Here is a 72089-nt window from a genome sequence, read left to right on the forward strand (position 1 = left end):
TTTGCTGGCATTTGCAGGAAAAAAAAAAACAGGGAAGTCAACATGAAGTATTCCAGATAAATCAGATATGTGAGAAAACTGAACAACAGACCCATCGGACACCTTTTATTGTAACACTTCCATGCATCGTTTTCATTTCAGTTCTTGTTCTAAGAAGGATAAGCAGGCTGCTACCTTGATGATGTAAAGAATATTGAATAATAAATCAGCACTTAAATATACAGCTCTAAAACTGGCAGCATATTTACAATGTGCGGCCAATATTTTTTTTGCCAGTACATCGATATTTTTCAAGCAATATATTGATAATTTATTTCGATTTATCAGGGGCGAATAATGATACTTTTTTTTTAAAACACGGATAGATTGGATTCTCAATATTTTTAAAAATATCACCATTCCTAGCTGGTATACACCTTCATTCTGCCCACATTCTGCTTAGTACACAATGCCACGCCAGCGTCAAAATTCATCAATACAACCACTGGAAGCCTTGAAATTTTCAACCCCTAATTGTAAAGCTATTCATACTGCCTTCTCCTTCAAAGTAGTTTCATTTATGGGGATATTTGTGGCATGTTCTTGTTAAAGCCACATTTTTAATACTAGCGCCATTTGTCCTAGGTTGAAGGTTTCATCTGCATACAGTTTGAATTTCCACATTTCTCAGTGTTGAGAGGGGCTAACTGAAGTGATGCTCCATAAGCACAGAGTTTGTTTGTTAATTGGTTGTGAGGGATAGTGTTAAAAACCATTTTAAATTACAAATGTGGAATTAACCTGAGACCCCCAGTCAATAACACTAATTATGTTGTGTGAATAAAGAGCCACTTTCCCTCTTAAAAAATATACTATCCAGATATGACACCATCTCTGTTTTCTTACATGCTGTCCAGCAAACTTTAAGGGTGTTGCAGGCCAGGTAGTGGTGATAAATAATTGCTAAGAAAAAAATTGGTACATAGTGCCATTTTTGAGTTAATTGCCATTTAAGTTCACCATTCAGGCCATTGCAGACAGGCTCAAGTACACCAATATATATAGTTAGTGTAACTTGTTCTCACAGCATAGATGATAGCATATGAATATAATGGAAGGAAACATTCCACGTGGGAAAAATTATATATAAATACAAAGATGAGGTGACTTACCGAACAAAAACGCTGGCAGGTCGATAGACACACAAACAAACACAAACATACACACAAAATTCAAGCTTTCGCAACAAATTGTTGCCTCATCAGGAAAGAGGGAAGGAGAGGGGAAGACGAAAGGAAGTGGGTTTTAAAGGAGAGGGTAAGGAGTCATTCCAATCCCGGGAGCGGAAAGACTTACCTTAGGGGGAAAAAAGGACAGGTATACACTCGCACACACGCACATATCCATCCACACATACAGACACAAGCAGACTTGTGTCTGTATGTGTGGATGGATATGTGCGTGTGTGCGAGTGTATACCTGTCCTTTTTTCCCCCTAAGGTAAGTCTTTCCGCTCCCGGGATTGGAATGACTCCTTACCCTCTCCTTTAAAACCCACTTCCTTTCGTCTTCCCCTCTCCTTCCCTCTTTCCTGATGAGGCAACAATTTGTTGCGAAAGCTTGAATTTTGTGTGTATGTTTGTGTTTGTTTGTGTGTCTATCGACCTGCCAGCGTTTTTGTTCGGTAAGTCACCTCATCTTTGTATTTATATATAATGATAGCATATGAGATTGACAATCTTAAATTGACATGGCCAAATGAGCCTTTCATTTCCAGCACTACCGTATCACAAATTATGTCTACTGATCTGTGAAATGTCATGCTGCCAACAGAGGATATGGCAGTGGAACCTATTATGAAAAAATAAATAAATAAAATCTTCCAATTTCATTTACCTAGGTTTTGACACCTCTACAGATGTCTTCATCAGAATGAAAATTTAAAAGTCTTGAGTTACATTGCCAGAAGCCAATAGTCTAAGTCTTGAGCAAACATACTCAAGTCAAAAAACAAAAGCATTCCAGCCTTTGGTACGTACACCCTGCAAGGTATATCAGACTTTTAAATATTCCTTCTTATGAAGACATCCTTAGAGGTGTTGAAACCTAGGTAAATGTATTGAACAATTATTTACAACCAGTTGGCTGTGTCATTTCTCCATTGAGAAATAAATCTTCCCTTTTTTACGGACTGGTATGGATACTTTAAGCATGATCCTGGATTTTACTATACTCTGTTCATTGTACGTTTAACATGGAAGTAAACCTTGCACTATGTATTCCTCCACATTTGTTGTTACCTCATTGGAGTCTCCTTCGCACTGAATTTAAATAACACTCTGTCACGTACAGTTGCATGTGATCTTCACACAGTTCACACATTGCCTTACTGGCACATTGAACTTGCACCTGTGCTGCCCTCCCCACTGCTGGGATCCATACCATGCAATAATTCCACTGCAGCTAGAGCATTAGCAGAGCTTAATAGCTGAACAACAGAAGTCAAATATCCTGCACATCTGAGCCAGCACAGGGTGCCTCTCCTATTGGGACAGTAGCTTATTTTCCTGCCTAGTCCAGACAAGTGCAGAAGGTGGGTATACTTGTCATTGGGAGGTCCACTGTTAGGCAGATGATGGAGCCTCTCATGGAAATAACAGGCAAGGTGGGAAACAATGCCAATGTGCACTTAGTATATCTGCTGGGGTCTCACCTGTGATTTGGAGGAGGCCCTGCTGGCGGCTATTGAATGCACTGGGTGCAACCGGCTGCCCAAGTGACATGTTGGCACAAATGATATCTGTCACTTGGGTTCTGAGGGCACCCTTGGCTCCTTTCAGTAGATGGCTGGATTTGGTGAAGGCAATGAGCATCACCTTCTGGGTGCGGGCTAAGCTATATATACGTAGCATTGTACACAGTCTTGGTTGTGGTCCTTTGGTTTGGAGCAGAGTGTGACAGTATTGGATGTGAATTTCTTTACCACTGCTACTGAGTGCAGTATTTTAAGGCTCCCCTTAACACGTCAGGTATGCACTACACGCAGGAAGGGGATCCTAGGATAGAGGAGTAGGTGTTGCATGAACATGGGCTTTTTTAGGTTAGAGAAACCCTCCCTTGGGATCAAAGGCGATTCGCCTGATAAATTAGCCACAATGTCCTCAGAGAATGTTCGTACTTGCAGAGCAGAGATAGAAAAGAATAATATCATTTCAGTAAACTGCAGGAGCATCCAAGGAAATGTCCCCGAGTTAGCATAACGTACTGCAGGTCATAATGCACAGATAGTATTAGGTACAGAAAGATGGTTGGAACCAGATGTTGACAACAAAATCCTAAGTTCAGAATGGAATATTTATTGTAATGATGGGTTAGTCGCCATGTGTGGTAAAGTGTGTATTGCAGAAAAAGAATTTAAAAAAAATCTAGCAACATTATCAATACTGTTAACAATTTTCCTTATGCCGTTGTAATAGGGAGTGACTTCAACTTGGCAGGTATAGATTGGGAGTGATATGCTATCAAAACTGGTGCCTGAGATAGGAATTCATGTGACATCGTTCTGGACATCTTTTCTGAAAATTACTTTGAGCACATAGTTAAGAGAACCAGCTTTTGAGGAGTAACATCATAGAACTGGCAACAAACAGACCTGAACTTATTCCACCAGTTAATGGCGAGGAAGGTATCAGTGATCATAAGGCTGTGATGGCATCTATGACAACGGGTATTATAAAGCATGTTAAGAAAGGAAGTAAAATATTTTCACTTAGCATGAGTGACAGGATACAAATTTCAGAGTGAGCATAAAATATTCAGTGATAACGATGAAGATGTGGAGAACAAATGGAAAAAATTCAAAGGCATCATGCAATATGCTCTACACAAGTATGTTTTGAGTAAAGTCTTAAGAGATGGGAAAGACCCACCATGGTTAATAGCCATGTTAGAAAATTGCTACATAAACAAAGAGAACTTCATATCAGATTCAAGAGAAGCAATAAAAACTTAGCTGACAAACAAAAGCTGAACGAAGCAAAAATGAGAGGAGGGGGTCAATGATTTTGAAAGTAAAATTTAGTCAACTAGTCTGAGTAAAAACAAACAGTAAGGGGTTTTAGTCGTATGTAAAATAAGTAAGTGGTCAAAATCATGTATTCATTCATTCAGTGACCATACTGGCACTGAAACAGAAAATAACAGCAGGAAGGCCGAAATACTGAATTTGGTGTTCCAAAATTGCTGCACTGCAGAAGATTGTAATACAGTCCCTTATTTCAATTGTTGTATCAATGTCGAAATGGTAGATATTGAGATAACTGATCGCAGAACAGAGAAACAACTGCAATCGCTTAGTAAGGAAAAGGCATCAGGACCAGATGAGATACATATAAGATTCTACCAAGATTATGTGAAAGAACTTGCTCCCCTCGAGCAGTAATTTATTATAGATCGCTTAGGCAAGGAAGAGTACTTAGCAACTGGAAGAAAGCCCAGGTCAGGTCATTCTCATTTTTAAGACGTGCTGCAGGACATATGCACACAACTATAGACCTATATTGTTGACATCAAACCGTTTTAAACTTTTTTGAAAAGGGAAATGTTATAAAAATCAACAGTGATCCCATGAACAGAGGTCCCGCGAAACTAAGCTCGCTCTGTTCCTCCATGAGAGCCACAGCCCCCCCCCCCCCCCCTCCCCAATTTTCTCAGTAAAACAGAGACCACAACACTCTCTTTGTGTACTGTCAAGTCTGAGTCATCATCTTTCTTGTTCAAGGCAAGAATTCTGTGCAAGTTGCCCAATTTAGTAGCTGCTTTGACAAGAAAATGGTGATTCATACAATTTCATATTGAGGGTACTTAACCAAAATAGGAGGTGGAAGATGTAATAACTTATTCATGTTCACAATAATGAGACAAATTAACACATGAAGTGAAACAATTTAAAGTCATTTAATAAACATTTTTATTATTGCCATAAAGCACATTTTTTGATTTTGGTGCAATTTGCATTGAAGCTGCTGTCAACAAGCCTTCATAATCCTTTCAGTTTTACACCTCCCTTAATAACATCCCACATTTGTCAGCTCTGTTACAAATGTTACTTAATCACATCCACATAAGAGAGCTTTTATTTTCATCTTGGTATGGTTGTACCTGAATAACACACTTTAATCACGGAAAATTATTTTCACCAATGTTACATTTTCTATAAAAGTTGTTGATAAGATCTGATGTTCCTTCTACACAAAAACACATTACAGTTAAAAGCACTACTGCATCACTGCAACAGATCTAAACAGTAACAGCCATTGTAACAATAATTACAGAATTCAGCCAGAAATTAAAACCACTTTTTTTCCAGCATTCATTCCTCGTGCTCATTAAAATTTCGGACATTCTGTTTTGTATTAAACTTTTTCACTCACAAATGCTATGTCAGATCACTTTAAATAACAGATTCACACTCCTGTGAACCTGAACTGCCTCAATGCACAAAACTGCCTATGTTACATGCAACAGTGAAACTGCAAAAGCCCATTATCACAAGCTGGTTTTTCAATTGCAGAACACTTTGCCAGAAAAACAATACAATTTATGGATGAAACCTTGCACAGATTTAATAACACACCAAGATGAGAAATAATTGCCCTGAACAACATCAAGATCTTACAAGGAAAGTAAGTAGGAATGAGGCATGAACTAACTGTTTGCTATAATAATTCTGTAATAGCTTTACTGTTCACTGTCATAATTATTTCTTCTGATGACAAAGAACTTCACTTTCAAGGCCTTAATTACAGCCACAAAAGTTCTTAGCCCTTGAAACTCCTATTGCTTTCATTTTATAACACAATGTAACTATAATCCAAGTAACTATGAACAGTTAACAATGTGTGGAATGACCAACTGTGAAAGGAGCATATAAATTACAAACTGTTTATGGCTTACAGCGCTCAAGAAATCTTGGATAAAGACAGACTTCACGAATATGTTGTCTTGCAAGTAACCAGCACAGGAACCGTTCAAGACCTAACCCATAACCACCATGTGGGCAGCTGCCATACTGTCGTTGATCAGTATACCAATAGTATGGTGTAGGGTCAATTCCTTCACGGGCATAACCCTGCAGAAGAGGTTCCAACTGCCAAATACGCATGGATCTGTGAACAGAATATTATCAGAAATTTTTAAAAAAGATTTCATATTAAAAATGCTTTTCTGTATCAGAAAATTAGAAGACAATAGTAAATTTAGAAATAACTACAATGCAAGCAAAATAACTGCCATTTATGACAGACCGATTTTCAGTTTTAATCCACTGATCAATGTTTTTAAACATTGTGGATAGAGAATTAGTTAAAATTAAGAAACAGCGTAACACTGGCATATTACATACACTAGGGCAACCCCCCCCCCCCCCCCCCCCGCTCTCTCTTTCTGCCAAGAGAATGTTTATTAAAACTTAATATTTTGTAATCTTCCATATGCATGATGCATTTTCTATTGGTTTATGCTCAATTTCAATCCTTGTCCTACACAATTGTTTACATATACACATGTGTGTGTGTGTGTGTGTGTGTGTGTGTGTGTGTGTGTGTTTTACAATCTTCAAACAGTCATCTACAAAATAGGCATAATTAACTACTCTTAAGTCTGAACCTTGTTTAAATTCCCCTATTGAATGTGTTCAGTGATATTATCTTGCACATCTATTTGATCAGCAGTTTTAGAGGACTAAACATGCTACACTCACCATGTTTGCAGATAGTCATCAGTTTTTTCATATCTACTGACAGAAATATTATAATAATTTAGCTACCTTACTTCTTCATTAGATCGTTTTTGCTGAACAGTGCTATGCCCTTGATTTGGTCATAATGGAAAAACTCTAAATGTATGTCACAGCAAGTGCCTACTTCACAGCAAAACCCATGGAGTATTGAACATACTGAAATTGACATAAAATCATTGGAGTTCTCAGCTGAAACAGTTTGGAACTGCCCCCATTCCACAAAAAGTGTTTTAAGTTCATACCATATGTCAGCTCTATATCAACTAATAAACTGATGAGAGACTGGATGGGCCTTAATCCGTGTCTGAAGCCTGACAGGTTCATTACTGAAATTATAACAATAGTATTAAAAGTGTTAGTAGTAGTAGTAGTAGTAGTAGTAGTAGTAGTAGTGGTTGTTGCTGCTGTTGCTGTTGTTTTAGTAGTCATTTTTATGAGTTCAAGATCTTATTATCCCAAAATCTAATGTGACCTTTTGACACACTTCTCCAGTAACCAATTTTTCAGTTTTCTCTAAATTAATGGTTAAACCCCATTTCTGATATTTTCCATGTGACTTACTAAACATGTAGTTTATGTCATCCTCATCCTCCGCTTTCATCATTTGTAGGCACACCACGTTATTACAAGAACATCTCAATAGCCTTGAGGCAAAATTCAAATATAGTTTAAACAATCTACATACTATTGTGCACAGGCTCAAATGACACACATTGACATCCATAGCGCCAATCCGAGGGGGTGACAGAGGCACCACAACTGGAAGATTTCTATACTGGATGTATCACACTTAATAGCAGCTGCTCGGCACACCAAGTTGAGTGTGTCATCCAAGCACAAGTTTTGTGCACATTGTATATCACCATTAGTCAGGAAACTGATACAGCAGAAAGTGTATGAAGGAAAAGGGGGGAGAGGGAGCTAAACGATACAGTTTTTTGTGGAAAAATGTTCTCAAACCAGCCCTGATCATGCATCCTTGTCATAACCCACTGGTCACTGGAATCTCTCGATATATATTTGTACATACTTTAATTCTTCAAGTTGTGCCTCTACATGAATCTCTAATGGCTTGAGTACAATGAACAGAACCTTCATACAACGATGTGACATTGTTAGAGAAGTCCTCCTTTGGGATGTTGCTCATCTCCTGCATCAGACTGGCTTCAATGTCAGTTATGTTGTCAAAGTGTTGATCCTTCATATGAATTTCAGCACTTTGATTTCATCGTAATTTGTATCTACAACACCAAGTCTCATCACTCATGATGATTTTTTCCAGAAAAGAATTGTCCACATTTTGCATTACAATCAGGCCGTGGCAAGCACCCATGCATCTTAGTTTTTGTTCAGGAGTCAGGGTGTACACAACAAACTTTGCACACAGCTTTCTCTGGAGAACGTCTTGAAGACTCAATTTAAAACTGTTGTTCCATTTCAGTTTGGTGGTTCGATGCACTTAATGCGACTTGCAGAGTATCCATGTACACTCCTGGAAATGGAAAAAAGAACACATTGACACCGGTGTGTCAGACCCACCAGACTTGCTCCGGACATTGCGAGAGGGCTGTACAAGCAATGATCACACGCACGGCACAGCGGACACACCAGGAACCGCGGTGTTGGCCGTCGAATGGCGCTAGCTGCGCAGCATTTGTGCACCGCCGCCGTCAGTGTCAGCCAGTTTGCCGTGGCATACGGAGCTCCATCGCAGTCTTAACACTGGTAGCATGCCGCGACAGCGTGGACGTGAACCGTATGTGCAGTTGACGGACTTTGAGCGAGGGCGTATAGTGGGCATGCGGGAGACCGGGTGGATGTACCGCCGAATTGCTCAACACGTGGGGCGTGAGGTCTCCACAGTACATCGATGTTGTCGCCAGTGGTCGGCGGAAGGTGCACGTGCCCGTCGACCTGGGACCGGACCGCAGCGACGCACGGATGCACGCCAAGACCGTAGGATCCTACGCAGTGCCGTAGGGGACCGCACCGCCACTTCCCAGCAAATTAGGGACACTGTTGCTCCTGGGGTATCGGCGAGGACCATTCGCAACCGTCTCCATGAAGCTGGGCTACGGTCCCGCACACCGTTAGGCCGTCTTCCGCTCACGCCCCAACATCGTGCAGCCCGCCTCCAGTGGTGTCGCGACAGGCGTGAATGGAGGGACGAATGGAGACGTGTCGTCTTCAGCGATGAGAGTCGCTTCTTCCTTGGTGCCAATGATGGTCGTATGCGTGTTTGGCGCCGTGCAGGTGAGCGCCACAATCAGGACTGCATACGACCGAGGCACACAGGGCCAACACCCGGCATCATGGTGTGGGGAGCGATCTCCTACACTGGCCGTACACCACTGGTGATCGTCGAGGGGACACTGAATAGTGCACGGTACATCCAAACCGTCATCGAACCCATCGTTCTACCATTCCTAGACCGGCAAGGGAACTTGCTGTTCCAAAAGGACAATGCACGTCCGCATGTATCCCGTGCCACCCAACGTGCTCTAGAAGGTGTAAGTCAACTACCCTGGCCAGCAAGATCTCCGGATTTGTCCCCCATTGAGCATGTTTGGGACTGGATGAAGCGTCGTCTCACGCGGTCTGCACGTCCAGCACGAACGCTGGTCCAACTGAGGCGGCAGGTGGAAATGGCATGGCAAGCCGTTCCACAGGACTACATCCAGCATCTCTAAGATCGTCTCCATGGGAGAATAGCAGCCTGCATTGCTGCGAAAGGTGGATATACACTGTACTAGTGCCGACATTGTGCATGCTCTGTTGCCTGTGTCTATGTGCCTGTGGTTCTGTCAGTGTTATCATGTGATGTATCTGACCCCAGGAATGTGTCAATAAAGTTTCCCCTTCCTGGGACAATGAATTCACGGTGTTCTTATTTCAATTTCCAGGAGTGTAGATGTAGATGTGGCACAGCAACGGTGACACACTACGGAAGCACGTCCATTACGTACCACTGTCACTCACAACTGACGGACTTATTTCAAGCTGCCACAGTAGTTACTGTGCTGATGTTGCTTATACACCACGAATATAATCGGTCTCTGGATGTTTTGGGTAGACAGTGTATAAATGACTCACTCCATTCTCTAACACTGCAGTCCACAATTTACACAGGCGAATGCTACAACAGGTTTTTGTAAGGTCAGTGAAAACCACGTGGCACTCTAAATACCAGGTCAGTCTTTTTTCCACAAGCTGTTTTAGGTGAAACATACTGTCTGCGCAAGATCTTCTGGTATTCTGTTTTTCTGCATCCACAATATGTGATTCAATTAACACATTTACAATTTTTCCATATAATCTAGATGGTTGGTTGGTTTGTTTGGGTGGGGTATTTGGGGGGGGGGGGGGGGGGGGGTGAAGGGACCAAACAACATGGTCATCAGTCCTTTGATCCACGAGTGACACATCCAGAAGTAGAAATGTCCACTGACAATGTTCTCAGATCTCGCCAGGAGATTCATAACAGTAAAAGCGAGAAGGCTACAAATGTAATGGATGTCTTTGTAGCATCAATAATAAAAACAAGATGAAGGAAACAGAGAAACCAGCAAGCGGGCATCCTAGGTGCTCTGCATGCAACAGGAAATTTCCCACCCGTAGCTGTCCCCCACCTAATCCTTTAGTGAAGAGTGCCCAGAATGTAACAGAGTTTGGCACATTGAATAGAAAAATAGGTGTGGCAGAAAGGAGGCAAAATGAATCTAAAAGTGATTGAAATACAGTAAAGAGGGATGAAAGAGTAACCTTGTCAAGGACATATGGTCCATGATCTATACTCCAGTGGGAGAAGCCCTGTCCCCCCAACCATGGTCCATGGAGGGCTCTGCTAAAGCTGTCAGCTCTGCCACAAACACAACACATGTTCCTGGCAGCGAACAGCGTTCCGTAGCGGCAGTTGATGTAAATGCATCTCTCTTCTAATCCACATTTTTAGTCAGTGTAAAAGATGGTAGCATCACGGAACTCTTGAAGAAATGGACCTAACAGGTGCCAAAAGATCAACAAACTTTCGGGCCCTGGAAGTGACTGGTCCTAATACGTAGCCTGGGCACCACCCAAAGGGGTGTGTGCAAGGAAAAATGGGTAGCACAGTCCATGGAAGGGTGATGGATATCTTGGCAGATGGAAGCTACGTGCATTTCAACTGGTAATTCCACCTGATGGCAGGTATCAGGAGGACAACAGCCCTCGTATGCTAAGACAATGGGATAGGTGGTACGATCAGGGAATTGTCAAATGCCAATTGCCTAGCAGACCAAGAGCTAGTACCATCTAAGCTGAAGAAGGAAGATCGCTGCTTTGGCAAGGAGACTGTCTACGGAACTAGTCCAAAAGACACCATCAGCCAGTCATTGATGGACTAAGTCTAACAGTTTCAAAACTGAAGATGCCACCAAGCCATAAACCTGGAAACCATAGTCCAATTGGGACGAAATGAGGGCCCAGTAGATATGGATAAGAGTAGCAAGATCCAAACCCCAAAATGTGTGGTCAAGGAAGCACTGAGCACGAGCTTCTGCATGTAGCTAGTTTTCAGGTGACGAATATGGGTCAGCCAAGTCCTCTTTTTATCACAAAGGAGGCCCAAGAAAAAAGACTATGCCACAATGTCCAGCTGCTGGATACCTATGTAGAGTTCTGGGTCAGGATGGGACGTGGTATGACAGCAGAAATGCATGACCCACTTTTTGTAGGTGAGAATTGGAAACCATGGGAAAGAGCAGAGGCCCACCAGATGGCACATTGGAGCTAGCATTTAGCAGATAAGAGCTGTACTAAATGCAAAAATCATCGACATACAATGCAGGGGTCACCAGTGACCCAACTGAGGTCACTAGCCTGTTGACGGGATGAGAAGATGGTAACATTCAACACACAGCCCTTTGGGATGCTGTTCTCTTGTATCTGTGGGGAGATGAGTGAAGTGTTGACTCCTACCCAGAACAACCAGTGATATACAATCAGAGGAATAAAAAATCAGTATGGGCCTCAAAAGCCTTAAGGAGGGTAAGTAATACATGATGACACCAAGTGGTGTCTTTAACGTTCCCTGGCAGCACACACACTATTAATAAACTGAAATGACATTTAACTGTACTATGTACGCCACTATGAAGCAATTCGTATATACTGTAATTGTTTAACAAAAAATATTATTTAATTTTGTATTAAGGACAGCCAGAGGGTAGGGAAGGTGGTTTGGGGAAATCCCTATGAAATCCCCAAACCACCTTCCCTACCCTCTGGCTCCTACCCTTGTAACCGCCCCCGGTCTAAAACCTGTCCCATGCACCCTCCCACCACCACCTACTCCAGTCCTGTAACCCGGAAGGTGTACACGATCAAAGGCAGAGCCACGTGTGAAAGCACCCACGTGATCTACCAACTGACCTGCCTACAATGTGACGCATTCTATGTGGGAATGACCAGCAACAAACTGTCCATTCGCATGAATGGACACAGGCAGACAGTGTTTGTTGGTAATGAGGATCACCCTGTGGCTAAACATGCCTTGGTGCACGGCCAGCACATCTTGGCACAGTGTTACACCGTCCGGGTTATCTGGATACTTCCCACTAACACCAACCTATCCGAACTCCGAAGATGGGAACTTGCTCTTCAATATATCCTCTCTTCCCGTTATCCACCAGGCCCCAATCTCCGCTAATTTCAAGTTGCCGCCACTCATACCTCACCTGTCATTCAACAACATCTTTGCCTCTGCACTTCTGCCTCGACTGACATCTCTGCCCAAACTCTTTGTCTTTAAATATGTCTGCTTGTGTCTGTATATGTGTGGATGGATAGGTGTGTGTGTGTGCGCGAGTGTATACCCGTCCTTTTTTCCCCCTAAGGTAAGTCTTTCCGCTCCCGGGATTGGAATGACTCCTTACCCTCTCCGTTAAAACCCACATCCTTTCGTCTTTCCCTCTCCTTCCCTCTTTCCTGATGAGGCAACAGTTTATTAAATGAGGGGAACATTCCACATATGTATTTTCATCAGATGTCCTACACTTATGCAGGTAAAAAAAAAGGCTGCAACGAAGTGTTGGCATTTAAAAAACCCTGTAGGATTACTGCTTCCGACATATGTAGGTGGTCAGTTGCGTATTGTCCTTCCCAGAATACACACTGACAGGGGAACAAAAGGCCCCAAGATCTAAGAATCCAGCATAATCTGTGGGGAACCATCCTTTCAAGCAGCTTACAGAGTACATTGATAGGCTAATGAGCATGTACTGGTCTAGAGACATTGGGGTTCTTTCCTGGCTTGAGGATTGGGATAACTATGCTATCTCACCACTGTGAGGGGAAGGCACCTTGGTGCCAAATGTGGTAGACAGTCCTGAGATGATGTTGCCTCTGGGGAACATGCAGGTGTTTGATCATCTGACTGTGAATTGAATCAGAGCCTTGGCAGTGTCATGGGATGAAGCAGAGAGTGAAGTAGTTCTCAGTCAGTGAAGAGTTCATTATAGGGTTCAGCTTGGTAGTTACTGAAATGTAAGGGGATGTCTCACAGTGGGGGAGGGGGAAGGAGGGCTGTAGAAGGGCAATAGCAGTTGCAGTAGCGTGAATGATCGCCTGCGAGATTCCTTGCACAATCTCATCAATAAAATTCGGCAGGGAGGTGGTGAATGTAACTGCAGAGGCATAAAAAAGGCCAGTTGGCTCTGTTATGTGCCCAACATAGTAGTCAGTCTGGTAGCTGCAAGAGAATGACAGGATCACCGGAAAGTAATCATTGCCACGAAGATTGTTGTGTTGTAACCAGTATAGTGAAGCCACAAAGTTGGGGGCAGATATCATTAGATTGCTAGCTGAAAAGGTATCAGGGGCAGCACTGAAGTGGATAGGAGAACTACTGTTGAGGCAGCACAGATCATAGTCTGTTAGAAGCGGCGCACTTAGAAGGCCCCTACCAGATGAAAGCAGCCATATAATCTACAGACTGTATTTGTTACACTTACTCCTCTTAGAGGATTTTTTTCCTGTCACCCTTTTTACGTATGTTCGATATGTATGATGGTTTCCTTTCCTCTAGTAACTGTTCCCCCTTAACAAGAAATTGGAAACATAGGCCATTAATTTCAGAATGTTTATCTGGTCTACTTTTAAGAAATTTGTTGGACAATCCATTTGTACCCGAATTCTTCGATTCTTCATAGTCATGTGCACTTTTTTATTTCTACAAGCATAATTATTTCACTCTCTTTATAACATGGATTCGAGATGAACAAGTCTTCATGTTTTACAAAGAATTCTGGACAGTTTTTAGTAATCAGATTCCCATAACAATTCCTCCAATGGAACTGAAGTTACACTGCAGGGATTTAAGTTTTCCATATTTGGTTGGTTGGTTGGATTAGAGGAGGGGGAAAGGGATCAAACTATGAGGTCATCAGTCTCTTGTTCAGAATAAAACAATGCCTCAAGTCTGAGAATAAAATAAACGATACTGACAACTCATAACAGAATGAAAGGAAAAATCACAACAACGATGAAGAGTAACAAACATGTAAAGGGACAAAAGGGGTCAAGAAAACCACAGAAAACCAAGAAACAGGCTGTAGAGATTAAAACAACAAAGCGAATTACCATGGCTGGCTGACTATGAGAATAAAAAAAAGAAGCCAGCCACTCTGCAACACATTAAAACCTCCATAGTCATGAACCTTTCCTTCAAAAGCCTCAGTCAGCAGTTGGGCTTCACAGTGTTCTGAACTGTGGCCATTGTGTTTGGGGGAGGGAGGAGGGGGGCATAACCAGCTGTGCTCTCAGGTCTCACCATAACCACACCATCAATCGCAACATATGTTTAGAATAGATATAATGTTGACTTTTTATGCACATACTTCGTGTGTCAATAAAACAGTTTGTAAGTTTGATTAGTCAGAATTTGTCTCAGGAGCATTTTTTAAAAAAAGAAGGGGTGTCATCTTATATTCAGCAGGTCTCATACTCGGGTAAATATGGTAATCACTCTGATACAAATTACCCTCACCAGTCTGAAATACCAGGTGAAGTATAAGGAAACCTCACTAAAGACCTTCAAGTTAACCAAGGGTTAGGACAGCTAGTGTATTATCAATAGTACTTTTCAACACATTGTTGGAGAATTACGAGAAGGATGGTGATTAAAAATCTATGTGGCACTCTGTTTAGATGTATGAACCAAAACCTAATATATGCTGATGAGATTTGTAGGCTGTCAAGAAGACAGAAACAGCTGGCAGAAGGATTTGGGAGATTACAAAAGGAGGTAGAGAAGTTAGGGCTTTGATTAAATGACACCAAAACACAGTATCTCTTCACTTTCAGCAGCAATGCTGCTGTTAAAGAGAAATACATTATGTTGAATGTAGTCGGTTAAGAGGCATGTGAGGAGTTCCAGTACTTGAGAGAACTGGTAACTGATGATAATAGCATAAGTGAAGAAATGAAAGTAAGGATTATTGCAGGAAATGGAGATCACTGGGTCCAGATTGAAATTATTCAGTCATGTAAATACAGCAGAAAATCTACTATTACTGTCTATCTAACAAGTTATAAGATCGGTGGTAACGTATGGTTCAGAAACATGGATAATGGCTATGGCACAAGAGGAGTTCCTGAGAATATGGAAGAGGAAAATTTTCATAAAATGTATTGGAGAAGTGTGTGAGGCATGGAAATGGAGAATACAAAAAAAACAAGGAATTGGAAGAACTATTTAGTTATGATGACCTAGTTTTGGGAATCAAGAGCAACAGATTAAGAGGGTTGGGCCATGTAAAGCCTATGTCAGAGGGTAGATCTATCAAGAAGGCCTACAGAGGAAATCCAGATGGCAGAAGGTGCAAAGGGAGAGCACAGAAACAATGGCTGGTTGATGTGGAGAACAGTAGAAATGCATCAGCTCTTGAAAACAAAAGTATAAAAAAGAAGGAATTTACAGTGTCATTAAGTCAATATTTTTTCATTTCTTTCCATTCAGTTCAAAAAACTATATGAAAATTCATTGAATGTATGCTAATTAACACATCTAATAGACATTTTTATGAAAAATGTACATTTTTAAATTTCTAACTATATACAGGTACTGCACTCAAAAATTTTGTTTTCAATGCACACAAAAATTCTGAATTACTGTTCTTTTATAAGATGGTTAATAAAGTTTGTATAACCAAAAAACAACAAATTAATTTTTTTTCTATCTTTAGCATTTTTTGCTTCATGTAAATGCTTATAGAACATGCACCTTTGTTCAAAAATTGGAATCCACCTGGAATTGAACCCATGTCCCTCACCCAGTAAGCAAGTATACTACCACAGAGCCACTCTGCTTGTTGAAAAAGGATCTACCTTATTTCAGCATAATAAACATAGCCAGAAAACTTAGAAGTCTGTTTTCCCGAGAATTGTTTCAAACTGCTTTGGGAGAGGTATGTTTGAATTTTTAACCTCACATGCCATTAATACAAAAAATTACAAAAATCCAATTGTTTTGTCGTCACCTCATTATATAAAAGCAGGCAATATGGTCATATGAGGAGGCACACTTTAATTCTACTCCTGGTGAGTTTGATTCATAAATTAATAAACTTTCTGGAGCCATCTCAAGTGTACAGTAAGGTATAAGATGCCTTGAGTCTCTCAGTACATCAAAATACGCTGCAATCTTAATAGTGTATGCTTATAAAACCTGTTCATCTTGCAAAACCAGGCATGAGCCACAGTCATATTTAACTGTGGTCATCTCCCTCATTTAACTTTGATCACACTCGGTGCACCAGAATTTTGCATTGAACAGGGTTAAATGCTGACTTTCGAACGATTAACTTTTAATCGAGGTTTGGTGCACTCTCCCAGGGAGGCAGATGCCCAACATGTTGTGTCAAGAAGTATGTACATAAGTAATTGGTTTGTGTATCACTCTCCACGTTTTATACCTCCTAATGTAGCCTTGTCAAGTACTAATTTTATTTTATTAGTTTCATTTATTAATAGAAACTGTTATGTAGGAATGCTGTTCCTATTTTGTGTTAAAGTTTTTCCTGTCTACTCCATTTTTATTTATTTACTGTTCAATTTTTTACTTTTTCATTGCAATAACATCACACTGTCAAAGATCTTTCTTACTGCATGTTTCTGCTTCAGTCTACACGTGTCACTTCTCTTCCAATGTTGTTTGCAAACACTGTAACTTCTTTGGTGATGATACTCAGTAAATGACCGAAGATGGCCTTGTAAACCAAAAACCGGTTAACACAAGAAAAGTAATACTGTGGAACAAAAGCAAACTGGTGCTTTTCATTTATTGTTGTTCTACCAAGAACCAACAGAAGGTTCTCTCAAATCCTTTAGTTTTTACCACTCAGAAAATTTCATTTTACCCCTCAGGGGGTAATTACTACCAAGTTGGAAACCGCTGATTTAACAGTGATGGTATCACACCCTGCAGCCACTTACGCTGGTGGGCCCTCGTTTGCGAGTAATTGATGAAAAAAGTACCAATCTGTAGACTAGTTATATAGTGCAATGGATACCCTAAGGAATTTCCATGAGGAAGTTGCAAGTTTGAATGTCATCAGATGTTTTAATTGATTTTTCTTTTTCATTTTTAATTCTTTATTGACAGGACTTTGATCATTATTTTTCTTCAATTACTTGGTTTAAATACAGCTTTTTATTTCTATGCCTTCGTCACATTTAATTTTCTCTCATTTTTCTTTGTATCCTCCTTTCTACACCTGGAAACTTTGTTCATGTGATTTTAATAAATTTTGATTTAATTTCTTTCATTTTGTCATCCTACAATTTATCCATATTATTGCATTCATTATTTTTATTTGTCATTTTGATTGAGTGTTGGCATTCTGGTATGAGCTGCCAGAACTAGCGGTCACACGTACTTGACGTTGCTAATTTGTGTGAATGAATGGTGTGTGTGTGTGTCTCTCTTTTTCTGAAGAAGGCTGTGGCTGAAAGCTCATATGTAAGCGTCTTTTAATTGTGTCCATCTGCAACTTAACATGTCATCTTTACGGTAAGTAGCAGTTTATCTTTTCCTACATTGTTGATATTCCAACCGTTTGATTCGATTTCATTTTTCTTATAACCCCTTCTTTCGTTTAAATCTTCACCTGTGTTATTTTGTCCACACTGCAATATGAATTTGTGTTTTAAATGTTTGTAAGGTGATCCCATAACAAATACGCACATGTAGTAATGAAAGTATGCTTTTGACATCATTGCACAGTCAATAAAAATAGATTGTTTTGTCTTTTGTTTTTAATCATACAGTGTTAAAAGTGATGTGCCAAAGGAATAGAAAAAAAAAATACATTTAAACCATGTATGTCATACCTGAGGTGTTTTAAAGCGCTGATTATTGAACATCATTGCTGCCACACAAATCTTGCTGTCACAGTAGCTGGAGGTAAGGGAGAGGGGCGCAAAAGATGCAGTGTTAAGTGTACTGGTGCACCGGCTCCACAGGGTGCAAAGGTAGCTAGGGTACATCACACCCGACCTCGTAGTCAGTGTTACATTTTTGTGCTGTCAGCAAGTTTATGAGATATATAGTTATTTATAGTATTCTTAGATTTATTTTTAGATTTTATACTTCAAGATGTCTTATGAAGAAAATGAACGTTGGCTAGACAAACTACTAGACGAAGTTTTAGAAAACTGTTCAAATGTGACTCCAAGAGTGAAGAAGAGATTGAAAAAGATTCTCAAAGAAGTGAAGAGAGTGATTCGGAGCAAGAGGGTATTTTGAATGGTTCGGAAGCCCCAAAATCTGTGTCAGCGGCTCCTAGTCAGTCACCTGAGGCACGTGGGATTTTTTATAGGTCCAAAGGTGGTACAGAATGGATGCTGAATACTATACTTACACATAGAAATAATCAAAAAAGGAAAATCAGGGGGAAATATCTAGAAAATAAAGAGCAGTATCACATGAACAATGAAACTTTGGAGGATCTGAAGGCATTTATGGGACTTTTGTATATAGTGGGCATAAACCGCTCAAAAAGATAAAACATGAATGAACTGTGACATATAGATGGTACTGGAGTTGCAATCTTTTGGATTACAATGTCACTGCAGAGGTTTTACTTTCTCCAAAATTGTTTGAAATTTGGTTATAAGAACACCCTGGATGAAAGGAAAAAGACTGACGATCTGGCTTCTGTAAGAGATACTTTTGATAATTTTGTTGAAAATATTCAACAACACTGTAAGCTGTCCAACCTTACTACAAATGAGATGCTATTATCTTTCTGAGGGAGATGTCGAGATGTCCCTTCCGCATATACATGCCAAACAAACCAGCCAAATGGGGCATAAAAATATATGGTTTGCTAGTTACCCCCTTATGAGCCATCTCTTAACAGAACATTCATTGACTTCTGTCGGCACTGGCCGTAAAATCAAGACAAGTGTACCTGTGATTTTCAAAAAAAAGAAACAGAAGTACACAGGTCTCTATTTGGGTTCCAGAATGACTTACATTGGTGTCCTACACATCTAAAAAAAATAAAGTTGTGCTGGTTATGTCAACTTTACATCATGATAAAAACATAGACCAATCAACAGATGATAAAAGAAAACTGAAAATGATTACTTATTACTATGGAACTGAAGACGGTGTCGATGTGGCAGATGAACTGAGTGCCACTTATGATGTTGCCCACAACAGCAAACATCGGCTTATGACAACTTTTTATGGTATTCACAATATGGCTGCCATAAATGTAATCACATTCTACAGAGAAAATAAGGTGACAAAACATGCATGAAGCGCCGAGATTTCATTCGTAATTTAGGTTTGAACCTGATAAATGACAATATTTGCACTGGACAAGAAAACATATGTCTTCCAAGGGAAATTCGAAAGAGGATTGCTGATCAACTGGCAGAAAAAAAAAAAAAAAGATTGGTAGACAGTTCAGGTGTGGTGACTGTACAGAAAAAAAGAGACACAGGAAAACAAAACATTGTTGTTCAAAGTGTGAGAAGCCAATATGTATGGAGCACACGATTTTTATGTGCGGAGAATGTGCCGATTTGTAGGTGTAATGTTGGTGCTGAGCTAATTGATCTCATAAGACCTTTTATTTTCTTTTTCTGTTTTATAATTAGAAGATAATATTATTTTAATTAATCAAAGAAACTGTAATTTTGTTCAACTTTGGCATGAAAAAAATGTTAAACTTCTGCAACTTGCACTTTTTCTGAGAAAATATACACACTTCATTATTTTAAACATAGTATTTTACTTACTGATCTTGTTTAATATCCCAAGTAAAAAGTACTTAATATACGATCCGTCATCAGAATTTTGGGTATTTCATACCCACTTCATAGCTGGTATAATGATTTCTCACCAAATTCACGTCACGCCAGGTTAATTGAATAAAAATAATGAGCAAAGTCATTTCAATGAAGATTTAAAAAAAAATTAAAGCACCTAACGAGACTCAAACCCAAAAACTTTAGCATGTGAGGTCCTTACTCTACTCATTACACTACCCAACAAGTCTGCCTATAATACTTTTTTAAAGCTAACGCAAAATTCCAGTATTTTTCCGATTACTCGCAAATAAGGGCATATGCTGTTGAATCTTGTGAAATGTCAAGATAATTAATGCTCTTGTTTTGTTCCTATTTAGATGTGATTAATAGTTTTACTGCTTTTACTGTTTAAGGAATACAAAATATTCATTATATCATGATTATCTCAGATTAGCAGTAATTTATCAGCTTTGTATTTTCTGTAATGCACAATTTTTTTTCAAGTTATGTTCCTGACTATAAGCAGATCAGATACACATGCTCACATTGTCAGGCCATTGGCTGCTTAGAAGCTTTGTTGCTATATGTACAGTTGTTTCAACTTAGCACTGGTTCGAGGAGTTCTATGAATTTGGTAATCTTAGTATATTGGTATTTTTGTCTCAACATTATTTTACAGGAAGAGATATAAAAAAAACACAGATGATGTGACTTACCAAACGAAAGTGCTGGCAGGTCGATAAGACACACAAACCAACACAAACATACACACGAAATTCAAGCTTTCGCAACAAACTGTTGCCTCATCAGGAAAGAGGGAAGGAGAGGGAAAGACGAAAGGATGTGGGTTTTAAGGGAGAGGGTAAGGAGTCATTCCAATCCCGGGAGCGGAAAGACTTACCTTAGGGGGAAAAAAGGACGAGTATGCACTCGCACACACACACATATCCATCCGCACATACACAGACACAAGCAGAAATTTGTAAAGGCAAAGAGTTTGGGCAGAGATGTCAGTCGAGGCGGAAGTAAAGAGGCAAAGATGTTGTTGAAAGACAGGTGAGGTATGAGCAGCGGCAACTTGAAATTAGCAGAGGTTGAGGCCTGGCGGATAACGAGAAGAGAGCATATACTGAAGGGCAAGTTCCCATCTCCGGAGTTCTGACAGGTTGGTGTTAGTGGGAAGTATCCAGATAACTCGGACGGTGTAACACTGTGCCAAGATGTGCTGGCCATGCACCAAGGCATGTTTAGCCACAGGGTGATCCTCATTACCAACAAACACTGTCTGCCTGTGTCCATTCATGCTCCGGAGATGGGAACTTGTCCTTCAGTATATCCTCTCTTCTCATTATCCGCCACACCTCAACCTCCGCTAATTTCAAGTTGCTGCCGCTCATACCTCACCTGTCTTTCAACAACATCTTTGCCTCTTTACTTCCGCCTCGACTGATATCTCTACCCAAACTCTTTGCCTTTTCAAATTTCTGCTTGTGCCTGTGTATGTGCAGATGGATATGTGTGTGTGTGTGTGTGTGTGTGTGTGTGTGTGTGTGTGTGTGTGTGTGTGTGTGCGCGCGAGTGTATACCAGTCCTTTTTTCCCCCTAAGGTAAGTCTTTCCGCTCCCGGGATTGGAATGACTCCTTACCCTCTCCCTTAAAACCCACACCCTTTCGTCTTTCCCTCTCCTTCCCTCTTTCCTGACGAAGCAACTGTTTGATGCGAAAGCTTGGATTTTGTGTGTATGTTTGTGTGTGTTTGTGTGTCTATCGACCTGCCAGCGCTTTTGTTTGGTAAGTCTCATCATCTTTGTTTTTAGATATATTTTTCCCACGTGGAATGTTTCCCTCTATTATATATATTCATCAATATTGTACTAAAATTTTGTGACAGTCTGTAGGCCAGATTATTTACTGAATTAACTACCAATGTAACTGGATTCCTCTATTTTTAGGTGGGGGTGGGGTGGGGGGGGGGGGGGGGTGGTGGGTGGGTTGTGCTCTTACACACAGCACTTTTGGGATCATAGAAATGACAGATTTATTTACTCTTGTTGCACACAAGTAAATGTACAGTGAGATGGGTTTCTCTCATACTAGAGTGTGAGAGACCTGCCCTAGCTTTTAACTTTGACAGCCAATTTTGTCAATTAATGGGATGTGAAAATTTCAGTAGACTCTCAATCCTGTCACTTGACAGGGTATCGTTTCTTCCACTTTTAAATACGAAATGACATTGTGTTGTGAGGGACATATAGTTCCTAAAAGCACTGTTTACCATATGAAGTCAAACTGCTGGAGGGCAGGAGTGGTTCATTCAGTACATAAAGTAACAGAAGACATGGATTTACATTTTTTATGGATGACAAAATTTTACACGTATTGTAAGAACATGTTGTTGACAATGACAGTGAGGATCAAGATATAGAAGAATTGGGTCATAGTGCAAGTGAGTATTTCTTGTTTTGATTTCGTAAAACGATATTTTGTTTCAAAGTGTATCAACAAAAATGCTATACAATGAGAAAGAAATTCTAGTTTCAGGGTGTAAGTTTTCAATTAATGAAAGTGGACTAGTGCAGTAAATAAAATTGTTTTGGTTAGGTGTTGTTGTTGTGGACTTCAGTCTGAAGACTGGTTTGATGCAGCTCTCCATGCTACTCTATGCTATGCAAACCTCTTCATCTCCAAGTAACTACTGCGATCTACATCCTTCTGCTTACTGTATTCCCACATTCATCTCTTGGTCTGCCTCTATGATATTTTACCCCCCTCCAGACACACACAAACACTCCTCTCCACTGTACTTCTATTCTTTCCATTCTATTCAGTATCTCCTCATTAGTTACGTGATCTACCCATCTAATCTTCAGCATTCTTCTTTAGCACCACATTTCAAAAGCTTCTATTCTCTTCTTGTCTAAGCTGATTATGGTCCACGTTTCACTCCCATGCATGGCTACACTCCCTACAAATACTTTCAGAAAAGACTTCCTGACACTTAAATCTATACTTGACGTCAACAAATTTCTCTTCTTCGGAAATGCTTCTTTTGCCATTGCCAGTCTACATTTTATATCCTCTCTACTTCGACCATAGTCAGTTATTTTGCTGCCCAAATAGCAAAACACATCTACTTCTTTAAGTGTGTCATTTCCTAATCTAATTCCCTCAGTATAACCTAATTTAATTCGACTACATTCCATTATCTTCATTTTGCTTTTGTTGATGTTCATCCTATATACTACTTTCAAGACACAGTCCATTCTGTTCAACTGCTATCCCTAACAGATTTACAATGTCATCGGTAAAACCCCAAGGTTATTATTTCTTCTTCCTGAGCTTTAATTCCTACTACAAATTTTTCTTTGCTTTCCTTTACTGCTTGCTCAACATACAGACTGAATAACATTGGTGATACGCTACGACCCTGCCTCACTTCTCAACTGCTGCTTTCCTCTAATGGCCATCGACTATTGTAACTGCCATCTGGTTTCTGTAGAAGTTGTAAATAGCCTTCAGTTCCCTGTATATTACACCTGCCACCTTCAGAATTTGAAAGAGTATATTCCAGTCAACAATGTCAAAAGTTTTCTCTAAGTCTGCAAATGCTAGAAACGTAGGCTTGCCTTTCCTTAATCTATCTTCTATGAGAAGTCACTGGATCAGTATTGCCTCATGTGTTCCTACATTTCTCCAGAATCCAAACTGATTTTCTCAGAAGTCGACTTCTACCCATTTTTCCATTCTTCTATAGAGAGTTTGTGTTAGTATTTGGCAACTGTGACTTATTAAACGGATAGTTCAGTAACTTTCACACCTGTATGCACCCGCATTCTTTGGAATATGAATTATTACATTCTTCTTGAAATCTGAGGGTATTTTGACTGTCTCATACACCTTGTTCACAAGTTTTGTCATGGCTGGCTCTCCCGAAGCTGTCAGTAGTTCTAACAGAATGTTGTCTACTCCTGGAGTCTTGTTTCCACTTAGGTCTTTCAGTGCTCTGTCAAACTATTTACACAGTAACTTCCTCCATCTATGTCCTCTTCCATTTCCATAATATTGCCCTTAAGTACATCTCCCTAGTATAGACCCTCTATATACTTCTTCCACCTTTCTGCTTTCCCTTCTTTGCTTAGTACTGGTTTTCCATCTAAGCTCTTGATACTCATACAGGTGGCTCTCTTTCCTTCAAAGGTCTCTAATTTTCCTGTAGGCAGCATCTTTCTTTCCCCTAGCAATATATGTTCCTAAATCATTACATTTGCCCTCTAGCCATTGCTGCTTAGCCATTTTGCACTTTGACTTAGGTAAGCCTTTATATAGTTCACAAAACTTAACCCCCATTAAAATTTTAAGCAAATAAACTGGTAACTCAAAGAAGATGGAAATTATAATCCAGAAGAAGAAATTTTATGTTTTCATAAAAGGTTATCATCACAGTTAAGTGCTGGCTTGCGTTCTCAGTTTTTAAAAAGAATATTTGAAAAACCATTCTAAAACATGGCAAGGTTTACACGGCCAACGATTGATGTGTTAATCTTCCCCAACCTATCCCTCACACCTTCCTGATAAAGGAACTCTTTGTTTCAAAAGCTAGATATTCTATTATTATAATAGAGGGAAACATTCCACGCAGGAAAAATATATCTAAAAACAAAGATGATGTGACTTACCAAATGAAAGTGCTGGCAGGTCGACAGACACACAAACAAACACAAACGTACACACAAAATTCAAGCTTTCGCAACAAACTGTTGCCTCATCAGGAAAGAGGGAAGGAGAGGGAAAGACGAAAGGATGTGGGTTTTAAGGGAGAGAGTAAGGAGTCATTCCAATCCCGGGAGCGGAAAGACTTACCTTAGGGGGAAAAAAGGACGGGTATACACTCGCGCGCACACACACACATATCCATCCACACACATATACTTACTTTGATATCTATTTATTGGCAGTACTACACCTGTGCTGGTGAAACACTGACCTTGACAATTTGCATGATGTCAAAATTAGGCTGGCTATACTGCAATAGCGATGTTGCAATAGCAGCCCTACGTAGACAATATGGTAAATGTAAGCTACTGAGTGAATAACTGTATATATAAGAATTAATTTTTGACATGCTACTGCGATGATAGCAAATAAACAACCACATAACAATGTAGATATAATCATAACAAATCGTATGTTTTTGATAATGGAGCAAAGAAATACAGAAAATAAGCATTTGGTGATGACCTGTATCTTGAAAACAATACAGTACATGATTTACAAAATAAATAATAACCGAGATTCCAACTTCTCACTATACATTTTATAATGACAATCATGCACTAAGTAACCAATATTCGTAGCTTTTCATTCACCATTTTACGGTGATTGGTGCAATCTCACCATCAAGATCCCCACTGTTACTGTAGTCTGAATCAGTGCCAAAATCATCTTCATAGTTCTCATCACAAACACAAACTGAATGAATGTCTTTGCCCAAAATTTTGTACAGGAATATGCTTAGAGCCGTAACACTATGCACCTTTTCTAACAGGACTGTGTGTTCGTCCACTGCTTTGTAATGGAAATCTGTACTTTTCAGCACAATTTTTAGTGACTTTTCCCAGCCCTGAAAAATTCACTTTCTTTTATCAACACTGATAACTTTGCTATGGTAGGATACCCTTTCCTGCTCCAGTAAGCATAAATATGCCTGCAAATTGCACTAGTCGTGAAAGAATTCCAGTTTGTGACAGGGTGAGGCTGCTTTTTCTTATTTCAGGGGTTGCTAAAAATACATCATCTGATCCAGAAAGCTTGGAATCATAATGACTCGCATCTATATCTTTGAACTTCTGGAATAACACTCCTTTGCTTACTGTTCTTGCACTAATTCCAATAGTTTGATTTCATGTTATCAGCAGAACTGACAGCAGTCCGTGAATACTTGCATATTCTTTTTCCTTCTTGCAAAAATCACAAGTTCTCGGTAGTAACTTCAGTGGCTTGCTGTCTAGCCGCACACCTTGATGCAAAAGACAAATGAAGTTTTTCCGAGTATCAGAATTTTCTAAACCACAGTGAAACAAAGCACAGGACAATGCAAGCACATGGTAGAAACCATATACAACACATCTTGTTTATGTTCACATCAAACAGAGCCAGCAATGCAGGAGCTTAGACGTCACAACCAGCAATGATTACTGATGTGTTGGCAAATGTGCCAACACCTTGTAGATAGAGGAGGCCGAAATGCACGCTATCTAACGCAGACGGGCGTGAATTCTGGAACAGGATAAGTATTGAATGCTAATAAGAAAAGTATGCAGCTCCTTGAATACTTAACTTTTATTTATCCTTGTTGTGAATACAACGTTCTTGATGAGACATTTCATACGATCACTATCAAACTATGTAAGGCTAATGGCGCCTTGCTAGGTCATAGCCATGGACTTAGCTGAAGGCTATTCTAACTGTCTCTCAGCAAATGAGAGAAAGGCTCATCAGTGTAGTCGCTAGCAAAGTCGTCGTACAACTGGGGCGAGTGCTAGTCCGTATCTCGAGACCTGCCTTGTGGTGGCGCTCGGTCTGCGATCACACAGTGGCGACACGCGGGTCTGACATGTACTAAATGGACCGTGGCCGATTTAAGCTACCACCTAGCAAGTGTGGTGTCTGGCGGTGACACCACAATTACCATGCTGGGATTGGTTCACACCACATGCCTAGCATCTTGTGCTTCTCGTTCTTAACTTGTTAAGCTGCACTGCCAACTTGAAATGCATATGTAAAGTGCAACTTTTCAGCAGCTTGGGTATACACATTTTGCATCCTGAAAGTAAGTATTGGACAGCAATTGTATCTTATAATTTATGTCTTCTCAACTGAATTTTCTTTGAAACTGCTGCTTCGCTTCCTCATAATAACATGGGCTGACAAGAATGAGTAATAACATGTCCACTAAAGTGAGAACAATTAAAAAAAGAATAAGAAGAAAAGTACCAAGCCTTTTCTGAGGGATTCTGTTGTGAACAACAAAACAACACTGGTGTGTTTCTGTGTTTGAAATATTATAGCACGAATCAGGACAAGATATGAAAGTTCAAGACAAAATTCCCAAGCAACATGCTACGAAGGTAACAGACAAAAGCTGTGTCAATAGTTTACTTTTGAGAGACCATATGATAGCATTAATACTCACCCGCCAATGACTTCACCCACACCTGGCAGCAAAATATCAACAGACTCTGTCAGCCTGTTGTCTTCTGGGCACAACGACATATAAAATGATTTGATGTGAGCTGGGAAGCGTGTCAGCATTATAGGTTTCCCAATTGCATCTGTCATGCGTCGCTCAGGCATTTCAGGGATGTCCTAGTGCCAACAATAAATGACAGCAACATAAAATTCCAGGTAAGCAACTTTAATAAGTTATGCTGATTCACATATAGCATATTTTAAGTAAACTTTATAGTCCATTCTATTCTTGTCACTCCACAAATTATATAAAAGAATAGTGTTTCAATCCAGTTACTGTTCTGTGGAATTGTGCAGTAAAGTAATGTAACAACGATATGGTTAGATAATCTGGATAAAAAGGACAATGCAGGAATTCCTGAAATCAATTATGGATTTTGCTGCCACTTACAAAAAATGATAATATAATCCAGCTTTAAGTTTGAATAGAACACAGCACAACATGTTAACAGTGTAATTTAATAATCATACACAAAAACTAGATACAGGATAAGCAATGAATAAGAAACATTGTTATAATGATAACGTCATACATTTCGATGTTGGGCTCAATTCACATGATATTCTGAGTAATACCTGAAATTACATATTAAAGGGATTATTAAATTTTTGTTACATTACTTACCTCTCCAAATTCATAAAAACTGCCATCATCTTTTTTAATGTTATTTTTACGTAGATATTCAATGGCTTCACCGTAATCCATGCGCAGGAAAGGTCGCGACGGGGGCTTGAAATCCTGTAACAAATTATAATGATCAGCATTAACAACAAAATTACTTATCAAAAAGAACCACAGCTGTTGTGTTAAGATTAGGACATGGTCATCATATACCTCCTCAGTTTCTGTCTAGGTCCCTTATTTTCTAATTTACATTGCTGACTTTCCTGCTGTGTGTCTGAAAAGTTAGCAATGACAGGCACCAGTAACATTCTGTCTACAGATCTCCACTGTTTACACGTTAACTCTCCTTCAGCCAACCTAAGCAGCATCTACTTTGTTCAATTTAGTCTAGTCTTAAAGTGCGAGAGACATTCACAGTGATATTTAGTAACCAGCTGCTTCAGGGAGTAGAAAGAGCCAAGTTACTGCAAAGTAGATGGGGAACACTATATACTTCAGACATTTAGAAACATATTCACTTCTTTTGTATTAAGAATGCTCTCTCTCTCATTGGTTACCGGATGATGCACTTCATTATGTCAAAAAGAATTAACATTTGCGGGAACGCTTCCCTTCTCAAAAAGAAAAGGGTGATTAGAACCATTTGTAGATCATGTCCAAAAACCTCTTGCAAAAAATTATTTGCGTTGGTGGTGCTAATCACAAGTACATATTCCCTCTGCCTAATTCTTTGTTATGAAGGACCACACTCCCGACCAAAGTAACACAAATTTGCACATGCGGGACACGAGACATAGGGGGCAACATACACTACAAATTAAAAAGATCTGTCATTGGCTCAAAGCGATGTTATGCAGGTTGTTGCCATAATTTTCAACTAGCTTTCTATAGACTAAAAATCTCAAGAGTCAGGGATTCAGTTTTTAAGCTTAAATTTTTGATAGAAGGCTTATTTTTTCTTTTCTACTGACGCGTTTCTGAATGTGAACATACCGAATGAGTGACTATCTAAAACAGTTTTCACAATTCCTATGTGCTGGTGCTAGAAGTGTGTGTACAGTTATCATCATTGAGTCACTGCGTAGTTTGTGTATGAATTATATTGTATTCTAGACTGACAGTGCAGTATATGACAATTGGGTCAGTTAAACTATTCTGACCATGTCACCTTGTAAGACTGAAGATAGGGGCATTTGTGTGTGTGTGTGTGTGTGTGTGTGTGTGTGTGTGTGTGTTTCATTGCTGGGATAAGGGAATAGACAGTGAGGTCACCAGTCCCTTGACGAACAGGTGGTTTATCTGAAGTTAGTGATGTCAACCAGAAACTAGCCTGAATTAAAATTTGACTGAATTACAAAAATATGTAGCAGTGATAAAAATTTAGGCATTGGAAGCAACATTCATGCCAGAGCTGGGAAATTACTTAGAGGTAAAAGTATATAGGTCAGACTGGTACACCCAGAACTCATCTGTGGCGAGAGAAAGCCTGCCCATATCTGACTGCCCATCAACCTAATTAAGGATTGAGACAAGTTATACAATAAAGAATCCTTCCTAGTTGGGAGACACACAGTAGTAGAAGTGAGGAGACTAACTCAACACACAATGAACATCAGTTGGACCTACAACAATAAAATAAGGTGTGAGAAATAATTAGGTCAGTAGGCAGGTGGGGTTATGTAAGTGTCCCCAGGGATCTGCATGCGCTGGGGCCTGTCACTCCCACAGCTGTCCAGTCCTGAACCATGAGAGCCAAAGTGTTAAAGATGGGAACAGCACCCACTGTTCGTTGAGAGCTGCCCCTAAAATGGAATATATGGTGTGGCAGGAAAAAGGGCTATCCATACCTAAAAGCAATTAAAACAAAGTAAAAGTGGAGTGACTAAGGCAGTCGGCAAATGAGAGCTTCGAGCTTCAAGCCCCCCCTCCCCTCTGATAAAGCAATGAGGTGGGAAGACATCCCAACCCAGCCACCCTGCATCCACTCTCCAAGTAGTTTAAAACATTACATCCAAGAATAAAAACAACTTTCTCAGTGAAAATGAAAAACAACTTCGAATATGAGAGTTGTCCACCAATATTACAACAGGTAAATGGGGCAGCACATTCTAAGAGGGTTAGGCAGAAGAGGCCCCAGCAGAGGACCTCGACGCACGTGCCAACTGCTAATCCCACACGAAGATAGTTATCACGGATCGCTGCCCCTTACATGTAAAATTTGACAAGTTGGATGATGGTGACTGTGTAAGTAGGCATTAGTTGGTTCTGTTGGTACTTAAGTAGTAAGCTCACTGCTTTGGCAAGGAGGCTGCCTATGGTACTAGTCTGGAAGGCACCAGTGGCCAATCTGTCAAATAGCAAGGTGGGTTCTCCCTACTAATTATGTTTTTCTGCTCCCAAAAATGAACCTACCTTTTTGTCTAATTTTTATCTTATATTAGAACAAATAAGCCCTCAGTCACAAATATTAAGTCAAAATTGACCAGGTTTCGACACTACTATGAGCGTCGTCTTCAGAATTAGACTAACTGTTCTAAAACATATTAAGTACATAATACATTAATAAAATTAAAGTTTTTACTGACTGGAAAAAGATACAGTACTTACAAGTCACATATAAAAAAAAGATCTAAGCTGGAAAGGCGATGTCATGAATAGTTGTAAGTAAGATGACGAGCCGCTAAGGGCTGCTCGTACTTTAGTGAACAGTCTTGTTGCAACCCTTGTTCACTAAAGAACGAGCAACCCTTAGCGGCTCGCCATCTTACTTACAATTATTCATGATGTCGCCTTTCAAATGGACAAGCATCTATTTCTCAGTTTGCATGGGGGGACAAGAGCTCGAGCACCAATAGTTAATCAAAATAAGTGGTGTAAAATAAAGCAACAAAGTGGGAATAGCCATAGTCAATATCATATGAGCAAACTAGGTTCTCAGCAGGGAATCTGTACTAGAGACAAAGACTGAAAGAAGATACAGACAGCGTGTAAGATTGCAGCACAGGAAAGAAATGGCTTCAGGCCTCATAGCAGCAGCACACACACTCCCAAAAGAATCGTGAGCCCTGTACATCCATGTGTGTATATCACCTCCTTCCCCCCCCCCCCCCCCACCCCTGTGCCCTCCACAATAACAAGAAGCCTGTTGAGTATCTAATTACAACTAAATATAAGCCAATCTTGACAAGTTTCAGATTACAGCAGACAAAGCTCATCTGCATTTATGGTACACATACACAATACCTTATTTTATACATATTTGTGAATTCAAACACTTTTTCAAAACTTTGTGAGAGGCACTTATAAATGTGCTCTGGTTGTAAACTCCCTCGGATATGCAACCTTCATTATGTACTTTACTTCTCATTCTGTGTGTTTGTGTGTGTGTGTCCCAATATATTAATAAACACACCTAGTAGAATTCAGAAAAAACCTGACGAATCATAAAAGCTTTTTTTGTAAAATACCCTACAAACAATCCATGCAGCATCCCAAGTACAAGATATATATAAGCTCTCAGCGATCATATGCTGTTGGTGTGCAGTTTGTGGTTATATGATGTAATAATAAAATATATGAAATATTAATTTTAAATGAGACAGGCAGAAGCAGCGCAGCAATGAAGCATATTCAAACAGAATGTGAGCTCAGTCATTGTAAGGGAAGACAATGGTCAATAAAGATGAAATGGCCAGTGCACTTCTCTTATTTCTTCTCTCTCTATGTATATACTTACAGGATTGAGATCACTGACAATTTGTCCTACAGGTGAATCCAATACCCTTTGCACAACATCACATACAAGATCCTCCAATCTCTCTAAAAGATCCTCAAATGTTATAAAAGGACATTCTGCCTCAATGTGGGTATATCTGAAACAAAATATGCCTGTGTATCTGCAGGAAGTTGACTTTCAACTACATTCTTCACTACATAGTCTAATGTCAAGATTGTAAAAGAAAAAAAAAAATCTAGTTTTCAGGTCAGTGAATACTTCAGATCATATCTATTTTTAACACTCACTCCGCTAAGTGCCTCCTTGTGCGACTCTGTTCAGCACGATAGCTCTCTGCTATACAGTAAACATCCCCCAGAGAAGGCAAACAAGTCTCCAGGTAGAGCTGAGAACTCTGTGTTAGATATGCCTCTTCACTGTAAGGCAGTATGAAAGAAATTAAAATTAATAATTTCCTACAATTAAGGAAATTCCAGGATGGAAACAATGAACAAAAAAATGAAGAAAAACCATTTGTGTGCAAATGAAGAAAGGTGATGGTGCATCAATTTCAGTACTTTACACACAGCAGTACAACAAACACCTGCTACAATAAATTGTAATCCAATTCTCCATCTTTATTCTCACTCATTTTTCCCTAAATATAGTATCACAATGAGAAATTGTGTTGTTACTCTCTTGATTTTTTAATCTTTTGGCTGTCCTGCCTTAAAACATGTCATGCCAGAGTCCTGATTTTGAATGTATCATTACACTCATTTAATTCAACAGCTACCATTCCTCCCAACTGTGAACACATTGTTTCCTAATCAGATAACTTGACATTATACAGATGAAATAAAACAAATCAGTTTGCTTTCATTCTGTTTTCATAGTAAAATAATTATTTTTAGTGTAGTATTGCTTGGCATTATAAAGTATTTAATGCTATTTTGTTGAAAATTGAGATTTTGAGAACTGTGGCTGTAATACTATAAGTTTCATAATTGAAAGAGCAACCAGCCAAACTATAGTTTAAAATGGTTTGTTTGAATTGGCAGTTGACCCTAAATAACGAGAAGTGTGAGGTCATCCACATGAGAGCTAAAAGGAATCCATTTAACTTCAGTTATACTATAAATCAGTCAAATCTAAAGGCCATAAATTCAGCTGAATACCTAGGAATTAAAATCACGAACAACTTAAATTGGAAGGAACACACAGAAAATGTAGGGAAGGCTAACCACAGACTGCATTTTATTGGCAGGACACTTAGAAAATGTAACAGAGCTACTAAGGAGACTGCATACACTACACTTGTCCATCCTCTTTTAGAATACTGCTGCGCGGTGTGGGATCCTTACCAGATAGTATTGATGGAGTGCATCGAAAAAGTTCAAAGAAGGGCAGCAAGTTTTGTATTATTGTGAAATAGGGAGAGTGTGTCACTGAAATGCTACGGGATTTGGGGTGGACATCATTAAAACAAAGGCATTTTTCATTGCAACGAAATATTCTCACGAAATTCCAATCATCAACTTTCTCCTCTGAATGCGAAAATATTTTGTTGACACCAACCTACGTAGAGAGAAATGATCACCATGATAAAATAGGGAAATCAGAGCTTGTACAGAAAGATATAGGTGTTTGTTCTTTCTGCACACTATACAAGATTGGAATAATAGAAAATTGGGAAGATGGTTCGATGAACCCTCTGCCAGGCAATTTAAATGTGATTTGCAGAGTATACATGTAGATGTAGAATCAAACCAGGACTGGTTTCAGATTTCTTACAAATCCACCTTCAGATGGCTGTTACAGGTTTTATTATTTTCTTGCTGGGGCCTCATTTTTTATTTCTTATTGGTTTTCTGCACTAGGAGAGAGAGTTTTTTTGTTCATTGTTTGGTAAAATTTACTAGAGAGATACTTCTTATGACCTCTGTCAAACCATTTATAAAAAGTTTTACAGTTATTAAAATGTGAAATGTGGTGAAGATTCTGGATGACAAAATCCCACTGTGTTTTTGTTACACAGAATCATACGGCACCCAAAGTTTTCGCCAAATTTCATACTTTAAAACCTTTGCTTTGATAGGGGTCACAAAAAATTAAATCTCTAGTAAATTTTACCAAATAGTGAACAAAAACTTTTGTCTACCCCAGTGCAAGCAAATGAATACAAAATGATGCCCCAGCAAGAAAACAATGAAACCTGTAACAACCATCTGAAGCTGGATTTGTTAGAAATCCAAAACCAGTCATGGTTTGATTCAAATAAACCTTTTTAAACCATGCTTGTGGCTGGCTGCTGTTTCAATTAAAATGATATAGCATTTAGTTTTGTAAACTACATCAGATACCAGGGGTCATATTTTCCCTACAAAATAAAATAACTTTCTAGAGTCACTACCTACAACCTGAGACCTACAACCTGAATATACTTACCCAAAATAGTCAAGCTTAAACAAAGTTGAACCACCCTCAACTTGTGTTTGTACAAGAGTGGGTGGAGTGACTTCACAGTAGCCCCTGTCTGCATAATGGTCACGGAATGCCTTCAGCACTGCGGATCGTGCACGCAGCACTGCTGATGTGTTCTCACCACGAATCATAATGTGCCTGTTGTCTAATTGAACATCTGGTAAGGCTTCTTCATTGAGGACAGCATCTGCTCCTCCTGCAGGGGCTGTGCCAATTAGCTCCCAATAGTCGACATGAAGTTCAACACCTCCAGGTGCCTGCAATGTAGGTAACAATTACTAACAATATCACTAAAAATTACACAATTTTCCAAAGTACCCTGCTCATTAACAAGAACTCTTATCAGCATAGGAGTAAAGAAATCTCTCTCTCTCTCTCTCTCTCTCTCTCTCTCTCTCTCTCTCTCTCTCTCACACACACACACACACACACACACACACACACACACACCACAATTTTGACTGGCTGATTGATTATTGAGGCTAAATGGACCAAACCACAAGGCCTCATCTTCCTTAAATAATCAAAGCCTCATTGATTCCACATGGAGAAATGGTGGCCAGCCAATTTTGTGTGTTTCAGTTTCATCTGAGGCACAGAACCAGGTAAAAAGATGAGCAAATAACAGCAATAATAATAAAAACAATGATAAGTTGTAAAATATAGCATTGCTACAGAGGTGACCTGTCTCAAAACAGCCAGAGACTCTCTAGGGCTTGTCTTGTGATGGGACATCATCTGACCAGCAGCCCTCCAGTTACTGTAAAAGAAGGCAGAGTGTGGAAGTCACAGAATTGGATCCTTTCAGTTTCCAGGCATGTACTTTACTGAAGACAACAAGGTCCAACTAGGTAATGTGATAAGGTATTATGCCATGAGTTGTTATACATGTTCTTTTAGTCAATGTAGACACAGATGAGAGGTTGGTGATGGTGCCCAGTAGCTAGTGTCCAGCATGTAATGCTTGAATAATTGTACTAAATACATAAGTCATGACTTATAGGAACAATGAGACCATTGCATCCAGTGACTGCTATCAGAAAATGGGTCACACTCGGCACACTTCTCTGTGGGATTTCATTCTTCTGTGTATGGAGGGTACTGTAGGATGCACCAAATGAAACATGAAGTAACTAGAGAGGGAGAAAATTCTGATTTAAACCCAGGAAGGTGTCTCATACAGAGTGGTAATGCCATAATTTTAATTTTATGTGGCTGAGGGGTTCAAATGGCTCTGAGCACTATGGGACTCAACTGCTGAGGTCATTAGTCCCCTAGAACTTAGAACTAGTTAAACCTAAGGACATCACAAACATCCATGCCCGAGGCAGGATTCGAACCTGCGACCGTAGCGGTCTCGCGGTTCCAGACCGCAGCGCCTTTAACTGCACGGCTACTTCGGCCGGCGTGGCTGAGGGGCCTGATGCAAGTCTTTGAATAGGACACTACTTCTGCTACCTGTGTGTCCCTAACATACCCCAGCTATCCAACCAAGGAAAAGGAATGTATAGTTTAATGTGGGATCCAAACCACATGTCATTTCTGGTGGATCCTAATACCATTGAGAGGTGAAGGTCAGTTTAAAACAGACTGAAAAAATATGTGCTCCAACCAGAATTTCATTCTGTGACCTTTCAATTTCCAGGCATATGACTTACCACTAGGCTACAAGGTCCAACTGAGTGAGGCTATAAGGTGTCATGCCATGAATTATCATAGGCATTCTTTTAGTCAATGAAGACATAGATAAGTTGTTGGCAATGGACAAAAGCCACCCTTATATTAAGTAGTCAATTGTGGACCAGTGTTCCAAAAATCAGCACAGGGAGCCAGACTAAAGACCCCCTAAGACCTAAAGATATCAACAGAGCCACTGGTTCACCATTGATTTAAGCAACTCACACTAGAGACTGACTGGTCTATGCTGTCCATTCCATTTGGTTTTTTGATCTGGTTTGTGGACTGGGTCCATTGCAGCCAGAGTCAATCGATTAATACGAACCTTTTGTTTGTTTATCTTGATTCTCCTTACATAGTTTCATCTATAGTTAGGGGTATTAGTGTGAAAATGACTGGGAAGATGAACATACCATTCTGAGGTCCAAAGTCCACACCTCGTCAAACCACTTGGCTGACACTGGGGCACAGATCAGTATTAGTATGGGCTGTAAGATATACTGCTGGAGGGGGGGGAAAAGGTGGATAGGGCCCTTTTCCATCATGGGATGAGGAAATGAGTTCCCTGGTGTGAGTACAGCAAGAACAAAGAGGGAGGGTATCTTATCCCCCTCACAAACAAACCACAGCCTAACAGTGAGAGAAATATGGGTGTTTTCACTCCTGCTAGAAGAGGACAATCATTCATCATGTTTGAAATATTTGTTGTTGTTCGAACTGGCTGGATACATTCCTGTTTTTTTGTTTACATCAAAATATAAGGATGATCGAAAGTTCAGAACTTCTATACCTTTCTTTCCTTCTTTAAAATTGAACACTTTGATGATCACAGGGAATATTGCTCTCCACTGGCGATACATAATGGCAGTTATGTTTTACGGAATGTTCTCATGCAACAACTGTCCACACAGAAGGAGTAATTTGTGTAGTGTGAAAACATGTATCCAAAACGGAAACATCTAGGGTTTTACATTGAAGCCGTATACTACGAGGCGTGTTTTTTAAGTAAGTACACAACGAAAGGTTATTTCAAAAAAGTAAATTTATTTTCAGAAAGTACATACTTCACTGTATTTTTCGACATAGTTGCCAAGTTTGAACAAACACTTATCATACCTCTCAACCAATTCTAAAAGACCCTCTTCATAAAAACTTTCTGCCTGCTCCGATAACCGAGAGTTCACTGCCGTTTTCATGTCATTGTCGTCATTATTGTAACGATCGCCACTGAGGTGGTGTTTGAGGTGGAGGAACAGATGGTAATCGCTCAGCGCAAGATCAGCACTGTAGGGTGGGTGGTCTAAAACTTCCCAGCCAAAACTGTCCAATAAATCGCGGGTCTCACCTGCAGTGTGAGGTCTTGTACTGTCATGGAGAAGGACAATTCCCCTTGTCAGCATGCCGCGTCTTTTGTTTTGAATCACTGTGCGAAGCTTTCTTAGGGTTTGGCAGTATGCTTCTGCATTGATAGTGGTTCCTTGTTGCATGAAGTTGACCAACAAAACACCATGCCTATCCCAAAACACCGACGCCATGATTTTGTGCTGGGACAGAGTCTGTTTGGCCTTCACCTTTACAGGCAAGTGTGTGTGTGTCTTCATTCCATGCTCAGTTGCTTCAATTTGGGCATGATATGTGAAACTCATGTTTTGTCTCTAGTTACAATCTGACTCAAGAAGCCATTACCTTCTTTGTGATAGCAAGTCAAGAACTTCATCGCACACTCAAATCTTATGGACATTGTCACGGCCATCTTTGAATTCTTGCACCAACTTACACACTTTGCTTTCACTCATAACAGTGTCACTATACACTTCGCAAATCTGTTGATGAATTTCTGCAGGAGACAGGTTCCTTGCTGACAAAAACTGTATCACTGAGCAAACCTCAAACCTCATACGCGGCGGGCGAGTTGATAGTCTTAAACATTTTGAAAGCAAAGAACAGAACCGTACAGGTTAGGTACAGAACAAACTGAGCATAGTTGTTACCGAGGCATGGCGGTACATGACGCATGCATTCACTGTGGTATGTGCGTGAACTACTAGTATCTACAACAAAACAGACCTTACTTAAAAAACATGCCTCGTATAACTCTTACCTCTTCAGGTAACATGACCCCCTTTGAAAGCCAAAATAAATGCACCAGTATGAAATCTGTTATGTATTGGCACCCAATGGAAATGGGGTCAAATTGGTCATCTAGTTGCACAAGGTTTGTACTCAGCTTTTCATCAGTCTGAAATGTGAGGTTGCAATGGAAATTTAGATCCTGTATAATACTGAGGTTCTTTTGAGGAGAGAAGATTCCCGGAGTGGGGAGAGCAGATAAAGGGAAGAGACTGTAAGTGTGTTGGTGGAATAAAGGGAGTATGTTGCATTGGAGTGGGAGCAGAAAAGGGGATAGGTAGGTGGGGGACTGGGTCTAGTTAAGGTTGAAGCCCACGGGGTTACAGGAATGAAGGATATGTTGTAGAGAGAGTTTCTACCTGAGCAATTCAAAAAAGCTGATGTTGGTAGGGAGGACCCAGATGGTGCAGGCTGTCTTGAAGCGAAGCACAGTCTCATATTACTGTTACTTTTGTACATATTTCTCTACAAATTATACTGCTGAAGTCTAGATCCGTGCCAGTGGCAGTCACGACAGTACTTACTTCGTTCTCAGAATTTAGAAATGCATCAGTTCATGTACCCAATGGGATGAGTCTTTGATGCAACCAACAAGAGGCAAGAAGAGAGGCAATTTATTTCTATAAGTGAAATTGAAACCATTGTCTTGTTTACTGTTTTTCTGTGTATTACTGAGTTTCGAGAGAGACATTGTGTGATTATGGCAGCAAGTGCTATAAAGTGGACTGATTTAGTTCCGTATGGTACTGTCATTCATTGGTGCAAGTCTCATGAATTAATTGCAGAGACACGAAAATGTATCAGATGTGGTGGTGAACTGACTACGATCAATGTTTTATAATTAAATCATGGAAGAAGGTAGGTGGCTCAATGTTTATTATTAATAGAGTCGCACATTTGATATACACAAAAACATTGATCCACCTACCTCCTTCCATGATTTAATTAAAAACACTGACCCACTTTCTCAGTGTGCTTGCACAGATTGATTGCTTAGCAACACAGAGTAGAGAAACATTTCACTGCTTTTTCGAATATATCATGGGTTGCAATGCTGTCCTTGGTTAGCAGATACTAGCATAATTTAAATAGCTATGAATGAAACAAGGAGCAATTAAATTTATAATCCTCATTTACAGCATTGTTTCACACTGTCTTCCAACACATTACTTTGAAACACATTGTCTGCCTGCTGCTCTCTCATTGGCTGTGTAAAACAAACAGCTGACACACCTTTTGTTCCTGTCATATCTCATGGCAAGAGCCAACAACATGTAAGTACACCACTGGCCCTATTTTAGACATTTAACAATTTAAATACATATCTCATTGTTTAGCCAGGCCATGAAAGCCTGCAGTAAACATTTCCTGTGGCAGATGTTGAAGCCAACAAGTGAGCTCTTAAAGTGTCCCAAACAGATGAAAATTAGTAGGTGTTCAGTCAGGGATGTTCCAAGCATTCCTAATAATTTGTTTCCAGTAACATTAGTGTTTGTCTTGCTGTGTAGACAGGCATTACCATTCAGAAGAATCACATCTGCTGTCAGAGGGCTGGGGGGGGGGGGGGGCAGTTGCTGGAAGGATATGGCCTACATTAGATGTCTAACAAGGGGAGGCCGCCAATTGTGAAATTCAGATTCGATTCATACTGCGCATAATAACAGCTCATGGCCAGAGGTGTAATGTGGCAAAGCACCAAGATGCACTTCTCAGCCGTTGTCGAGAAAATAGACAGTTAAAAGAAACCGCTGCGGTGAAATACTCTCTACGATTAATGATTTCCTACAACGTCGTGGCGCGGCGGTAAGCGCTCGGGTTTGTAATCCGAAGGTCGCCGGATCGAATCTAGCGCCATCCAACTTTTTTTTTATTATTTGTTTTTTGTAGTACACACACACACACACACACACACACACACACACACACACACACACACACACAAAGGCTGTCCTGGTAACCCGACACGACATTAACAAGGTGACGCATTCGTATACGTCACAATATTCAATCACGATGTCTGGACGAGTCTTGCCACTTGTTTTCATTGCCTCCAAGAGTCCACAGGTACGTTTGGACCCAGAGTACAGAAGACAGTTGACGAGTACGCCAAGAAGTATACCAACGTTGTTATTACATCCTCCAAATCCGGTAAACTAACAACGGGTTTGTTCATGGACTTCTTGCATAATGCTTTGCAACCATACGTACAAAAGAAAGAATTTCTCCTTCTGATCGACTCTTGGGGTGGGCAAACGAATCCGGCTTTATACGATGAGATGTTCCAGGACGATAAGAAGTTACCAACGTGCACTATAAAAGTCATTCCTCCAAAGTGCACTCCTCTCGTCCAACCGTGTGACGTGTATTTTTACCGGCAGGTAAAAAATTTGATCAAGCGCCTTCAAAATTGTGCTTTTTTAATTGAGCGAAACAGTGACATCAACTCCAGAGACGATTGTATAAAAATCCAATCCATCGTCCACCACCAATTGTCTTCTCCGATTTTTGCCGATATGATACGATACGAGTGGTATGCATCAAACTTGACGAACGATGGAACAATTTTTCAGAATGTCAATCAGGTGTGTTTCCCAACAGATAATTTAAAAAACAATTGTTCTTATAAAAATGCATCGTTTATCAGATGTGCTCGATGTCGTGCTGTTTTCTGCTTTCCATGTTTCTATGATAACTATCACTCTGGTTCGTGCGATACTCCAGCTACTTCTGGTCACTAATTGTTAATTATGTGCGAGTGTATACCGAACTTTTCAATAAATTGTATCCACTTGAATATTACTTGTGATATTGTGTTTTATTTCAAGTATTATTTTTCCACGACAAACGACTTTCAACAACTTATTATACGCACAATTGTTGCAACTGATTGCTGGGAATTGTGTGTGTGTGTGTGTGTGTGTGTGTGTGTGTGTACACATTTGAATTACAAAAAAATAAAAAAATTTGCATGCCCCGAGATTTGAACCGGCGACCTTTGGATTACAAACCCGAGCGCTTACCGCTGCACCACGATGCTGCAAGAAATTATTAATCGTAGAGAGTATTTCACTGCAACGGTTTCTTTTATCTTTTAACTGTCTATTTTCTCGACAACGGCTGAGAAGTGCATCTTGGTGCTTTCCCACATTACACCTCTGGCCATGAGCTGTTATTATGCGCAGTATGAATCGAATCTGAATTTCACAATTGGCGGCCTCCCCTTGTAAGAGCAGTACAGCAGGTTACAGCATTAATAGTAACACCATGAAACTGGAGCTTCAGCAATATGACATCCTAGATTTTTTTTTCTTCTTCTATAGTTGAATGATACTTCCATTCCAAATAGAATTACCTTGATTCAGTGGAAAAACTTTATGAAAATTCAGCCACTTATGTACCCAGTTTTGTGAGAGCAATTTACCTAGGGTAAATGCAAGTTTGACTGTTACTGAGCGATCTTCACAGACAATTTCTTCCACATGTTACAATGTGGCTTTATTTAAAATCTCCAGAGGGCCACCAGGACACACAGTGATTCTTTCATGTCCTTTGTCAAATTTCTGAATCAAACTGAACACAGCTTTCCATGAAATACAGATCTCACCATTTAACTATGGAAGAACTATGCAGATAATTCCTTGGTTTACAAAAACTGCATAACTGCAGAATCCTAGTATTGGCTATCTTCTGTGCTGACACTTTTAGAAAAACATGTGAGTGGAATTTAAAATGGTATGCAGTATTCTGGCATTCATTACATCTTCACTGACTCAGTTCTGTACTGAGACGAATCATATAGAGCATGTTGATTTCACCAGGGGAGTTATGTAAGAATTTTATGAAAGAGGATCAGGTAGTGATAGTGGGTGGAGCAGGGAACAGTCTCGATAGGGACGGGGAATATGATGTCAGTGGTGACTTGGTTAAGATAGCTACTCAAACTGGTGGCACTAATGTGCATTTCATGCAACTGTTTCAGCGTCATGATCGGCCTCACCTTAATGCAGCTGTTAGGCGCGTTAATGTGGGGCTGTGGAGGGCACTGATGGCGGAGGGCATGGATCACATCTCAGTGGTGCCAGTTGGGTCTATCAGTAGATGGGGTTTCACTAGGCATGGCCTACACCTCAATAGGTATGGGAAGGGGAGGCTGGCTAAGCTTATAGGTGACAGTGTAGTGGGTGGTGGTGGTGGTGGTGGTGGTGGTATCACTCACGGAAAAATTCCGGTAGTAGTTGGTGTTAGAGCTGCACCTTTTTTAGACTGAAGTCAGCTGATAGGTATACCTGCTTAAAGGAAGTACCTCTAACTAAGGGCTCACCTCCAGAGGATGTAATGCTTCCAAGTAGAGAAGGAATTAGCACATTTCATCAAAATATAAGAGGTATTAGAGATAAAGTTAGTGAACTGCTAATAGATGTTAACTCTGAAATTATTGGTATATCAGAGCACCACTTAAATAATTTGATAATTCAGAGGCTTCCTTTACCAGGCTACAGATTAGCTGGCTGTTTCTTGAGGAGTTCCTTGCAGGGTTGGGGAGTGGCTCTGTACGTAAAAAACAGTATTTCATTTGTGTCCACAGACGTATCACGACACTGCACTGAACAGATATTTGACAGTTGTGCAGCATTAGTTGAATTTAGTGAAACTAAACTTCTAATTGCTGTTGTCTATAGGTCCCCTAACTCCAACTTCAGAGCATTTTTGCTTAAGCTAGAGACGGTTCTTGATTCACTTTGTAGAAAGTACCAGAAAGTAGTTATATGTGGTGACTTCAATATTAATTTTGTACATGATTGTGTAAGAAAAAGGACTTGGTAGATCTCCTAAATTCATATGATCTGATGTTAACTGTGTTTTTTCCAACTAGGGTGCAGGGGAACAGTAGCACAGTCATAGACAATATTTTTATTCATTCTTCATTACTAGATGGGCATTCTGTTAGTAAAAGGGTGAATGGCCTTTCAGACCACGATGCACAAATTTTAACACTAAAAGGTTTTTGTACTCAAACCAATGTCGTATAATTACAAACTACGTAGGAAAGTTAGTCCAACAGCAATAGAGAGTTTTTCAAAACTTGTTAAGGAACAAGAGTGGCAGGATGTTTATAGTGCCAAAAATATAGATGATAAATACAATGCTTTCCGTAACACATTTCTCATGCTCTTTGAGAGTTGCTTTCCATTAGAACATTCTAAACGAGGTACTAGCAGTAATGGACAGCCCGGTTGGCTGACTAGTGGGATAAGGATATCATGTAGAACAAAGCGGGAATTATATCAAAATGTTAGAAGTAGTCACAGTCAAGCTATAGCAGCCCATTACAAACAGTATTGTAAGGTGCTTAAAAATGTTATTAGCAAGGCAAAAAGTATGTGGTATGCAAATAGAATAGCTAATTCATAGGATAAAATTAAAGCCATATGGTCAGTTGTGAAGGAAGTGTCTGGTCAGCAGCACAAGGTTGATGATATAAAGTCAGTTCGCAGTAATAATATTTCTGTTACTGATAAATCAGATATATGTACAGTATTTAACAACCATTTTCTGAGCATTGCTGGTGAATTAAATACAAATTTAGTTTCTACAGGAAATCATATAAATTTCTTAGCAAATGCCTTTCCGAGATTGACGCCTGAAATACTCCTCTGTGATACAGACAAGGGGGAGATTGAGTCAATAATTAAATCACTGAAGACTAAGGACTCTCATGGTTATGATGGAGTGTCTAGTAGAATATTAAAGTACTGTGTTGCACATGTTAGCCCTGTATTTAGCCATATTTGTAATTTTTCCTTTAGGAATAGTCAGTTTCCTGAGCGATTAAAGTACTCAGTAGTAAAGCCGCTTTATAAAAAGGGAGAAAGGGATAGTGTAGATAATTTTAGACCTATTTCTATGCCATCAGTGTTCGCAAAAGTTATCGAAAAGGCTGTGTATGTAAGGTTAATTGATCATTTTATATCACATGATTTGCTATCAAATGTACAGTTCGGCTTTAGAAGTTGTTTGACAACTGAAAATGCTATATTCTCTTTTCTCTGTGAGGTACTGGATGGGCTAAACAAAAAGTTTCGAACACTTGGCGTATTTTTTGATTTAACAAAGGCATTTGACTGTGTTGATCTCACAATATTGCTCCAGAAATTGGACCATTACGGAATAAGGGGAGTAGCTCACAATTGGTTCACCTCTTACTTTAGCAACAGGCAGCAAAAGGTCATTATTCACAATGTTGATAACGGCTGTGATGTGGGATCTGAGTGGGGTACTATCAAGTGGGGGGTGCCCCAGGGATCAGTGTTGGGCCGCTCCTGTTCCTTATTTATATAAATGATATGAACTCTAGTATTATGGGTAACTCTAAAATTTTTCTGTTTGCTGATGACACTAGCTTGGTAGTAAAGGATGTTGTGTGCAACATTGACTCTGTTTCAAGTAGTGCAGTACATGACCTCAGTTCATGGCTTGTAGAAAATAAACTAACGTTAAATCACAGTAAGACTCAGTTTTTACAGTTTCTAACACACAATTCAACAAAACCAGACGTTTTAATTTCACAGAATGGGCATATGATTAGTGAAACTGAACAGTTCAAATTCCTAGGTGTTCAGATAGACAGTAAGCTGTCGTGGAAAGCCCATGTTCAGGATCTTGTTCAAAGACTTAATACTGCCATTTTCACTATTCGAATGGTATCGAAAGTGAGTGATACTTCGACACGTAAATTAGTCTACTTTGCTTATTTTCATTCACTTCTGTCGTATGGTATTATGTTTTGGGGTAACTCTTCCCATTCTAGAAGGATATTTTTGGCTCAGAAACGGGTGGTTCGGGCAATGAGTGGTGTGAGTTCACGAACCTCTTGTTGACCTCTGTTCACGAGCCTGGGTATTTTGACATTGGCCTCTCAATATGTATATTCCTTATTGGTGTTTCTTGTTACCAATATTAGTTTATTTCCAACAATAAGCAGCTTTCACTCGGTTAATACTCGGCAGAAATCAAACCTCCATTTGGATCGGACTTCCTTAACTCTTGTGCAAAAAGGTGTGCAGTATACTGCTGCATCCATTTTCAATAAGTTGCCACTCAAATTCAAAAATCTTAGCAGTAATCCACGCGCTTTCAAATTGAAACTGAAGAGTTTCCTCATGGGTCACTCCTTCTATTCTGTCGAGGAGTTCCTTGAAAAATTAAGCTGATTCTCATTGTATAGCTGATAGCGTTTGCTTAAACTTATGGACTGATTTTCTTGCATGTTCATGAATATTTATTTTTGTCTGTTATTACTTTTATGATGTAAGTTCATGTACTGACACGTTCCATGACCTTGGAGATTTGCTCCTCAATTTGGTCCTACGGAACTTGACGTGTAAATAAATAAATGAAAATAAACCATATCACTATTATATTTTTGAGAAAAAGCAAATGGTTGGTTATCATCACAAAAGCAATTTTAACACATTTTTGCAGTTGTCAGCGCAATAACTTATCTGCAGAAATTTTAAATGACAGAATAATTTTTAAATTCACTATATATGTGTTGTCTTTGCTGTGAAGGTACAAAGTAAAGTTGCAGGTCTAACATTGCCCCACATAGCAGTCTACATACAAAATATTCCTTATACGTAGCTGGATTAGGTGGGAACAGAGCACGACTAAATATTATTTGTAGCAAGTAAGTCTGTAGTATCAAACGACTGGTAAATCAAGAAATGATGAGTTTTTATTATTAAGTTTGTTAACATACAACACTGGATGTGTAACTCACTGTTTTACCCTCAGGAACCTTCTTGACTGTTCCAAATAACTGGACCGATGACTCTGTAGTCAAGACAATAGCCTCATATGTCTGACACAACAGGTCATTCAGAACACACTGTAGAAAGCCAGACCCGTCACGCAGAGTGATGAACATCAAGGCCTTCCCTGGGCAAAGTAAAATGGTATGGTACATAAGGAAAGGTTGTCATTTATTAGAGAAAATATTGTTGTATCACTTCATACCACTACCTGACAAACACGCCAAATTGATAACAGGCTTAAATTTATTTGAGAACAGTTCACTGTGTTCTACGAATAGCTTACAAGATAAAGATAAGTCGTATACTAATACAAAATCCAACTCAATGCCAGCATTGCTGAAGTTGAGAGAGGGGAAAGAAAGAAGGGGGGAATGACAACAGACATTATATCCATACTCTAAAGCCGCGGTTTCAATACTGTTACTTCAACTATAAATGAAAGTGCACAGTCCAAATTGAAGGGGTAATCAGTACAGCAATCACCAATGTAAATTATGATCTATGTGACATACTACGCTTGACTGCTCCATGCCTGAAATATCTGAAACATTATGAGAAATTAAAGTGTGAAACAACATTACAAGATTACTGTAATGGGACAAGTGAGTAACAGAATTACAGAACTCCCTTATTTCAGCTCTCATGAATTAGAGCATTTATTATAACGGCAAACCGGGGAGGGGGAAAAAAAAAAATAAAAAAATAAAAAAAAAAAAAAATTCCCGAACCTTGTCTTGTAGCTTACATTTATAGAAAACAATTTACTTTGGCACAAAAACAATAACAAGTATGACCCAGTGGAAGTTATGAAAAGGAAGTCTAGATGTTAATGTCCGTCAAAAATCAATAAACATTCAGCAGCAGTTTACAGTACTACCAAAAAATGCTGAATCAAAATAAAGTGATTCAATTAGTTTAAAAATTAGGCAGAACTCCAGGGAGACTAGCTCTGAACATAAGTTAACTAACTGTAACTTCACAGAATTAACATCATTAAAAGAAAGAGCGTCAGGACTGTACATACAAAACCATGTCATAAATACAACTTCCCAAGAGACAAGCTGTGCCTTGTGCCACCTACGCACAGTTTTTCAGTAAAGGAACCAAACTTTGCCTTAGACCAACTAAATTTGGTTCTTTAGTAAAGGACTCAAATTTTAGTTCCAGTCCTAAATGCAGTTTAATCTGCCAAGAGTTATAGATTCATTCTGTTCCACAACACCTCTCAGGTTACACTGAGCACCTTCCTCTTGCTTAAAGTGGTCATTATACTTTGTATCTCATGTAAAAGGCATATGTTTGTAACAGAAGCTAGACCCTTCCTGAAAGATTATTTTCTTGATCTGCCGCCCCCCCCCCCTCTCTCTAATAATCTGGGCTCTAGTCTGATAGTGTTACCTCTCCCATCTTACACTAAAACCTTAACTGAGATGACAATGATCTGCAGCTGTTACCAAAATTGATTCCATTTTTAATCTACTTTCCTTTATAAATAAATAACACCACCAGATAAATTCTGAAATGTGATTTCTGTAACAGAGAAACATCCACTGAGAAAATTGGTGCATTTGGCACAATCATCAACACTGAAAAATATCAGGGGCCCATTATGAAACATTCACCACTAACATGAACTGCACTGCCTTCACAATCTGGATGCTTGTGTGTTGTTATAGAGATTAACTACATCCGAGCTTGTACACAACAAGACTTTCATATGGATGAACCAGAAACTTAGTAATCCATCACACTTTAAAACTGGTTTATTTAAACAGCCACTGGGCTGCACACAGTCTGCCCTGCCCTACTAAGTACCAATTTTCACATTATCAGCAAAGAAACAACATTACAAATGCTCCTGGAGGCATAACTGAAGTCACTTCTGACCAGAAATTTTTACAGGATAGGTGTATGAACAACTGTTGCAGACATGCAACTGACTAAAATGCCACAGTAAGTCCTGTACAGTGAAGCTTCAAAATAAGATAAATATATGGGCAAACTTCAATGAAAGCTCATAAACCCTCTATTAAGTAAAAAAGAAGCTGGAATGGAAAAGGTAACTGGCAGCAGGAATGCTGAATAAAAAACTGCTTCAATTTAAGTAATGATTTCCAAAAAATGAAGGTAAGTAATATCCCAAATTTTAACACTGTCTGCTGAATTTAAATAACTGCCACCACATGTGCATACTTCTTTGTTTTGTCAGTTCTGCCTCCAAGGGCTGTTACATAATTAAAGTTGAGTTAAAAGGAATCTAAAAAATCTTATCTTTGTTTTCTTCCCATTAACTTCAGTTTACTGGTAGAATACTGGGGAAATGCAAGTATACATAGGAGATTGCTTACAAATAATGCATGCAACACATCCGAGAATATTGATCAAGTGTGAGAGACCGGTAACATACAGGATATTAAATGCATACAGAGAAGACCAGCACAAATAGGTTTATCTGACAAGCAGAAGTTTGTCACAGAGATGTTGAAAGAATTGAACTGGCAGACTCTTGAAGACAGAAACTATCCTGAGAAAGCCCACTTACAAAGTTTCATGAAGCTGTTTTAAATGATAACTCCAGGAATATATTACAACCCCCCTACATATCATTCACATAGGGACTGGGAGGACAAGATTATATTAATAGCAGTATAGCAGTATACACAGACGCACTGCATATGTAAATGGAATGTGGAAATACAGAAGCATCCGATTCAACCCATCTGCTTTGACCCATGACATCACAAATACGGCGGAAACGACCATACACTACGACTTCAATATGGCGCCTATGACATCATTACGTAAACATGACGACAAACACGTAAATACATTGAAAAACCAACACACACACACACACTCACACACACGTTCCACAAAAAACCTAATGAAACTATCGGGACAATCGTGGGAAATTGGGGGTTTTTGGGTGAGGGCAATGTAAATATAAACAAATTTAGACACACACCACCATACCAAACCACACAAAACTACGAAAAAAAAAACCAACACAAAACTCCCCAAATTCCACTAAAAACAATATCCTCTGGAATCTGACACTCCCTTGACCTATGTAGGTCAACAGAAGCTACCGATACCAAACCATAAAACCCAAAACTACAACCACGTCCACAATCATCACTACCTAAAAAAAAACGACAAACCAACAAAATTGGAATCGAACACTTCCCTTGACCTGTTATCCTTACGACATCTCCACATACAGCCATCCCTGGTCAGAGACGCCGAAACTTTAGTAAGCCTCATTTCTTCACGGCATACTGAACACTTCACAACTTCATCCAAAAACCCGAATAGTTTAAGAAATTTTATTGGAGACAACGCACTGTCCCCCCTCATCAAACGACAACCGAAAACTGTTGACCTTGTCAGTCATATCCATACCTACCAAAGACATAAAAAAAAGCAATTTACCAAAATTCACACACGACGAACAGGAAAAAACTACAATAACGTCGAAATGACAAAACTAAAATCATTAACTCACTGAAAAATGTTCTGCTGAAAGAACAGTCCCAATACTACACATGTGCAATGCTATGATGCATAACCAGCGACCACAACAATACGCCACCTATAAACAAGTCACACATGCAAACTAAACCAGAAACATCACCTAACACACCACCAGAGAGAGCCACCGATCACATCAAAACGACACCTACAAACACGCCACTCTCACAAACTAAATTCCACGCCGTCGTGACGTCACACACCACATCACCCTTACGTCACGGGTCAAAGCCGACGAGTGGGATTGGATGCTTCAGTCGACTTAATAACTGGCACAATGGGATGTATCCTCTCCCATGCACTTCACAGTGGTTCACACACTATAGGTGCAGATATAAATAAATGGCACATTCTGGTATCAGACATTCACAGTATGCGTAAAACTCATTGTACAGCAATTGGAACTATAGTTATCACGTTCTGAAAGGAAATGCCCCCTTAAAACATTACCTTGCCTGCGCAATCGATGCACCCAGCCATAAATTTTTACTCTTGTGTCACAACTTGAAGGTGCAGATTTTATTTTTATCTCTTTGGCCTTTGGTAGACTCTCATCTTGTTTAATGACAATTTTCTTGGCTTCTTCTAAATTTTTTGCTCTTTTTTCGGCATCTTCTTCTTCTTTCTTAGCAGCGTCTGCTTTCTTGTAATTTTCCCTTGTCCATATTTTCTGTATCTTTTTCAGTTGTGATTTGGCTGCTGGTTCATACCTCTGAAATTTATGATCCTAGATGTAGATTATTACTATTTTAATGGGAAAATGAGAACAAGTTTACATGACTACTTCTGGTTTACTCTAACAGTGTGTCATTACTGAACTATTAACTCAGTCCACAGCAATAGTATCTCATCACTCTTAATTTCTACTACAGTTCAATCTGACAATGCTGTGACATGTAGGAAGACAGTAACTGTTCTCGAAAGAACAGATACTGTTGATGACTGTGCAGCTTTTCCCTGGACTAAATGATGACTAACTGAAACCCTCAGCTGCCGGCAGATGTTGTTGATATACCTCGATGAGGACAGTTGAAAATGTGTGCCCCGACCGGGACTCGAACCTGGGATCTCCTGCTTACATGGCAGATGCTCAATCCATCTCAGCCACCAAGGACACACATGAATAGCGCAACTGCAAGGACTTATCCCTTGCACACTTCCCACGAGACTCATATTCCCAACTGTCCACAAGTCTACATATTTAATGTACCTTATAGACATTTGCCCATCCACTCATTACTCGCGCACATTTTGGATTCCCGTAAGAGTTTGGGCAACCTGTGCGCATTCGCACAGACGAAGGTCAATGGCTGGGTATCCTTTAACTATATATATGAAGACAGTAACTGTTCTCTCACGAGAAGCGTGCAAGGGATAAGCCCCTGCAGTTGCGCTATTCATCTGTGTCCTCGGTGGCTCAGATGGATAGAGCATCTGCCACGTAAGCAGGAGATCCCGGGTACGAGTCCCAGTCGGGGCACACATTTTCAACTGTCCACATCAAGGTATATCAACAACACCTGCCGGCAGCTGAAGGTTTCAGTTAGTCATCATTTAATGCTGTGACAGTTCAGTGAAACATGTTTATCTGTACAACACAGTAAACTTTTTGGTATATAAAATACATATATTTTGCTGTGACAGGTCTGCTTTGCAAACTATTACACTCCAGCTTCAAAGGAATTTCAGCAGTTAGATATTATTCAAAAAATTAGAATTATCACTGTGACAGATTGAAGCAGACAGGTAAAAAAATGTCTGAAATTGTGTGGACATGCATAAGTAGCTAAAGAACTTCTTAATTTTTTATATAAATCCACTATTTTATAAATGATTTCACACATCATATTGTGAGAATGAACTCTATGCCGAGGAAACCATATTGATAACAATATGTGAAAATTTACCAGGTGTTCAAAATTACAACAGAGGAAGGGTTGAGATTACTAAATACTACTAACTGGCCAAACAGGTGTCCATTAACAAAACAAAAACAGATAAACTTTATTTTAATCTCAGACAAACTAGGCCCAAGACAGAGGATAAGAATGACAGACAGACAGACAGACAGAAGAGTGTCACAGGATGGACTTAACTTGCAAACTTTCAAGAGTAATTGTTTTATTACATAAATTAAAATAAATGTCAGTAAGTATCTGACACTATAGGTGACTACTCTTATTATATGTAGTTCTACTCACATTGGCAGTATAGAATACTGGTGAGGGAGGAGGGGGTGGGAATGCATCAGCTTAGTTACATTCTCTAAAGGCAGAAGAAAGTTATTAAATGTATTCTAGGTTTGTCTCCCAGAGAAACTTGCAGAAACCAGTTCAGATCATTTAAACTGTCAAAAACATAGCTCACTTGAGTCCCTTACACAGGCGAAAAAAGTTGTAGAAACTTTGCTAATTAAGAACTTTAATTTTATTTATGTTGTCGAAACAATGAAGAGTTACAGTCAAGAAATGTGCTATGAATACGTGTATAGGGTAAACTGTACATAATAATCATACCATTACATTTATGCATTTATATAGGCTATACATTGGTATATTAGCTGTATGTACCTCACATTTCTTCGTCTATTTCTCAGCTGTAAATGTGTGTGCACGTACGATGTATGTAACTAACAATGTATGTAATTTGCTTTAAGCACATACACCATTTGCTCCAAATGAACTTATTTTCACACAAAGCTGTTGCCATGTCCAATATTGTATAAAACCATACTGAACGGTTGATAATACACATTATAACGATTTCACTAACCTGATCATCTGTTTTGGAATCCACATAGATTACTGGAAACGGTTCACGTCCTGCGTGTCGCATTGCTTGTAGAATAGTTTTAAAAGGTTTACTTTCTGTTCCATCTCCGGACTCGTCGTTTCCACTCTTTTCAGAGGTGAAAATTTCACCTAGGACACGTCACAATAATAAATGTAACATTCCGATAAAATTTGGGAGCATAATATATATATATTTCAGTTAGACAATAAAAACCTATAGCCAATTTTCCGACGTCAGCTGTCACCTCCGGCATTTTCAGTAACAAGATGTATCAGCGACGGTCAAAGCGTGGTAGCGTGGCCCGTCGTCGTCTGCAATGGTTTCAACACAGTTAACAGTAACGTCAAACTGCACAAGGAAGAAGCATGATGCAACTCCACAGTAGCAATGAAGAAGGAAACATGATGCAACTCCAAGGTAAACGTGACGTACCTACAAGTTTCGTCACTGTACCTGAAAACGGGGCGAAATACGTCCTAAATGACTGTCAACACAAACACTACGGTAAAAACATTCACACACCGCTCGACACTTAACCTACAATTCTTCCATTCCTCATCAATCTGCGCTTCTGCGCCATCTCAAAGAAATTGCTCATCGTGGCAGTAACCTTTGACATTGGTGGATAATATTTTTTATTTCTCTAGCATGAAATTTAAATTACCGTCAGATTATTTAACATGAAAGCCATTCCAGCAGGCAAATGTCTAAAAATGTGCAATAACTGTGCCATTCGTGTTAACACAGGGATGCATGCATTTATTTTTAGAGTTAAATGCTCGGATTTTAATTAATGCAATTCTCTTTCAAACAAAATATTTTAATTCTGTTCTGTCCAGCATATAAGATAACTCTGTACTTCGAACTCACACTCCAGTACATGATGCGTTTGAACGGGAGATAATGAGGAATACCGGTACTAATTATTTCCTATTCAAATTTCTTTTCTTATTCCCTGCTTCATTAAAAATGCATTCAAGATCCAAAACTGCAGCACATAGGTGGAGAAAGGTCTACGGCTTAGAAGTGAGCACCTGAATGTGTACAGTTTATCAGTTCAAGTGAACACTCAGTGATTCGCAGGACGTCACATTGTTGTACGAATGGGTGTACTTCCATCTTTAGGTATGCAATACTAGCGCAAACTAAGTTGACACCCAGCGCGTTGACTGATGGGACCGACCTTAAAGGCTTTTTCCATTTACGGCCTACACATTAAATTCACCCTTAAGTGGTAGCTGTCGGGAACGATAGGATGCGTGTCTTGCTTCTGCATTATAGTTGCAAGGGGAGAGGGAGTGGCAATTGAAATTATCGCATGGCATTATTGGCTGGGAGAACCTGATGGGGCTGTTTCCCCGCCTTCTGCAAATCTTTCTAGAATACGCCACATAGTCGTATGAGACGAAATGATTAGGGCAGCATAAATACGCAGTCCACGAGCGAAGAAAATCTCTGACATAACCCGGAATCGAAGTCGCAATCCCCCGATCCAGAGGCACCCTCTTATACTCGCAGCACTGGCACCTTCACTCATGTTTTATGCTTATACGAAATCGTAGGTGACGCACTCCGAAATATCGACAGTGCTTGGAGACAACACAATATATACAAACCAAGTATACATCTACAGTCAAGCTCAGAAAACCACTGTGAAGTGTGTGGCAGAGGGTATGACCCATTGTACCAGTTACTAGGGCTTTTTCCCGTACCAATCGCGTATGATGCGCAGGAAGAGCGATTGTTAAATGTCTCTATTCATCCTGTAATTAGTCTGATATTGTCCTTACGATCCTTAATGTTGTGATATGCAGGGGGTTGTTGTATATTCCAGTTACTGCCGTTTTCTCCGCTACTATTAGTACCAGTAAAAAGGGTACTAATCGTGGCCAAACTATAGAGTGAGATGGACAATTTGCCACATCAGCCATGACTTATCGAGTATTGCCTTATTTTTTAACCACCCAATAAATCAGAACGTAAAATTCATATGCTACATTTTATCTTTTAGTTGTGGCGCCTCTGGCGTTCCTCCCAGCTCAGCATCCCAAGCAGCAGCTTGTGTCGTTTGTGCCTTAAACTGTACCTGGGTGTCGTACACGCAAGAAGAAGATGGATATCCGTCTAAACTACAGTTAAATCGAGCTTCAGGGTAACACAAAGAAAAAGAAAGAAGAAATTCGAGGAACTGATGCTGATCTGAACCATACAAACACACAGAAGAAAGAAGATATCAAGATGGCAATCACTGCAACAATGAACCTATTGTGTTTGTCACTAATGCTGTCTCAGTGCGGAGTGCGGTGTGTTTGACGTGTTTGGCGGTGTGTTTGACGTGTTTGCCAAACACAGACCTTTTGGTAGATGTCAAATTTGACAAGATGGCGGACGTTGTCTGTGTTGATGTTTCATCGCGTATGTCCAGTGAAAAAGACTTTTTTCATCGTACTGTGAGTTTCTAAAATTCTGGAAACTACGATGTAAAGAGTATATGGATAAAAACAAATGAAAGCTGGCAGTTAACAACACAGCAGAGGTATTGCGTTTTTCACAGTCGCAATCAGAAATTGAAAATATTTTCAATAATCATTTTTTAAATTTTGTGAAGAAAATAGGATCTAGATCTTCACTAGAAGAGGCAAGGCTACTAATAGAAGAGGCCATACCTGTGCAGTTTGAAACAACTGTATTTCCACCAACCTCTCCCTCTGAATCAGTAAAATAATAAACTCACTGAAAAGTAAAAGCTCTTATGGAATTGATGGCATTTCCAGTAAGGTACTTAAAGCTTGTTCCCCACAGATAAGTAGGATTCTCAGCCACGTATGTAATAGCTCTTTGGAGCAGGGTGTTTTCCCCGATAGACTGAAGTATGCCATTGTAAAACGATTGCATAAAAAGGGGGATATGTCGGATGTCAACAACTATCGCCCAATTTCTCTTCAGACAGCTCTACCTAAAATTTCTGAGAAAGTAATGTATTCAAGAGTAGCCTCCCACATTTGTAAAAATAAAGTACTAACAAAATGTCAGTTTGGTTTTCAGAAAGGCTTTTCAACAGAAAATGCTATATACGCTTTCACTGATCAAATATTAAATGCTCTGAATAACCGGACATCACCCATTGGTATTTTTTGTGATCTGTCAAAGGCCTTTGATTGTGTAAATCGTGGAATTCTTTTAGATAAGCTAAATCATTATGGTTTGAGGGGGGCAGTGCACAAATTGTTTAATTCATACTTAACTGGAAGAATGCAGAAAGTTGAAACAAGTGGTTCATGTAATGTTAAAACAACAGCTGATTCCTCAAACTGGGGGCTATCAAGTACGGGGTCCCACAGGGTTCGGTCTTAGGTCCTTTACTGTTCTTGATATACATTAATGACTTACCATTCCACATTGATGAAGATGCAAAGTTAGTTCTTTTTGCTGATTATACAAGTATAGTAATAACATCCAAAAACCAAGAACTAAGTGATGTAATTGTAAATGATGTTTTTCACAAAACTATTACGTGGTTCTCAGCAAACAGACTCTCTTTAAATTTTGATAAAACACAGTATATACAGTTCCATACAGTAAATGGCACAACTGCAGTAATAAATATAGACTTTGAACAGAAGTCTGTAGCTAAGGTAGGATTTTCAAAATTTTTAGGTGTGTCCATTGATGTTAAACTGGAAGCAACACATTGATGGTCTGCTGAAACATCTGAGTTCAGCTACATCTGCTATTAGGGTTATTGCAAATTTTGGTGATAAGAATCTCAGTAAATTAGGTTACTATGCCTACTTTCATTCACTGCTTTCGTATGGCATCATATTCTGGGGTAATTCATCGTTGAGTAGAAAGGTATTCATTGCTCAAAAACGTGTAATCAGAATAATTGCTGGAGCCGACCCACAGTCATCCTGAAGACATCTATTTAAGGATCTAGGGATCCTCACAGTAACCTCACAGTATATGTATTCACTTATGAAATTTGTTGTTAATAATCCAACCCAGTTCAAAAGTAATAGCAGTGTTCATGGCTATAACACCAGGAGAAAGGATGATCTTCACTATGCAGGGTTAAATCTGACTTTGGCACAGAAAGGGGTAAATTATGCTGCCACAAAAGTCTTTGGTCACCTACCAAACAGCATCAAAAGCCTGACAGATAGCCAACCAACATTTAAAAATAAATTAAAAGAATTTCTAGATGACAACTCCTTCTACTCATTGGCTGAATTTTTAGATATAAATTAAGGAAGGGAAAAAACCAACTTAAACATTAGTGTCATGCAATATTTTGTGTAATGTAATATCTTGTACAGACATCTTTTATTAACCTGACACATTCCACATCATTACAAAATGTCATATTCATGATCTATGGAATAAGTATTAATCTAATCTAATCTAATCTATCTTGCTGTAAGACATAACAAGAGTGCCAATATTGTACATAAAACATGCAAGAGGGAATGCAATACAGTAAAAAAAATCGAAGCTCTCCGGTTCTTCCACAGACGATGTATATGTTCTCACACTGTGTAATTTTACTGAGCTTTTTTTAGCTTTTCATTAGTATATTTATTTCTCAAGTTCAACCATTCCGTAGATCAGCGTCTTGTTTTGTTTTTCTTCTTTACACACAGTGCTGGAATCAATGTAAGAGATCCTCTGTCTATATTAAAAGTCATGCCAACTTGTTTTAAAATACTTAGCGATAGCATCGACAGCTACTTCAAAAGTCTGGTTAAATTTGGAAAACTCTACTTGTATGTCTGCTCGCCTGTTCGACAAACTTATGAATAGGAAACAGCTAATTTGGCAAACAGGTCTGGTCATTACCAGGGTACTTTGAACTTTACCTACATTGGATGTGAGGAGCCTTGCAGCGCCAGACCGTGCACGAACAGAGCTGCGCTGAAAAAAAGTGTGTTCGTAGGTGTGCGGCACGGTTTCTGTGTGCGCGCACACGCCAATAAAAATGAAACACGAAACTCTAAAATTTACAAGTGCTGAATTCATAGTTCTTTTTCATCAACAGAAGAGGAAAAATTTTAAAGAAACATCGTCAGTGTGTGACGCCAATATTGAAAATTCGAAAGGTATTTGACGCAAATAATCTTGTAAGCGATTTACGTATCAGCAGTGATGGAAAGTTCGAAAATTTTTGTCGCAAGTCGTCTGGAAACTCTGAACGTTTTGTCAGTTTCATTGAACCAGATATGCAGAAACAGGACACAAATTGTAGGAAGGTCATGTGCTTCTAAGAGAGAATAGCAATAACACTGCGTTTTTCGGTTACTGGAGAGCGCATTTCTTCGAATTTTCTAAACAAAGCATGTCAGTGGTTATTCCTGAAATGTGGAAGGCTTTTAGTGACACACTGGAGTAATAGATACAAGCAAGTAAATTATATTCTTTATTTTAAATTTCCATTATTGCCAGTACAGCTTAGGAGCGGTCATTTTCGTTTACACATCAGCCCCAAAAATGTGTTTATTTTGAAAGCTGTCTGTTATGCAGTTTGGCACCTAACTGGTGGAAGTTATGTTATGAGGGACTATTCTCTTTAGAGAAAAAATCGAAAGATAGTAAAAGTATGTAGGAAAAAGCAATGATAATAGAGTGTATTTACGATCAAAGCTAAATACAAAGTGAATGTTCTTTTCAAAGGCAAATTCTTAACACTCGTGAGAACTGAAAGAATAGGAAAAGTATCTCCAGACGTTTCAGGCTACATACATTTATTTGCTCCAGAAAATATATATTTTCAAACATGTCAAACAAAATCTAAAACGAAATAAACAGCACCTTTTTATTTTTTCCTTCGCTTCTTGGGTTCTTGCTAAATGCCACAAGATGTCGAAAATTATTCTTCTCATCAAATAATTCAGTATTTTTATCTGTTAAAATGAAATTCGTTAAAACACTCTCGTATCTATTTACGTTCCTATTTACATATAGTGTGCACTTTTTATGTGAAGCCAGCCCCTGTGGCCGAGCGGTTCTAGGCTCTACAGTCCGGAACCGTGCGACAGCTACGGTCATAGGTTCGAATCCTGCCTCGGGTGTGGATGTGTGTGGTGTCCTTAGGTTAGTTAGGTTTAAGTAGTTCTAAGTTCTAGGGGACTGATGACCTCAGATAAGTCCCATAGTGCTCAGAGCCATCTGAACCATTTTTTTAATGTGAAATGTAAACACCTTTTTGCTTTCAGATATTTCGTCTGTCTTGTTGGGGAACACCAGCGGGAAAGATACCAGTACCTTGACCAATTTTTCCAGCGCGTAACGAAAATAAAATAAACAATAAAGAATAAGAAGATACGAAAACACGAAATCCAGTCTCTTATTTCTACGCATGTACAATGTACAATATACTGGGAAATTTGGAGTTGAGTTCATTTGGGGGAGAAGACCAAACAGTGAGGTTATTGATCTCAACAGTTTAGGGAAGGATGGGGAAGGAAGCCGATTGTGCCCTTTCAAAGGAACCATCCTAGTATTTGCCTAAAACGATTTAGGGAAATCACGGAAAATCAAAATCAGGATGGCCAGACGCGTGATTGAACGGTCGTCCTCCCGAATGCGAGTCCAATTTGCTAAGCATTGCGCCATCTCCTTCCATCGGAAATTTAGAATTCCAACTTCACGCAATCTGTAGATTGTTGATGTCATTGACATATTCGCGAAGCAGTTGGCTGCTCATTCACACACAGGCATGAAAGGCATACACACTTTGAGAAGTCGATTGTGAACAGAAAGTCATTTGCGTAAAAAGGGCTTGAGCGAGCGGTGCTTTCATTGCATGTGATCAGCGATCAGTGATCTCGAAAACTGAATGTGTGTGCACCCTTCCATCCTTCCCCTTCTGCCTACATTTTCTCAGTGATGTGTGCAGCCACCTCACTGAATGCTTCACTTACACAAGCTCAGCTTACCTATTGATGGATGATGTTTCCCCTGTTCCTCTCTAAACCTGAGTCATTTCAGTAGGAGGCTATTGCCCTGTAACACACTGAGTGTTTGTCAACCTTGGTTTCCATCGTAGGTCATAGTTAGCCATACTAGTGTACAGTAATAGAGCAGAACACAATGCTCCCTGCCCTTCCAGTAATTATTTTCCAAAAATTAAAAAAAAGGAAGTATTCATAAAATGAATACATGCTCATGTATTGAAGGATGCATCCCACACATTTCATCTAGCTGTCAGGAATAAGGAGGGGGACAGGGGTTTGGATCTTATTGCTCCAGGGATGGGGAAGGGGATGGGGGGGGGGGGAGGAACCCTGTGTGGGCAAGAAGTCTAACCTGATACTTGAAGTCAAAGCTCCCTAGCCGGTCGGGGTGGCCGAGCAGTTCTGGGCGCTACAGTCTGGAACCGTGCAACCGCTACGGTCGCAGGTTCGAATCCTGCCTTGGGCATGAATGTGTGTGATGTCCTTAGGTTAGTTAGGTTTAAGTAGTTCCGAGTTCTAGGGGACTGATGACCTCAGAAGTTAAGTCCCATAGTACTCAGAGCCATATGAGCTATTTTTCAAAGCTGCCTAGAATTGGCAGTGCCTCAGTTGTGTGGGCAGACCAATGAGGAAGGAAGTGGTGGTTTAGTGACAATAGTAATAAAAAATATGCATATTTCATTTCAGTAAATCTTCGCAATTTTGCAAGACCATACATCAGTCCCTACTTATCTTTCTGTTTGATGTTTTCAGTGGTCCAGTGGCTGAAATTCACTTATAAGAACTGTTCAGATTGGTGGTCCAGGTTGCGATTTGTAAAAGACTCAAGCACCAATTTTCTTTTACAGTTGCTAATTTATTTCTCCATTGTTCTTGAAAATGGCTCTGAGCACTATGGGACTTAACATCTATGGTCATCAGTCCCCTAGAACTTAGAACTACTTAAACCTAACTAACCTAAGGACATCACACACATCCATGCCCGAGGCAGGATTCGAACCTGCGACCGTAGCAGTCGCGCGGCCATTGTTCTTGAATCCAGACTATTATTTGCCATAGTTTTCATCAAATTGTTCTTCAAATCAGATTCGTATCTCTAATACACGACATAACTTTACCAAACAGAGACAAAAAACTTAACTGTGTCGAGCCCTAACTATAATAACACCATTACACAGACTGCTTTCTTTAACTATTCTTGTAACTGAACTCAACTGAGATGAAACACAGATTGTTTCACATAGTATCAACTTGCAACTAAACACTCTCATATACCAGAGATGATTTTCAAAGAAGTAACATTAATCTATATCCTGACATTACAACTGGGTTCACACACACAACAGAAGTGTCACCACAGTGAGAGACATACTGCAGTTGCAATGCTGTAGCAGGTTTGAACTCCCAGTTTTTAGTGCCACAATTTAAGAATGAACCTTTTATCAAGCCTCGATAGGTTCCACTTGGTTGTACTTTGTTGCGACACTTTCCTTCAACCACTGCTGTCTGGTGGCAGTATTTCGAAACACGAGCATTCTGCCACAGTTACCACAGAGTAATTACTGCTGTATGCCATTCTATTGCTATGTGTTTTCATTTTATTATTAAAAAAGTGGAAAACTGGTTGGCAGGTTCACTTATGCAGCTTCTAAAACTACAAGAACTGCCATCTCTGCATGTTTGTGTGTGTGCATGTTTAATATTTGGAAACCAATTATGTATACCATAGTCTTAAAAAGTTTTTGGATGGATAAATAAATGAATGTAATACATGTAATCAAAAAAAGCAAGTCATATAATGTTTATGATTTGTGAGACCAAAAATTGTGTGAATTGTGGATTATATGCAGAAAATAGCTCCTGAGTGTGATGTGACAGTTGTTAAACAACTGTAAAAACTAGTTATTGAAAATGCCTATATCAACAAATATATAAGATTCTAAAATCTTGGAAGAGTGGCATGCCAGCAGGTGATATTTACACATCGTCTTCAAATTTTATTTCCTTTATAAATGTGTTTATGGCCCCTGGTTTATCCCTGTGCAAAATATATTTTCAGATCCAGCATCTGGGTTTTGTCTTCCTCACATTTAACTCTTGTCACAGCTGTAATGCCATAACCTGAAGTGTTACAGTCATACCCACCCATGTGATTTTAATTGATGCCATACTGAAAGCTGTGCATCCTGTGTGAACAGCAACACACAATGTCACTACAGAAATCCATAGAGTGTGGCATCACATCAGTAACATGTGTGAGCTAGGCTAAAAAATAGAGATTCATGCATTACTGTAAAAATAATTTTATCCAACTTTGTATTAAATGTACGTATTTTAGTATAAACTGCATACCAAATATTTTCATAACCATCTAATACAATAAAGAAATAGTAATAATGGATACATAGAATAAAAAAACAACTCCACAGCAAAAGCTGAGAATTATGCAAATAATGCCAAAAAGTTGCATCAGAGGATTTATTAACAGTGAGACCAGGAGGAATAGAGTCAACATGCAAGAGAGAAAATCACCCTTGGGTTGTTACAATTACTCTCCCCACACAATTTAATGTGTAGCATATGTATGGCATTTTGTGACCATAAGGGACATACTACTTCCAAAAATATAGGCACCCAGTATAGTAAAACAAAACTTTTTTTTGTATGTGCAATTCTCGAATCTTCTGTGAATGTAATGTGAGTATGTGATAAAACTTTTCATATTAATTAACTGTGTTATAACAAAATTAAATCATAATTTTTGTAAAGCTGTTGCTTAATTAGTTGTGTCATAAAGTACGAGAGTCTTGAGTTTTTCACAGCATGATGTATAGTCTGTCTGTAAACTCAAGGTCGGCCGCAGTGGTCTCGCAGTTCTAGGCGCTCAGTCCGGAGCTGCGCGACTGCTACGGTCGCAGGTTCGAATCCTGCCTCGGGCATGGATGTGTGTGATCTCCTTAGGTTAGTTAGGTTTCAGTAGTTCTAAGTTCTAGGGGACTGATGACCACTGATGTTAAGTCCCATAGTGCTCAGAGCCATTTGAACCATTTTTTGTAAACTCAAGAGCGAGCAACGCTTTTGGTGGGGGAAGTGGCCTTTCCGGGTAGAACGTGGTCACTGGCCCACAGGGGCACCCAAAATCTGTTGCCCATTATCTGTCTAGCAGTACAGATCGGCGTGCAGTGATATACGTCATTTCTGTTATGGGATATTAGTTGCCAGTGTTAGTGAGTTAACTTTGTATACTTACTGATGTACTTCGATATCTGGAAGTGATGGATAATTGTCTAAAATTGCAAGACAATGTGCAGAATACGAAGAAGAGGAGGTATTTGGGGAGTAACGAGCGTTCGATCGTCTCTAATGTTATTACAGCGTGTATTAAAGAGGCGACCCAAAAAGAACTGTTGGCTAATATTACCAGTCCAAATCAAAGGGCTGCAATTTATGCAAACGCCAGCCTCACCTAATAGGACACATAAGTAAGAAACGGAAAAATAAGCTGCATGGTTTACTGGAATCGCCATAAAGGAAAACTAATAATTTTTTGAGGAAACCCATCGTTATAGGTAGTTTCAAAATCGCGTTAAACCTTTGATGCTTATGGAACACTAAATCTCTATCTTGGTCACTATTCACCTGATTCTAAGACATATTGCTTAAAACGTGCTCAATAGCTATTCTAAACAATGGTGAAGTTTCCTTCGAAACATGTACACCGATTCTGGACTGCTAAGTAAAAAGCTTGACATACGAGGTGCGTTCACATGTTAATTTTTATTTTCTGGTAAGAACTTTATTTGTTAATCTACGGCAATGTTATCTTCTTCAAAAAATTCCCCATTACATACTGTAGACTTACGCCAGTGCTTTTTCCAATTCCCGAAACACTTTAGGAACTGTTTCTTTGGGGTTGATTATAGGTTTCTTAAATGCGCATTTTTAATTTCATGCACGCTTGTAAAACCGCAGTCTTTAAGACCTGCTTTGAAATGTTTATACCACTTGTCTGCCCTTGGTTTACTCATAATAGGCTCACCAAATGCAATGTTTACAATTTCTAGAAATGTCATACACTTTACTCCATTCTTATAACAAAATTTAATATAGATTCTCTAATTTATTTTTATACAAAACAAATAATTGTTGATGCTACCAAAACACATGTAACCTTTCCAACAGCTGACAACAGAGTAAATATTCAATATGCATAACACTGAACACATATTTTTGAGGCATATTTACGAAGACAGTGACAAAAAAGTAGTTCAAATTGGACTAATACAACACACAAAATTATAAATTTCTGCTTACTTTTTAAACACGCTTTGTGTTCCAAGAATTGTTAAGTTTCAATGCAGTCCTTCAAAGAAAACTTCTACCTTTTAGTAGAAACACAAAATAAGAACAAGCCTTAAATTCTACAGACTGACTGCATTATATGGGATTCGTTTTATGAACAGCAACAGAGGAACATACATTCACATGAACAATCATTTGGTTCTATGTTTGTAGTAGAATCCTGACTTCTGTTCCTATGATAATATTATTTACTCTATAATGTTGTGTTCCAGAAGAAGCTATCGTTTATGGTCTTAATGCATTTGTCTAAAAATAAACGCAGCCAAGACGTATTTGTACACGGCTCCACCACAGATTTGAAGCGCACGCAGCAGCAGAGTCGGTACTATGTTGTGAAACAGCCTGTAGAAGTACCTTGTGACGTAGCCAGGTTGGCAGAGTGGGGACTCGCTCGCTCACTCTTCAGTTTACCGACAGACTACACAAGTTTTCTATGTCTGGTAAATGACAAGTAAGTTTTAATACGTCAAATTTTTCCAGAAATTACCTTCTAATAGGTATCCAACATATTAGTAATAAAAAAATTTACTCATAAGGTACAAACTGACAATATTTGCTTCCTTTAGTGAAGTAAATGTTTTTGAAAATTAGTTGCATATTTTTAACAAGGCACATCCTATATTACTAATAAACATTTGTGTTGTATTAGGATACACATGTATAGTAAAACTGTAAATGTAAGTAAGTTTATCATAATACATATGTAATATGAGGAAAATATGGAGCAATTATTTTATGTTGCCCACTAATTGCAGTGTTTATGTGCAGTGTCAGCTTTTAGTTGAATGTTTAGTAGACAGTTTTGTATGCTAACTAAATTAATGTATAGATTTATGAAAATAGTAACGAATATGAGAATTTGTCTGTCTGTACACTTTAGAGATATTTGTCAAAACAACCTTTAATGAAAATGCCAAAGTGTCTTGTAAGACCCCATAAGTTTAGTGGTATTATTTTGTTTGAAGTTCACAAGTTCAATCCTGCTTTTTCAATGTAAGTCCTTTAACTTATGTTTCCACTTGATGTCCATTCATCACAGTGTTTGTCCATTTACCAGTCACATTTTTTGGTTTCATGTAACATTCATTTTCATTTGTGCACAGTCTCTTTTGCAGTACAGTCTTCTTCTCCAAGTTACATACTCACTCAACTGAAGTATTATTATTCCTGTAATACTATTTCAGGACTGGTTTACATAATTACATATAAGTTGGAGGACAGCTTTGAGTTCCAGATTCACAAAACATACACACAAATAAATTAAGCACAACTTCTATGGTCAGAAATATGAGCATGACATATACAACTAATCTATATAAGATGTATATTTAAATATATAAGCAAACAATTAACATTTTTATGAACTCAAGTAATACATTGAGTACAAGCTGGCCCTATACTCAGATTCTCACTCTGCTATGCAACAAAAGTCCAATAGTAAATCCTAAACTGTAATGAAATAATAACAGAATTAAGAGGTTAGTAGAGGCATTTCACTCTGCTACATAGACAAATAAAAGATGTTATAATAGGTTCACTCTGTACAATTTCCCGAAGAATTTCAGTCAAGGAACTTAAGAAAATTGTGATCAACAAATGTTCAACGCACAATTTCAAACCAAAACTCTCTTTGGAAATTTAAAAAGACTATAAATCCCAATTACTATAATCAACCCTTACACGTCTTGCCTGCTCTAACAGTGGTGTTTCAATTCACTAAATTTAGGACATGTCAAGCGCTCAAGAGGTAACAAATAAGAATCAGGACTGAAAATTCCATTGGTTCTTACATAATTTCAGAAACAGTATTAAAAAGCATATAGAAAATTCTTTCCCACCTCAGACATGGATGGCATAGCAAAATGGAAAAACTGTATGGAAGATGAGAATAATCTTTTCCATAAGCATAACTTTTCTGACCCCCTTCCTAACTTCTCGTTTTCAGTCTATTCAAATCTTTGAATTTCTATTTCTGCAAATACCTCAGACAAAAAATGGTATCAAGAGATTTATTAACAGTGACGCCAGAATCTACAAAGTCAATTTGGAAGAGAGAAAATTATCCTTGGGTTATTACAATAACCCCTCATACATTGTTACTAAGTAGTTGTAGTAACAGTAATAATTATCTTATCCAATTTCCTTTAAGATGAATATAAAAATACTTGGATGACTAGTTTTCTTAGAATGCACAAATGTTTGTATATAAAGCACACCAAATATTTTTGTAACTACCCAATAGGACAAATAAACACAAGTAATATATAAATACAATAAAAACCATCTCCCCAGTAATACCTGAGAACTATGCAAATATACACAAAGAGAGGTATCAAGAAATTCATTAACAGTGAGACCAACAAAATGGAGTCCATTTGGAGGAGAGAAAATTACCATTGGGTTGTTAAACTTGAATATACCTCCCACAATTGTCTCAGATGTGATATGATACCCCCTCTGAAGGTCGAGTGTAGTTCAACACTGGAATTACTTACCTTATCAGTTACCACATGTTATCAGTGACCTTGAAAATGGAATGAAGGTTACTTAGAATTCTCACTGGATAATTACTCATGTTTACTAGACAATTTTTTCTTGTTTTGCTACATACTAACTCCCCAAAATACGTAAAACATAGACCTTGTAGTAGAAGGAATTTGTTTTACAGTATCAAAGATGAAGAAGTGCTCACAACTTTTATGCTAAGCATTTTAGTGCCCATGTTTCCTAGACGCTTTTGCTGTGAATGATTATTCCTGTCATATCCCTTCATACTGCCCACTTCCACTAGGAAACGTTAGATTGTAGTTATTCTGAGTAGATGATACTTTTTGTTCCTTTGGTTCTCTTAAACTGATTTTGCTTAAGGATGACATAATCGAGACATTACTGTCAGTATCTTGTGTTTCTTGTTACTCACAGCTTTTTCCTTTGTGGACATTTGCATTTTGTAATCAATGTTATGTTGGTTTTTCGTTTATGTTATTATGTGTTAGAGATGGTGCCAATGAAAGCATTCTTAAGTAAAATTATTTTTATGTATATAATATTAGAATATATGTTATTTGCTCATAGTTTTAATAGTGTCTGGTGATGCTAAAAAGCGAATTGATTCTGGTGATGAGATTTTTAGTTTGCAGTGAACTTAAGATAAAAAAAGAAAAGTGTCTATGACAGCTACTGAAGAGGAGGACTGCCCAGGTTATTTTCCCTGCTCTTTATTTATTACATTCAAATTGCTGTCAGTGTATCTAGATATTATCTGTAAGTTACAGAAATGCGAATGAAACTCATTTGCTTATACTTTAGCTGTTTTGGGCTACCTGTAAGTGCAGTGGCAACCATTGCTGCGTCTTCGAAGTGCAGGCTTTCTGAGTGCCAGCCACCTCAAGAAACACACTGGCTGAGCAAACATGTTCTTCTTGTTGCTAATCTGATGGAGAAATGTCAACATTGTGGAATATCTTTGGCAAATATGTGATCATCAATTTATTTCCTGGAGTGGGTCATAATTATGCAGCTAAATTCACTCTATATTTTCTTGTAATTTAGAATAAATAACCTGAATGATTCTCACTTTAGGTGTAATACTGAATTATCAAATTTATGATTTGATACAAGGAAGGTTGTACCTCACAGAATCTACATTGCAGCAATGAGAGTGCACTGCAGGCAGCACAAGCTCACTAGCTAAGAGGTAATGTATCTGGTTTCTGAAAAGAAAGGCACAGATAACTTGCGAGCATTTTACCTCTTCTCTTACCAAGCTACAAGCTTCCAGGTCATAAATCAATAAGGACATCCTAATTTTGCCACCATAAGTCTACATTTACATCAACGTGATTACTCTGGTGTTCACAATAAAGTGCCTGGCAGAGGGTTCAATGAACCACCTTCAAGCTGTCCACTATCTCCCCTATTTCGCGATAGTACAAAACGAGCTGCCCTTCTTTGTACTTTTTCGATGTCATCCATCAGTCCCAATGTGGATCCCACACTGCACAGCAATACTCAAGACCAGGGTGGACAAGCATGGTGTAAGCAGTCTCTTTAGTACACCTGTTGCACCTTCTAAGTGTTCTGTCAATGAATCACAGTCTTTGGTTTGCTCTACCCACAACATTATCTACGTGATCATTCTAATTTAGGTTATTTGTAACCGCAATCCCTAAGTATTTAGTTGAAATTAGAGCCTTCAGATTTCTGTGACTTATCGCATAATCGAAATTTAGCGGATTTCTTTTAGTACTCATGCGAATAACTTCACACTTTCCTTTATTCAGGGTCAATTTCCACTTTTCGCACCATACTGATATCTTATCTAAATCATTTTGAAATTCGTTTTGGTCATCTGATGACTTTAAAAGACAGAAAATGACAGCATCATCCGCAAACAATTTAAGATGGCTACTCAGATTGTCTCCTATGTCTTTAATATAGATCAGGAGCAATAGACGGCCTATAACACTTCCTTGGAGAACGCCAGATATTACTTCTGTTTTACTCGATGACTTTCCGTCTATTACTACGAACAGTGACCTTTCTGACGGGAAATCACGAATCTAGTCGCACAACTGAGATGATATTCCTTAGGCACGCCGTTTGGTTATAAGACGCTTGTGAGAAACGGTTTCGAAAGCCTTCTGGGATTCTAAAGTTATGGAATCAATTTGACATCCCCTGTCGATAGCACTCATTACTTCATGAGCATAAAGAGCTAGTTGTGTTCTGCAGGAACGATATGACTATGTGTCAATAAATCATTTTCTTCGAGGTACTTCATAATGTTCGAATACAGTATATGTTCCAAAACCCTACTGCAAATCGACGTTAGTGATATGGGCCTGTAATTCAGCGGATTACTCCTACTGCCCTCTTTGGATATTGGTGTGACGAGCAATTTTCCAGTCTTAAGATACAGATCTTCCTGTGAGCGAATGGTTGTATCTTCTTCTTCGGTTATCAACCCACAGGTTGGTTGGCAGCAGCACGCCATTCCGTTCTTTTGTCAACTTTCTTCTTCATATCTGCATAGGTCTGGCACCCGATGTCATTTATTACTTGTTGAATGTAGCTTAATCTAGGTCGTCCTCGGCGAGTTCTTCCTTCAATGATTCCTTCTAATATTCTCTTAATGAAATTGTTATGCCGTAAAATGTGACCTATGAAGGTTATTCTTCTTTTCTGTATATTTCGCCAAAGAGATCTGTTTTCTTTCACTCTTCTGAGGACATCTTCGTTTGTAGCCTTGTCTCGCCAGCTGATTTTTTCCATTCTCCGGTAGCACCACATTTCGAATGCCTCTAATCTTCTCTTTTCTTCTTTTCCACTAGTCCAAGTTTCACATCCGTAAAGGGCTGTACTCCACACATAGGTTTTCATGACTCTCTTTCTTACGTCTAAACTAACATTTCTACTCGTCAGTAAGTTTCTTTTTCCATTGAATGCTATTTTGGCAAGTTGTATTCTGTTTTCTGTATTCTGTATTCTGTATTCTGGTTGTATATAATTGCTAAATATGGAGCTGTTATATCAGCATACTCTGAGAGGAACCTGACTGGTATACAATCTGGACCGGAAGCCTTGGCTTTATTAAGTGATTTAAGCTGCTTTGTTACACCGAGGATATCTACTTCTATGTTTCTCATATTGTCAGTTGTTTGTGATTGGAATTCAGGAATATTTACGTCATCTTCTTTGGTGAAGGAGTTTCGGAAAACTGAGTTTAATAATTCGTTTTAGTGACACTGTCATCAGTGTCTTCACCGTTGCTATCGCTCAGTGAAGATACTGATTGCGTCTTGCCACTGGTGTGCTTTTTGTATGACCAGAATCTGTTTGCGTTTTCTGCCAGATTTCGAGACAGAATTTCGTTGTGGAGATTATTAAAAGCATCTCGAATTGAAGTACGCGCTATATTTCGAACTTCTGCAAAACTTTGCCAGCCTTGGGGATTTTGCGTTCTTTTAAATTTGGCATGCTTTTTTCGCTGCTTTGGCAACAGCGATCTGACCTGTTTTGTGTACCATGAGGGACCAGTACCATCACTTATTAATTTATGTTGTATACATCTCTCAATTGCTATAGATACTATCTCTTTGAAAGCATTCCACAATTTTTCTACACATACATAAATAGATCGGAAGGAGTAAAGACCGTCCTTCAAAAGTTATTAACAGCAAATTTATCAGCTTTTTTAAATAGATATACTGTGCATTTCTTTTTGATGGTTGTAGGTGTTACAGTACTCAGCCTAGCAACAACTGCCTTGTGGTCGCTAACCCTTGTATTCGTGACCATACTCACTATTTGTCCAGGATTATTTTTTGCTAAGAGGTCAAGTATGCTTTCGCAACCATTTATGCTTCGAGTGGGATCATGACCTAATTGTTCAAAACAATTTTCTGAGAAAGCATTCAATACAATTTCGGTTGACGTTTTATGCCTGCCACCGGCTTTAAATATGTAATTTTTCAAGCATATCGACGGTAGATTGGAGTCACCAGCGACTATAATTTTGTGAGTGGGGTACCTATTTGAAATGAGACTCAACTTTGCTTTGAACTGTTCAGCAACTATATCTTCTGAGTCGGAGGTCGGTAAAACGATCCAATTAATAGTTTAGTCCCATTGTCAGATATAACCTCTACCCATACTGTTTTGCAGGAACTATCTACTTCAGTTTCACTGCAAGGGAAAATACGTCTAGCAGCAATAAATACTCCACCACCAACTGTATTTAATCTATCCTTTCTGAACACTGTTAGATCGTTTGAAAATATTTCGGGTGAACTTATTCCTGGCTTTAGCCAGCTTTCTGTATCTATAACTATTTGAGCTTCAGTGCTTTCTATTAGGATTTGCAGCTCTGGTTCTTTCCCAACACACCTATGACAATTTACAACTGCAATACCGATCGTTTCTACAACTACCTTATTGTGTTTTACCTGCCTCCTTTTAGACGGGCACCCTTTATGTGGTTCCCTGAGAATCTCTAACCTAAAAAACTGCCCAGTCCCTTCCACACAGCCCCCGCTATCCGCGTAGCCACTTCCTGTATGTAGTGGACTCCTGACCTTTTAAGCAGAACCCGGAAACCCACCACCCGATGGCGCAAGTCAAGTAATCTGGAGCCTACACAGTCACAGAACCACCTGAGCCACTGATTCAGACCCTCCATTCGTCTCTGCACCGTAGTCAGTTCTATCGATTATGCTGCAGATGGTGAATTCTGCCTTGATCTCAGAAGCATTTACCATTCCCGCTAGCTGCCCGAAATCAGAGAGAATCTCCTTTGATCCAAAGTGACACACCTCATTGGTACCGACATGAGTCATCACCTGCAATTGGGTGCACCATGTACTATTCATGGCTTCCGGAAGTACCCTTTCCACATCTGGAAAGACTCCCGCCGGTTTGCAAATGGAGTGCACACTGGCATCCTTCCCCTCCTTGTCATTCATGTTCCTAAGGGCCCATTACATGCCTAATGTTGGAGCTCCAACAACCAGCAAACCCACCCTCTGTGAATGCCCAGACAATGCGGGCCAAGAAGCTTCCTATGGAACAGGGTGGCTGACTGCATCCAGCTCAGAGACATCGTCAGCCACAGATAACACCCATAACCTCTTCGTCAAATGAACTGGAGAGGCCCTACAACCGGACCCTTCGAAAGTTTTTCACTGCCTGCCAGACTTTGTAATGATCTGCCACTCAGCCACAGGTGAGGGTCCAACTTCAATGCAGGCCACAGCAGTGGACCAATTGGGGGACATGTGGTATGTTCTCATCGTCCCTCACATCCCTGAGCCTGACCCCCCACAGTACAGTGTTGCCCCTTGGCAGCAGCCTCAAACTGTGTGACAGAAGCCAACACGGCCTGGAGCTGTGGGCGAAGGGTCACCAACTCAGCTCCTATCTGTACACAGCACGGTTTCTATCCATTACTGCAGTCGCTCCTGTTTGAAGTTCGTAAAAACACATAACAAACGAATGCTGTACTTGGCTTATTAGCCTTCTCACAGCCATTATTTACTAACCCATGATTTAAAAGAAAAATTTAAGAAATTACGACATCACTCTCTTGTCGAAGCTTATATTTATCTGCTTATTACAAGATAATTTCCAGTTTTTTAATAATATGCAATTTGTTTGATTTATGCATGGCATTACATGATTTGTTAACTGAGTTTTTTGAGTCCACTCTCGCTGCAAGATTTACATGTTTTCGCAGCACGCACAAGATGCTTCTTGGGTAGGATTCAGGACTTTATGTAGACAATGACCATATTGACGTCAAAAGTGCACAATATCTTATTAATGCATGAAGTTTTGGGCAGCCATGTATTGTGGATACAATTTGTTTTATTAAATTAGACTTTCATTGCAAGAAATTTTCTTGACAATTGTTCTATATGTAGTGAGAGAGGTACACATTCGAGGGTGCAAGAACAGGTACTGCTTTCCAGCCAAGCTCCTGGATAGGTTCTTTAGTGAAATCAGCAATATATATATGGCAGCTGCAAAGGATCTTACTTGTTGGCAACTGTGATGGACACACTCCTGGGATGCAGTTTGTAACACCTTCTTTGTGTCACCAGATGTATAAAACTACGTTTTGTGGACTCATACTGGTCTTTGCTTCAGATACTTTTTGTTAGGGTCGATCATTGCTTTCTTTTAT

The 72089-nt window shown here is 39.2% G+C and overlaps 1 protein-coding gene across 2 annotated transcripts; it reads right to left on the reverse strand.

The window, feature by feature from the left end:
* Nucleotides 1-4930: 4930 nt before the first annotated feature.
* LOC124805087 (asparagine--tRNA ligase, cytoplasmic) lies at nt 4931-52691 on the reverse strand. Of its 2 annotated transcripts, none has more exons than XM_047265524.1 (11): nt 52548-52691; nt 52308-52405; nt 52074-52222; nt 49752-50013; nt 45737-45894; nt 34114-34406; nt 31974-32102; nt 31687-31822; nt 27951-28064; nt 27270-27442; nt 4931-6146 (listed from the first exon to the last, which is right to left on the reverse strand). In XM_047265524.1, exons 2-11 carry the CDS (start codon nt 52345-52347, stop codon nt 5924-5926), a joined length of 1677 nt encoding a protein of 558 aa, XP_047121480.1. In that variant the 5' UTR covers nt 52348-52405; nt 52548-52691; the 3' UTR covers nt 4931-5923. The 2 variants fall into 2 exon arrangements, with proteins under 2 accessions (XP_047121480.1, XP_047121479.1); XM_047265523.1 differs by having other exon boundaries at nt 52527-52687.
* Nucleotides 52692-72089: the final 19398 nt, after the last annotated feature.

The sequence above is a fragment of the Schistocerca piceifrons genome, chromosome 7 (assembly GCF_021461385.2).
Source record: "Schistocerca piceifrons isolate TAMUIC-IGC-003096 chromosome 7, iqSchPice1.1, whole genome shotgun sequence".
Classification (NCBI taxonomy): domain Eukaryota; kingdom Metazoa; phylum Arthropoda; class Insecta; order Orthoptera; family Acrididae; genus Schistocerca; species Schistocerca piceifrons.

What these genes read in the sequence shown, in the direction of transcription:
- LOC124805087 (XM_047265524.1), bottom strand. Translation starts at nt 52,347, where the DNA reads ATGCCGGAGGTGACAGCTGACGTCGGAAAATTGGCTATAG. An exon ending in CGTCGGAAAATTGGCTATAG is followed by an intron (nt 52,223 to 52,307) that starts GTTTTTATTGTC and finishes GACGTGTCCTAG; the next exon opens with GTGAAATTTTCACCTCTGAA. An exon ending in ATTCCAAAACAGATGATCAG is followed by an intron (nt 50,014 to 52,073) that starts GTTAGTGAAATC and finishes CATAAATTTCAG; the next exon opens with AGGTATGAACCAGCAGCCAA.